The following is a 72,089-nucleotide window of genomic DNA, read 5'->3' on the forward strand; positions in this document are numbered from 1 at the left end:
GACAAGGAAGAATGAAGCGAGTAGGCGCCTGCTCGTGTAGGCGATAGAAATGAGAAAGTAGAAGGAAGGAGGAGAGAAAAATGAAAAGGGAGTTAAAAGGAGGTAGAAAGGGGTAGAAATAAGGATGTAGAATGACGGGTGAAGAGAGTAACATGAAGTAGGAGAAGAGGAGAAATGAAAGGTGGAAGGTACGTGTAAGCACCCAAGTGACTTGTGGTACCTGTTGTCTCACCTGCCTCTCCTTTCTCTCTCTCTCTCTCTCTCTCTCTCTCTCTGGCAGTGGTGTATGGTGTAACTGTTGTGTCGCCTGCCTTCTGGTGTCAGGGTGACGGATGGCCCGGAGATACGCAGGGGTTAAGGAAGGTGGAAGAACGCGAAGAGGTGACATGAAGAGAAAGACGTGAGATGAGGTGGAGAGTACAACTGTAGATGGTTTTGAGGAGGTGAGGTGGAGAAAAGAGATGTAGGAGGTGAGGAGGGGAGATGATATGGAGGAGGAGATATGATGCGAAGGAGGTGAGATGATGTGCAAGAGGTGATAAGATGATATGGAGGCAAGACTGGTAAATGAAACGCGTAGGGCATGCGAGAAACAGGTATGGAGGAAATGAGAGGAGATGAACTGTGTATGAGAAGATGGGGAGACTGATATTGTAAGAAAAAGAGATGAGAAATTATGTGTAACAAGGGAAGGGCGTAGGGGCAGTGAAAGGCAGATAAGAAGCAGAAGAGATGATAGGGAAATGAGCACTGGGGAAGGTGAGAGGATGTGGATATGAAGAATTTATGAGAAGATGGGAAAATGAATAGAGGACAAGGTGAGATATGGATATGAAGCGTGTGAGATGGGGAAATGACGTATCAGCAGGAAAGACGGGGAATTACAAGTGTGAGGTGAAAATAACGGGAAACTGAGAGTGTATGAGAGGGTACAAAGTTGGGATATAGGTACTGTACTCGAGAAACTAAAGCCATGAAGAAATAAAATATGATAATGTGAGAAGACAAGAAAATGATTCCATGAGAGGATGAGGATCTTAATACTATGTGGATGTGAAAAGCAAATGAGGACATGGGGTGTGCTGAGAGGTGAGATGCTGGTGATGAAGTTGAGGGGAGGGGCCTATACTCTTTTCACCTTAACTTGACCAAGATTTGTGTCATTTTACGGCTTATTCCATGTACTCGTAGATTAGTGACAGGGAGTTACAGTGCTGCTGCGCTTTCAGTTTCTTTTGCACTTCTTCGTGACTACCAACATATTATATTATATTATATGCTAGAGTGGGAAATGTAGCAGTTGAAGGCGTAGTTGGTATGCATGGTGTGCCTGGAAGAAATGAAAATGGGGAACGAATGATAGCGATGTGTGTTGAGCGAGAGATGGTGATTGGGAATACGCTGTTTGAGAAGAAAGATATTTATAAGTATACATGGGTGAGACAGGAGGGTGGAAGGGTTGTTGATAGAGCCTTGATGGACTATGTGGTTGTGTCTAGGAATGTAATAGGAAGATTGTTGGATGTGAGAGTTCTGAGAGGGGAGGGTGGAGGTATGTCTGACCACTACCTGGTGGAGGGAAAGTTAAGAGTAGGTAAGAGATGGATGAGAGCTAGGAGGGTTAGGTGTGGCAGGGAGGTTTTGAAAGTGAGTGACTTGGATAAAAGAGAGAAAAAGATAGAGTATCAGGAGAAATTGAAAGATGAGTGGAACGCAGTGAAAGATCGGGAAAATGGCAGTGTGGAGGAGGAATGGCAGTTGTTTAAGAGTGCTGTGGTGGAGCATGCAGAAGAGGTGTGTGGTGTGAGACGTGTGGGTGGTGGTGTAAGAAAAGGAAGTGAATGGTGGTGCGAGGAAGTAAGTATGGCTGTGGCTGAGAAGAGACGTGCATATGAAGTGTGGCTGCAGAGGAAGGATGAGATGTCATATGAAAGGTATAAGGAAAAGAGGAATAGAGCGAGAAGGGCTGTGCGTGATGCTAAAGTGGCAGCAGATGAGAGGTGGGGTAGGCGGCTGACAGAGAATTTTCAACAGAATAAGAAAATGTTTTGGAAGGAGGTGAAAAGGGTGCGAAAGGGAGAGTCTGGGAAGGAAGAACGAGTAAACGCAGAGGATGGAAGGATGTTAATTGAGATGGATGCAGTAAGGAAGAGATGGGCAGAGTATTTTGAAAGATTGTTAAATGTAGAGGAGGAAAACGTGGCTGAGATTGTGGCAGATAGAAGGGTGCAAGGAATAAATGTGTTGGGAGAGTTGAATGATTCTTTGATCACGAAGGAGGAAGTGGAGAAGGCAGTAAAGGAGATGAAAACAGGGAAAGCTGCAGGTATGGATGGGTGTGCTGTGGAATGCCTGAAGGGTGGTGGAGTGACTATTGTTGACTGGTTAGTAAGATTATTGAATGTGTGCTTTGAGAAAGGTATGGTGCCAATTGACTGGGCAAGTGCTTGTGTGGTCCCGTTGTATAAAGGCAAGGGTGATAAGTATGAATGTACTAGCTTTAGGGTATAAGTCTGTTGGAGTGTTGTAGGTAAAGTGTATGGTAGAGTGTTAATTATGAGAGTTAGAGAGGGTACAGAGGGAGTGATTAGTGATGAGCAGTGTGGCTTTAGGAGAGGGAGGGGATGCGTTGATCAGGTGTTTGCTGTGAGACAAGTGTGTGAGAAGTATTTAGCGAAAGGCAAGGATGTGTTTTGGGCTTTTATGGATTTAGAGAAAGCGTATGATAGAATTGATAGGGAGGCTTTGTGGACTGTTTTAAGATTGTATGGACTTGATGGTAGGTTACTAAAAGGGGTGAAAAGTTTTTATGTAAATAGTAGAGCGTGTGTAAGAGTGGGAAATGCTGTGAGTGATTGGTTTCCCGTGAGAGTGGGGCTGCGACAGGGATGTGTGATGTCGCCTTGGTTGTTTAATATTTACATGGATGGTGTTGTAAGGGAGGTGAATGCAAGAGTTTTAGGTGGTCTGAGTCTGGTAAATGTTGATGGAGGAGAGTGGAATCTGAAGCAACTGCTGTTTGCAGATGATACTGCATTGGTGACTGATTCAGAGGAGAAATTGAGACAGTTGGTAGAGGAGTTTGGAAGGGTGTGTGAAAGGAGGAAATTGAAAGTAAATGAGAATAAGAGTAAAGTGATGAAGTGTACGAGGTTGATAGATGGTAGGGGGATGAATATAGTTTTGAATGGTGAGTTGCTTGAGGAGGTAGGGATTGTTTTAAATATCTAGGGTCACATGTTGCTGTGGATGGAAGAATAGATGCAGAAGTGAAGTTTAGAATTAATGAAGTAGGAAAGGTGCTGGGAGGAATGAAAAAAGTGTTTAAAATGTCGGTCGCTTAGAATGGATGTAAAGAGAAGGCTGTATGAGGGTGTTGTGGTACTGACTGCGTTATATGGGGCTGAAACATGGAATATGGGTGTAGCAGAGAGGAAAAGTTTGAATGTAATGGAGATGAGATGTCTGAGGAGTATGTGTGGAGTGACGCGTATGGATCGAGTGCGAAATGATGAAGTGCGAAGGAGAACTGGAGTTGTTCGGGAGATGGCTGGTAGAGTTGAGCAGAGGGTGTTGCAATGGTTTGGGCATATGGAGAGAATGGATAATGAGCGATTGGTGAAAAAGATAACTAGATCTGATGTGAGAGGTGTAAGACTGAGAGGAAGACCACGAATAGGATGGATGGACAGTGTGAAGAGAGCGCTGGATGCGAGAGGGATGTCTGTTGAGCAAGGAAGAGTGGCTGTGCGTGACAGAAATAAATGGAGAGAAATTGTGAATGAATAAGTGATGACGCAGCCCTGAGGGGATATTCTCCCGCATTTGGTCTGATCAGCTAGTCAGGTCAGGTGCGGGTAAGGGGATGGGTCTGTTATGATGTGGCAGGGGTAAACCAGTTCTGCTGTCGGGCCCTGCTGTGGATGTCACTGCTCGCATTGCGCAGTTGACCCTTGTGCGGTGTGATGCGGTGAGGATCTGTCCGTTCTCCCCTTTGGGGCTAAGATGCGAATGAATGTGTTTGAATGGATGAGTAAATGGAGAGTGAGTCGTCCTGTCTCGGCTACCTCCCTTTCCTTGGGGGAAGCAGCCTAGGTATATAGATAGATAGATAGATAGATTATTATTTTATTGCTACAGTTCAGCATTCAAGATGGAGATATAGTAAATTCAGACCAAATTATTGTGATAGGATAGGAGTTTGGAAGCAAATAATAGAAACGAGTTGAGATGGGTAGGTTAAGGAAAAGCTTGGCTGTTAACGAATAGTGGCGAAAGGAAGGACGAGAGAGAGAGAGAGAGAGAGAGAGAGAGAGAGAGAGAGAGAGAGAGAGAGAGAGAGAGAGAGTCGCAGTAAAAATGTTGGAGAATAGAGACGGAAAGTGGGCAGTCTGAAGCAGAGAAGAGGCTGATGAACAATGAGTGAGACTGAGCAGTGACAGGATAAGGAAAAGTCTGGTGAATAAAGCAGGAAGAGTGAGGAGAAATATGCGTAAATAAATTGTTAGATTTGAACGATATGCTGCCGAATAAAAAGGTGCTAAGATATGATGGGGAGGAGATGGAGAGGGCGACCTGTTGAAGTAAAGCGTTTGAAAAGTGCCGGAATATAAGGAAAGTGTTTCCCAGAGGCACGAGAGTGCTTGGTGAATTATTAGGGTCCTGAAGCATAAGTAAGAGCGAAGAAAGCCAAGGCTGGAGTGCAAGACAATACAGAGAGCGAAGAACAGATGGAGAACAGAAAGAGGATGACAAACAGAAGAAGAAAAAGACAAGAGACTAAAGTATAAAGAAGGACAGTAAATGACAATCTAGAAACACTAATAGAGAGAGGAGAGACTAAAACTGACAAAACCAGGGAAAGACGGAATAATGACAAATTAAAGCGAGAAAAATAAGGCATAATAAAGAAAAGAACAAAGTTAAGCCGGACGAAAAGCCGAAGATGGAGAGTGTTTTAGAAAGTTTATAGCATTTAGATAAGGGGAAAAATGTTAGCGAAAACAAAATAAAATACAGAAGAGAGGGCAACAAAAAGAAAAGACTGAAAACAAAAGATAAAAGAAAGGAGAGACAGCAGACACAAGGAAGATGAAAGAGAGAAGACAAGGAGTAAACTGAGCTCGTTATGTGTGAATTAGCCTGTTGATGAGCCGATACTAAAGTTACGTGTAATAGTCTGTCAGTATGCATTTTTCCCAGCCAATTTATATACCGTATACCGATATATGTATTCTCTCTCTCTCTCTCTCTCTCTCTCTCTCTCTCTCTCTCTCCAAGCAAGGCAGTATGGTGTAAGAATTCAAACTCATTCCTAAATATTTATCCCCTACACACAAAAAAAAAAAAAAAGAAAGAAAGAAACACATTCATGCCAAACACCAATAATTGAAAAAAGACACTGGGCTTCTGTTCAGATATAACAAGCACGAATCAGAGTACTAAAATATAAGTTATGTTAAAATTGAAGGCGATAACAAAATTACTCTACTACCGTCAATTTTTATCTTATCCGGAACTACAAAATTCAGCTCCATTTTCATTGACAGATAATAATGTCTCAGATTCTAAACTGGGTATCACAAATTCACCTTAAAGTAAATGGATGGAAATGTTTATAAGAACATTGATATGGAAAACCAATATGGACCATGTGCATAGATCGGTGTATGACTGACATGATGATAAAAATTACGTAGCACAAAGTATATGAGGGGAAGGCGAGGGTAGGGGATATTCTCTTTTCGTTGCATCTACTCAAGTATTATATCCCACTTAACACAACACTATTTTATTCAACTGAGAGTGAGTCATAGGAGCTTGAGAGTGTTACTACTTGGTGACTGGACAGTATGATGAAAACCACGCATCCAAAAAAAAAAAAAAAAAAAAAAAAATAGTGCGGATAATCTCTTCAGTCCGGCAAGGTAAGTTTTCAAATACTCCTGCTACTTTCAGGTGATTGTATTCAACTTAGAAGGGATTATTCAAACTGAAGGGCTAATCATACCTTTCATTTGCTCCTTGATATACAATACAGGTTGATTCGTATATTGCATTCTTCTGTTTTGTGTGTTGTGTGGACAGCTCAGTTTGCTTTTGTAAGGAGGGAAGACATTTTGGCTGCTTCATGAACTTAGTACTCCACAATGCATTTAAAAAGTTAGACACTATAAAAAATGGATATAAAAACGATGCACGTTAGATACTGGTAGCCCTAATTTAGCCGTCCCCGCATCACAAGAGAATTGGTATGCGTAATATATGGACCACCCTTTATGCCAACCTTGAAGAGCGTCTGTACTTCAGGTGTCTGCCTCAGCCCCGGTCATCATGGCGGCAGCTCAGTATATTATTATTAACACCGAACATAAGCAGTTTTATACAACTTGTAATCAGGAACCACGACTCACATACTGAAAAATCCATCCCATAACTATTCTCTGTTTCCTCCCATCTCTCTCTTTCTCTCTCTCTCTCTCTCTCTCTCTCTCTCTCTCACACACACACACACACACACACACACACACACACACACACACACACACACACACACACATGTTTAACACAATAAATCTGTAAGACAAGCTAAATACACTCCCCACCAGCACTATGAAAACGTTAATGAGAGCATTATAGGCATCACTGTCACAGCCTTCACCAGTGCCGCTTCTCACACGCCATATAAATGTCTGCTGGTGTATTGCAACCCCCGCCACCCACACTCTTCTGTATGCAACACGATCACTTCATTATCGACATACAAAACATTCTGATGGTACACTGACCACTCATACCAAAATGTGTGCACGGAATAACTGCTTCTACTAGTGCACGTGAAAAGCAGTGTGGGCTGCTGGAGAGGGGGATGTCTTCACGTGTTGGCACCCGTAAGAACTAGGCGGGTTGACTCTTACACAAACGTGCCACAACTCATTTTCTGTCCCCCTAAAGAAAGGTAGTGGACTACGGATTATGGGTATCGCCAACATACTCGTACAATCCACCTGGTTCATGTTCAGATGAGCTCGGGGCCACAACACTAACAAAGCCGGCGGGTACACCTGCTCCCTTTTGATAAACCATAACTCGAACCTATCAACCACAGGACTTAGTTCTTATGCCATTCTTGTTGCCTCTGCAAGTATATATTCAACTCAGAAAAAATCTGTAGTAGCAAAAAGAGTTATTTAAAATATTATCTAACATCACAGTTCAAAAGAACACCTATAAGCTCGATAAAATCATCTGGATAAGGCAATAAAATATTTTACACGTCATCAGATTGAAGTTGTTAAATAAATAAAATTGAGCTGCCTCATAAGGGTATATGAATTCATTATAAGGTACCCTTCATATTCAGTAATAGGTAATATAAGTATATTAATGTGTTCTTCATATGATGATGACGATGGTGAAGATGGTAATGATGGTTACAGTACTAATAAATACTTTCTTCAGAGCATTATCACAAGCTTTTTTTTCTTGCTTAATCTTTATTGTTTTCATCGAAGAAGTGACTTAACGAAGACAAACTTACAGTTTACTCAGGGAGTTTTCGCTATATCTCTATAGTTTTAAATATACTTCCTCCACAAACATCTCGATCACGCATGACTCATTTTCTCTCTCATTCTCTGTGTACTCCTTATTGTCGCCATCAAACGAGTGATAGCAAAGACCGCCAAGGTATGTAGACCGTATACGTGGGTGTATGTAGACAATGAATGTGGGTGTATGTAGACAATGTACCGGGTGTGTGTGTGGGTATATGTAGACAGTGTACATGGGCATATGTAGACGGTGTACGTGGGTGTATGTAGACAATGTTTGTGGGTGTATGTAAACAGCGCACGTGGGCGTATGTGACAGTGTACGTGGGTTTATGTAGATAATGTATGTGGGTGCATGTAGACATTGTATGTGGGTTTATGTAGACAATGTATGTAGACGCATGTAGATAGTGTACGTGACTGTATATAGGCAATGTATGTGGGTTTATGTAGACAGTGTAGGTGGGTGTATGTAGACAGTGTAGGTGGGTGTATGTAGACAGTGTAGGTGGGTGTATGTAGACAGTGTAGGTGGGTGTATGTAGACAGTGTAGGTGGGTGTATGTAGACAGTGTACTTGGGTGTAGACAGGTATGAGAGGGTACAGTCAAAAAGAAATTTCCATATCTTTAAACTGCGTCAACTTCACCCTTAGGACACGTTCCACTCTTTCCTCCCTGGCGCATCATGTAAAGGATAATCACCTATAGACTGAGAAACATACCAAGTCCTTATCTGCATGTGAATTCTGGCCAGGTGAGGAAACAAAGACAATACGCGAAATATGAGGCAAACTCTTTTCGCTGCCTGTGAGTGGGCGCTCCGATTTGGGCACGGAAGTGGGTGACAGTGTACATGGGTGTAGGTGGACGTGAGAGTGTACGCTGGTGCCTGGATGGAACTGGGCGTGAGCGTAGATGACAGTGTACATGGGTGTAGGTGGACGTGAGAGCGTACGTGGGAGCCTGGATGGATGTGGGCGTTGGTGTGGGTGGATCCTTCCATTGTTCGGGGACCGCTCGCTATGGTGGTGGGAAAGGTGATGATTGTTATTTTTTTTTTTTCGACTTATCCGGTTCAATTCAGGGCGTCTTTAATCAATGCCCTTCTTACTTTAGGTTAGTGGAAATGAAGCACATGTATGGGTGGTATTGCCAGTGGCTTGAATCCGAAAATGTCAAAGATTCGAATAATGAGGGAATGTAAGGCCCATTAACACGGGTCGATTTAGATGATAACTTTTCTTGCTGTGTGTGTGTGTGTGTGTGTGTGTGCGAAAGAGAGAGAGAGAGAGAGAGAGAGAGAGAGAGAGAGAGAGAGAGAGAGAGAGGGACAGTATACAATAAATACAGTAACATACTATGCCCGTAGTAACAAAAAAAGTTTACTGAAAATTGTAAGTTTCAACCCACTGACTGACAGCAAAGCTCCTGGTATTAGTCTGAATACAATACCTGTGTACAGTAAATAAACGGTTGTGACAAGGCTAGCACACCAATACAGCAAATAAACATATACCACAGCTAAAGTGACTTAGAACACACACACACACACACACACACACACACACACACACACACACACACACACACATCCCTTCCCCGTGTCCACACTGATTGCCACCTGCATGCCATCACAAGCCACGCCTCCTGTAGTCCACACCCACCTCCTCCTCCTTCCCCTCACTGCCCCTCCCCTCTCCCTGTCACCGCCTGGTACTCCCACTTCTCTTGTCCCCCTCCTCGCCATTATCTCATTCCCGTACCTCGATATCCTTGTTTCTTTTTTTTTTATTTTTTTCTGCCACCTTTACGTTTCTTTTGGTTCTTTTCTAATGTTCAGCAAAACTTCCCCTTTTTCTTTGTCTACTACTACTACTACTACTACTACTGCAAGACGCCATAATCCCATAAGGGGTGGCCATTTGACTTTGAGTTAGTTGTTTTACGGGGAGGGGCACTAACCCTCCACCAACCCACTTGTTGACAAGTAAGGAGCACGTACTGTTTGGTTATATGGCTACCACCCAGTGTTGTAAATGGCTTCTTGGCTTACAGGAAACCATTAAGCTTGTCACTCAATGTAAAGCCACCTGTAAAGGAAAGAAAAGCAATAAGAAGTGACAGGAAAGATGGGAAAAATAGGAAGAGAGGAGGGCAGGCACAGAAAAAGAATGATAAAGGCTAAGGAAGGAGTAGGCAGATGTCACTTACTTATATTTCCATCTCACTTTCATTGTCCTCCCCACCCCCCTCGCCGAAGCTCTCCTCGCTTATCGTTCTCCCATAGCTCTGCTTCACCCCTGATCATCTACTTGCCTTAATGTGTACCCTTGCTTTCCTTCCTCTCCCTTTTGATGATACTCCCCATTACCTCATTCTCCCCTCCCGTCTCCTCTCCATCTGCCGTACTCCCACTTCCCTTACTTCCCCTGCTCTGCTTTCTTTTCTTTCTCTCTACCTCTCCTGTAATCCCCTTTCCCCACCCTTCCACCACTTCACCCGCTTCTCTAAATCACCTTTCATCATTCCCCAAATCTCTAATTTTATTCTGTCTCCCTGCCTGTTCCTTCCATGCTTATTCACTTTTCCCCTTCAGAACCTTTCCTATCCCACTCCCTCCCCTGCGTGCTGTTTACCTCCTCCTGGTCTCCCCCTTCTTCTCTCTTTTCCCTTTTCTCTCCCCTTCCTCTTTTTATTCTCCTTTCTCCCTTTTTACGTTTCCCTTTCCCTCTCCCCTTCCCCACCACTCTCTTCTCCCTCCTTCCTGTTTTCTTTTCTCCCTCAAATGCCTCCTACCTCCCCCCCACGTCTCCTTGATAGCCCTCCCCCGCATCTCTGTTCCCCTCACGGCCGCCCCGTCTTCCCGTGTGGGTCTCACCGTCAGTCGCTCGTCATACTGCAGGAGATCAGTGTGAGAACAGACCCCGCAGAGGTTGGGTGTCGGACCATCTCCCTCTAGACCTCAGTCAAAGACGCTGACTGATACTCGCTGTTGCTCTGGAACAGTCATGCTTCCAGTCGTTATGATTAGTGTTACGGGCATTCCAAATGTTGTATTCTGTAGTAATCTATGTTGTAAAATATTGCAGTTTTATAAGAGAAATTGAAAACGAAAACAACCACAAAACCCGACTCACTTCGATACTTGCACTGCAGCTGTAGGGACTGAAAATAGGTCCCCAGTGAGCTGTGCTTCACGATGCGAAGAGAAAATGAGAGCTGCGATTATATCTGTGATTCCGGCGGCAGTGAGTGCGTGACTGAGAGTGCGTGGGGCTGTCGGTCGAGGAACCATGGATGAATTTGTTTTGTTCGTGTGTCTCAGCCTCGTCGCTGCTCAGCCAGGTTGGTATTACCTAATTACAAGTTTATCTGGTAAATATCTAAACAAATGCTGTTCCTGTGAGTTCATTCCTGTTAGGATAGGGTTGGTTAGAGTAGATTTTCTATAATGTTATTTTGTGTTAGGTTCTGTACTCTTTTCTAAATTGACGAAATCATGCGCGCAGTGTTATTCCAAATAATTACTAAGTTTATTTACCTGTATTTTTGTCAGTTGGTTTCTTCCACGAGTTCATTCAGGTAGACAGACAAAAACGAATGAAACCCATTGAATCCCGGTAAGTCTTTTGTCAGTTTAATTTTGTTATTTCTGGCAATTTTATTCATCCCGGGAAAGGTCTTTCGCACTGAAGGTTTTGGTGAAGGGTTTTAACTAATCTCTCTACTTCGAAAAGTCAGTCTCAGTCAGAATAAAATCGTCCACTGGTTACAAGATTAAAACAAGACGCCATCGCCTGCACTTTAAATTTCCTCTGCCCCACCCTCGCGTGGTCCCCCATTTTCTTCAGTATAATACAGCGTGACTTACAATGAATGACATTTACATACTAACAACAACACGAAAAGAACGCAAGTTTGTGCCAATAAACGGATTTTTTCATCGGGTTGATGTAAATTATCTTCAGTTAAAAAGTCAATAAACTTAATTGAAAAAGTAGACTGAAAAGACAATTACCCTTACCTGTAATCGATTACTGGCTGTATAATATCACTTTATACATTTTGCCTGTGGATGGTCGTCTGTGTACCGAAACTAATTATTAATATATTCTAGTGAACATGTTAACACGGATTATCAATTAAACAGATAATGGATTTTTTTTTTTTCCGATGTTTTCGTTCTTGATGTTGTTGTGGCCCCAGACTTCTATGGCACATGAATCCGCTGGACTACAGGGTTAGTTGCACTTCTGCAGTCCACCATCCCCCGTTCTGGCGATAGGAAGTGGAAGAACGTTTTTATAACCGAGCAGCTGCTCCATCCGGCTATATCGATGTCACCACGTGAAGGCGACCCTCTCCCGCACCAGCTTTGATACTGAGTGTGAAAATGTTTTGACGGACGTTATTTACTAAAGTAACACTAGAATGAACTACTGGTCTATATTGCTTTTACTAATTTAGGGAATTATGTGACATTAACATATTCACTACCATGACATAATTATGTATTAGTTTATTATTGCTGTCTCCAGGTGATTCTAATCAGTTTAGGCGAGACATGTCGAATTGTGGGTGTTAAGTGTAGCCTTTATTCATCCCTTCACTTTAATGGCTTTGTTTTCGCCTGACGGAACTGGGCCACTCCCACAACTTGAATACTGTCTTGGTTGAATGAAATTTGATGAGCCTTAGTTACGAGGCAAGACTGAGTCTCGTTGATCAGTAATTAAACTTTTCAATCTGGCAACACCTGGCCATCAACCGAACTGAAAGGAGGTAGTGATTATTATCAGGTTCATTAGGGCAATGATATCGTCTGATGGTGACCTGGACAAAATTGACCACGAAAAAAAAAGTGTTGTAGTGAAATAACGAAAATTATACATTGATCGCTGAAGGGATTATCCAAGTTGTGCATTATATATGCAGTCTCTACGTTAGTTAAACTGTTCCATTAATTTAATAAACCATGTTAATAAAGAATTTAACCACACTAATCCGTCTCACTGAATGATTTAGATCTTTTATGCTCTCGTGTTATCAGAGAATTTTGCACCGATTTATTAAACAACGTTAATACACGTTGTAAAGCTTACTCACGATTCATTAATGGTCTTATAATCTTAAGTGACTGTGGAGATTTCGTAACATCTCTTCCTCAGCAATTTATTGTACACATTACTGTTAATGTCTTACTGTGCTTTGTTAATGTAGTTTATGGCGAGATGAAAATGATATAAACAGCATACCAAGAATGCAATACACAAATTAACCATTAAGGAAAACGTGCTGAGAATTTCCTAGGCCAGTTTAAGGCGACCACTAGTGTACAGATGCCAGTGCTTACGGTAGTTATAATGGGACAAAATTTAAAGAAACACCTGCGCCTAGATTCCTGCTAGGAAGCAGAAATTTTAGCCTATAATGCTGAGATCCAGGGATGAAAAAAGTCCAGAAGTAATATATATATATATATATATATATATATATATATATATATATATATATATATATATATATATTGTTACGGAACAGAGAAAGATAATGTACACTTTAAGTGAGAATACTAAAAATCACCACTGTCCCGCAAAGTTCCAGGTTCAAAACAAAAGAGTTAGGTAAAATTACAAGTTAATGTTTAATGCTCAAACTAACAACAAAACATTCAGGACTCATAAGGATAATGTAATGGCAAAAAACAGGTTAAATATATGGTTAACTGCAATAGCCTCTATTAACACGAAATTAGCAAGTGTAAATTATCTAAGTCAGCCCTGTTAAAATGAGATACCAGATAATACTCAGTCAATGCAAGATATATTATTACAGATACAAAATATTATCAAAAATGACTGACAAAAACACATGAATCACAAAAACCTCACTAGGCCTAAGAATTAACAACTTATTCTACACAGTACAAGAAAAAAATGCAACAACACTTATACTCAAATTACACAGCTGCTAGATGGTTGGAGACTTCATGAGCACTCACAATAATAACTGTACAGGGGAGGACAGAGATGTGAACAAAATGAGGAGTAGATCTAAGTGGCAATAATGCAGAGACTGAGCTCATTATATAGGGGCCGGCAGAGCTTGATACAACTTGTAAGAAGGACGCGCAAATGAAGCCAGAGGGGACAAAGAGTTGACACTCCTGCTCTGAACAACAGAAAGAACGACTTACTCTACTATAAGGGAGGAGGGGGGGAGTGAGGTAGAACACGCTCGTGATCAAACAGGCAGCACACTGTACGTTAGAATTACACAAAGGATGATGAAATCATAGGCTATGTAACACCTCCCCACAAAGAAAAAGAAATTTACAAAGGAAATTTCTTATTACTCTAAAACAATCTGTCTAAAGTCTAGATAAGCAATCTGCAATAACATTTTCTTTCCCCTTGACATGTTGTATGTCTAATGAATACTCCTGAAGAAGTAGACTCCATCTTGTCAATCTCTGATTTTTATCTTTAAACTTACTAAGGAATTTCAGTGGGTTATGATCGGTATATATGACTATGGGGTCAAAACCAGAACACAAATAAAATGAAAAATGCTGTAAACCCAAAATCAAGGCCAAAAGCTCTTTCTCAATAGTTGAGTAGTTCTTTTGAGGTGGAGTGAACTTCTTCCTGTAATAAGATACAGGGTGTTTAATACCCTGATCATCCTCTTGCAGCAAAACAGCCCCAGCTCCTGTATCACTTGCATCAACAGCCATCTTAAAAGGCTTAGCAAAATTTGGAGTAGCGAGCACTGGCTGACTTAATAGGATAGCTTTAAGTTTGTTGAAAGAGGATTCACAGTTATCGGTCCAGACAAATTTAACTCCCTTTTTCAGTAGGTCTGTAAGTGGTGATACAAGAATTGAAAAGTTAAGAACAAATCTCCTGTAATGACCTACCATTCCCAAAAATCTTTGTAGCTCTTTCCTACTTTTAGGTCTGGGAAGATCACTTATAACCCAAACCTTAGCTGCTGGTGGTGCAACATGTCCATCACCAATTACGTACCCAAGGTACTGAACTTTAGCTTGACCAAACTCACACTTTCATAAATTAGCTACAAGATTAGCCTGAACCAAATGTTCAAGAAATTTACTGACATGGCATAGGTGATCTTTCCAGTTGTCACTGAAGATTAATACATCATCAATATAAACAACACACCCTGCCAAACCCTCTGTTACAACATTCATGAGCCTCTGAAATGTGGCTGGTGCATTCTTCATACCATATGGCATTACAGAACATGCAAAAGTCTTTCCTAGTGTTACAAAACATGAGATCTCCCTAGCACGTTCAGTCATAGGTACTTGCCAGTATCCCTTTAACAAATCAAACTTACTTATGTACCTAGCCTTTCCGATCTTGTCTATGCAATCTTCCACACGAGGGAGAGGGTAAGTGTCTGTTTTGGTTATCTGATTAACACGTCTGTAGTCAATGCAAAGCCGCTGTGACCCACCTGGCTTAGGGACTAGAGTGACAGGAGAACTCCACTCGCTCTGACAGGGCTCAATCATCTTGTGGTCCAACAGGTAGCCAAGCTCCTTCTGGATGAGAGGAACTTTCACTGGGTTCACACGGTAAGGAGGCAGTTTAATTGGCTTTGCGTCTCCAACATCGACATCATGCATCAACACAGTGGTTCTTCCTGGAGTAGCACGGAACACTTGCGGGTACTCCTGCAGTAATGCCGAAAACTCCTGCCTTTCCTCGGGAGGTAGATGAGAAAGCTTAGTCTGGAGATCATTCATGATATCAGGATTCTTCCCCAAACTATCACTCAGGCTCATGCTGCATGGGAGAACTTCACTTGCAGACTCGGGTGGAACAGCTACAGTGCAGACTGGATTATTTTCGTCCCGCCTGTGATATAACTTTAGCATGTTGATGTGACAAAGTTGCTTGTTCTTTCTACGATCTGGTGTGGCGATGACATAGTTGACATCACTGAGTTTCTTCTCCACGAAATAAGGACCACTAAACTTGGCTTGAAGAGGTTGCCCATGCACCGGTAGCAGAATCAAAACCTGATCTCCTGGCTGAAAGTGGCGTAACCTGGACTTCTTATCATACCAAGTCTTCATCTTCTCCTGAGCAGCTCCTAAATTCTCTCTCGCCAGCTGTAAAGCAGTGGACAGCCGTTCTTTGAATTTCATCACATACTCCAGCAGGTTGACGTCATCTTCCTCCGACAGCCAGCATTCTTTGAGTAACTTAAGGGGTCCTCTTACTTCATGGCCAAACAGTAGTTCAAAAGGTGAGAAGCCCAGTGATTCATTTGGAGATTCTCTTGCGGCAAATACAATGAATGGAAGACCTTTATCCCAGTCTTTCTGATGTTCCAAACAGTATTTCTTGAGCATCGATTTGAGTGTTTGATGATATCTCTCCAACGCTCCTTGGGTCTGGGGATGGTAAGCTGAAGACGTGATCTGGGTGATGCCCAACTCTTTCAGAGACTGCTTGAAAACATTTGACATGAAATTACTTCCCTGGTCTGACTGTACCTCCTTGGGCAGACCAAACTTTGTGAAGAGCCCTAGCATTTCCTTAACCACGTTCTTTGCTGAGATATTTCTAAGTGGAATGGCTTCAGGATAACGAGTAGCCATATCAATCATGGTCAACACGTAAGAAAATCCTGAAGAAGTCTTAGGAAGAGGGCTCACAATATCCACCAACACACTGGTGAAAGGCGCCTCAAAAGGAGGAATGGGAACTAGAGGTGCAACTTTTCGGTCTGATTACACTTCCCCACAACTTGACAGGTGTGACAAGACTTACAATACCAGGAAACATCCCTGAAGATACCTGGCCAGTAGAAGTGTTTCAAAATGCGTGCCACAGTCTTCCTCACTCCAAGATGTCCTGCCAAACTGGAATCATGAGCCACTCTAATGATATCCTGCCTACAAACACGAGGGATGACAACTTGATGTACAACCTCCCATTCACAGTCGGTTGATGCTGTTGGGGGTCTCCACTTCCTCATAAGTACTCCTGACTTTATACAATAACAAGTAGAAGCACCAGCTGACTCTTCCTCACTGCAAGCAGAGTTAGCTAGACTTTTCAACTCAGGGTCAGCAACCTGCAACTCAACCAACTCTTGACGAGACAAATTATCAACACTACGGGGTACTGCCTCATCTGGTGAGTGGTCCAAATTAGCAAGAAAAGTGTCAGCTAGGATAACATCATCATCATCATCATCCTCTAAATCACCAGTAACTTTAGACTTAGCCCTAGTGACAGCACATGCAGGGAACACATCAGGGACATCACAGTCCTGGGCCGCAGCCACTGGCTCACTAAACAACTGAGGAGCTGGACACACTTGACTTCCACCAATATCATTTCCAAGTAAGAAAGTTACACCTGACATTGGGAGTGTCTCAACCAACCCAACCATAACGGAACCATTAACAAAACCAGACTCTAAATTCACTCTGCACAGAGGGACAGAGAAGTAATTATTCCCTACACCCTGTAAGATTACAGTTTCATCAGATGAATTAACATTAGAGCCTAGAACACTGGTCAGCATAAGGGATTGGCAAGCACCTGTATCACGATATATTTTAACTGATTTCCTGTCATTACTGTCCAGAGGACTGACAAAACCATCAGACAGGAAATTAGCACATGAACCCTTGAGAGTGTCACCCACGTTACTGCTCAAAAGAGGAGCTCCATCATGAGAATTTAAGTTACCCCTCAAAGCAGGTTCAGTTAACTCAGTTAAGGAATTTTGGGAACTCAAGGGTGGACACTAGACCAATTGACTGAATATTTAAAGACTCCTTTTTGTTCACATCACGCTGTCTCCCGAAACATTTCTCCGTAGTATGACCAAGCTTACTACAATAAGTACATTTAATTTTCTGAAATCTAGAGGTGAAGCTGGTTTTTACTTCCTGAGAAACATCATCTTTATTCTCTTTCCTGTAACCTGTACTCTGAGTAGAGGCAACGTACTTACTCTCAGCTTTCCTTCTTTCTCTAGAATATCTCTTGTGAGTGAGAACATATTCATCAGCTAAAACTGCAGCATCAGACAAATTATCTATTCTTTTCTCATCAAGATATAGGCTTACATCTTTATTAATACACCTTTTGAAATCCTCCAGCAAAATCATCTGCTTAAATTTGTCAAAATCAGAATTTACATTCTTAGAATTTAACCACTGCTCTAACAGATCTTCTTTGATTTTTGCATACTCAACATGGGATTGCTTATCTTGCTTATAAGTTGTCCTAAATTTTACTCTATAGGCTTCAGGAACAAGCTCATAGGCCTTAAGAATCAAGCTCTTAACTACATCATAATTATCAGATTGATCCTGAGGCAAAGATGCATAAGTTACTTGAGCTTTACCGGTGAGAACAGTTTGAAGGAGTACTGGCCAATACGTTTTGGGCCAATTAAAACCTGTAGCTACCCTCTCAAACAACTGAAAATACTTAGTTAAATCAGATTCATTAAAAGGAGGGACAAGTTTAACATTTTTAGCCACATCAGAATCATCAGAGCAAGATGATCCAGTTCCACCTTGTTTCATGCGATACTCATGGTCTGCCTGAATCCTAGCAAGTTCAACTTGTGCGTGAAACTCAGCATCTTTAGCACGGGCCTCCTGCAGGGCTAGCTGTAACTTAGCTAATTCAATCTGCGTTTGCTCGTTTCGAGGAGTTACATTAAACAAGCTTTCATTAATCATGTCAACAATTTGATCTTTAGAATGATGAGAGCGAACAGCAATTCCCAATTGTTGAGCAACAAGCTTAAGTTCATTCTTTGTTCTGTTTTCTACATCCAACACTGTTTGCACATTTGACAAAAAATCTTTGGCTTCATCAAGCGTAGTAATAGTAGACATAATGAATAAATCACAGTCACAAAATATCAAGCAATATCCTTATGATAATATCCTGAATATCCTGATAAGAGGTCGCCAAATTTATGTTACGGAACAGAGAAAGATAATGTACACTTTAAGTGAGAATACTAAAAATCACCACTGTCCCGCAAAGTTCCAGGTTCAAAACAAAAGAGTTAGGTAAAATTACAAGTTAAAGTTTAATGCTCAAACTAACAACAAAACATTCAGGACTCATAAGGATAATGTAATGGCAAAAAACAGGTTAAATATATGGTTAACTGCAATAGCCTCTATTAACACGAAATTAGCAAGTGTAAATTATCTAAGTCAGCCCTGTTAAAATGAGATACCATATAATACTCAGTGAATGCAAGATACATTATTACAGATACAAAATATTATCAAAAATGACTGACAAAAACACATGAATCACAAAAACCTCACTAGGCCTAAGAATTAACAACTTATTCTACACAGTACAAGAAAAAATGCAACAACACTTATACTCAAATTACACAGCTGCTAGATTGTTGGAGACTTCCTGAGCACTCACAATAATAACCGTAAAGGGGAGGACAGAGATGTGAACAAAATGAGGAGTAGATCTAAGTGGCAATAAGGCAGAGACTGAGCTCATTATATAGGGGCCGGCAGAGCTTGATACAACTTGTAAGAAGGACGCGCAAATGAAGCCAGAGGGGACAAAGAGTTGACACTCCTGCTCTGAACAACAGAAAGAACGACTTACTCTACTATAAAGGAGGAGGGGGGGAGTGAGGTAGAACACGCTCGTGATCAAACATGCAGCATACTGTACGTTAGAAATACACAAAGGATGATGAAATCATAGGCTATGTAATAATATATACATATATATATATATATATATATATATATATATATATATATATATATATATATATATATATATATATATATATATATATATATATATATATATATATATATATATATATATATATATATATATATATATATATATATATCAGCAGCAGCAGCTATATCTAGTCCACTGCCGAACAAAGGGTTCCCCCAACCTCTTCCACGAATTCCTTTACTGAACCAGTCTTTGCCACGTTTTCCCTGCAAATTTCTCTATCTCGTGTCTCCATCTTCTGTCTGGTCTTTTTCTGCTAAGCTTACAATCTCTTCGTGTCCAGTCTGTCAGCCTCTTGCTCCATCGGTTATCCCCTATTCTTGCTATATGGCCTGCCCTCCTCCATTTTGTTCTTTTATAACTTCTATAATTTCTTTGACTTTAGTCTGCTCTCCCACCGAAGTTGATCTTTTCCTGTCTCGTAAAGATATATATATATATATATATATATATATATATATATATATATATATATATATATATATATATATATATATATATATATATATATATATATATATATATGTGTGTGTGTGTGTGTGTGTGTGTACATAAACATATAAACAAGAGGGGATTTGGGATAGGAAGATATTCAAAATTCTATACTCGTCACTACTTTTCACGTTGTACTCACAAAACCTTTGTAGTTCGTACACCATCTTTTTCAGGGGATATGGAGGGAGATGAGAGGCATTTGCGTAACCAGGTTATATCGGTGCCACCAAAGGAAGACGTCCCTCTCTTGCACCAAAATAAATGAATTAGTAAAAAAAAAAAAAAAAAAAAAAAAAAACTATTGTAAACGTTCAAGACAAATGATAAAAATAGGTAGAGGAACCGAACCTTATTATTCCGTACCCAGTATCGAGCCCCCTTTGTGAAATTTTATATCAGGCGTAGTATACACTGGTATATTAGTAAATACATCAATTTATAGAAGTATTTGAGAGAGAGAGAGAGAGAGAGAGAGTGAATTATACTCTTCCCAAATGAGAGTAATGTAAATGCAACGATTAGTCTATCTGTATATGAGCATCAGGAAATTGTAAGTTCCTTGAATGCAAACGCACCGACATATTTTTGTATTATGTTTGCATTCGAGGTAACAGTCTTCGTGTTTCTGCAGTGAACATTCTTAATTCATGAGTATGAAAATGGTGGGTTGGCATCACTCTATGTAAGCTCCATTCAATGTGATAATGTCTTTCTTTCTTTCATTTTTGCTTTATATATTTATTTATTTTTGCTGTAGGCTACCCATGAAGACGGCCAAATCCAGTGTTTCCCAAATTGTGTCACTCACTGAATCATTGTACCTACGTTTAGAAGGGTGAAGTATGGCAAGGTGCAGTCACTGAGTCTTAACGTGCGTGTGGGGGTGCGTCTGGGGTTGTCTGGAGGGTATCTGAGGGGTGTGTCCAAAAACAAAGCACACCATTCTGGATGCGATGGGGTGTAGGATACGGATGGATGAGTGCGGCTATCTATAATGTCCTTTGTCTTGTGAAATTCCTCCTCACATCAGATCATAATTACTGAGTGTAATCCCCTCACTCTGATGGCATATCTAACACAGGTATTGCAATAACAAGTATTTGGTCCTTTAAATGTTATTTTTCCAGTGTCGAGGACAGACAAGTTCATAAATAAGTTGCGTTTAACTACGCTATTTCTATTCTAATCGCAATAGGTCTAGGTGAGACAGTGGACCAGTAAATTGATCTCCACAAATTACCATTGGTGGAGGTCTTCGCATCCATCATTATTTTTTAATATTGTTGTCGATATTATTGTTATCACTGAGCCGGGGAAGGTTTATATCCAGGGGGTGGTTGGGGTTTATTGCTCACGTAATGCCACTCAGGGATGAGTGTGGCTGGTCATCTTTAATGTCAGGACCAAATTGCCTAGCCCCGGGCTCCTACACTTCTCATGAGGCGACGTATGATTGGATGATGGATGGCTTGTTATTATTATTATTATCATTATCATTATTATTTTATCGTCATTATTATTATTATTATTATTATTATTATTATCATTATTACTATTATTAACATCGTTATTATTATTATTGTTATTGTTATTATTATTATTATTATTATTATTATTATTATTTATCAGTATTATTATTATTATTATTATTATTATTGTCATTTTTTCCCCGATTTTCATCATACTTATTGAGGATGTATAGCGCCATGATTCCATTACACTAATCCAGTTTCAGTGACCTTGACCTACTAATTAATGTCACAGGACCAAAAATGTAAATAAAGAAATCCTGAATTTTCATCCTCAGTTTATTTCTAAATTGTTAAAGGTACATGAACGAGGAGGGAAATCCCGTGATAAAATTATTTTCTAAACACTTATATGGACAAAATTTTGAGGTCATACATGCATAAAATTAAGAAGTTTGGGACACTCCATTTTTCAACATTTTTTCATTGCTCTTCCGTACAGGGAAAACCAAAGCACAAATGAGGCCCTTCTTGGCCTTAGAAGTTGTGTCTGGTCCAGGACCAGGTCTATATAATTTTTGTTGGCAGTTTGACAAGCGGTTTTTGAGTCATTGCAAAAAAACATCATTTTCATAGGTGGAGATCAGTAACTGTCTCTGACAGTTACAGTCTTCTACTGTAGTTATTGATCTCAACCTAAAACCATAAGTGAAGAAATGTGTATCTGTCATTATACTACTACTACTACTACTACTACTACTACTGCTACTAATAACAAAAATAATAATAACAACAAAGGTAATCATCATCATCAATATTAATTAAACTTCTGAAATTGCTGAATCAGTATTCAAAGACCTCCAAATTCCAGGTCAAAATACTTTTGTTATCACTGCAGACATAATATTAAGAGACTTTTGGTATGACCCAAAAAATTTTACGGATTTTGACCTGGGACCTTGAGATCAAGGTCAAAGCAATTCATACCAGGCAAATCATGTTGTCTCATAACCCATTACAGTTCCACTGGGTTTGGTCAAAATTTGCTGCGAGAGAGCAAAATTTTGGCGCTAGTGCTAGGGAATGTGCCAAAAGAAGCCTGTAACCAAAGTTTATTACTTCTGAAAATTTCAAGTCTCTATCTCGAATGGTCTTGAAATGCCAGTCTTCTAGTTCTTCCCTCCCCCCCCCCAAAAAAAAAAGAATATCTCCAATATCAGTGACTCCACAGAATGTGGTGTTCTTAATAGTAATAATAATGATAATAATAATAATAATAATTATCATTATTATTATTATTATTATTATTATTATTATTGTTATTATTTTTATTGTTATTATTGTTATTATTATTATTATTATTATTATTATTATTATTATTTTTATAATTTCTCGTTATTATTATTATTACTATTACTACTACTACTACTACTCGGCTACTACTGTAAGTGCGTCACTTTTAGTCTCCGATTTTTCATCATACAAATTGAGGTTGTATAGCCTGGCACCTTGACCCTATTACAGTACACTGCCCCAGTTTCAGCTACAACATGTTTTTCGAGATTACAGGTCCAGTAATGTCCAAAACTCATGGATTTTTACCCTCAAATTACTCCAAAACTGTTACAGATACATAAACATGGAAGGAAATCGCATTAAAAAGTATTTTCAAACATTTTTATGGATGAAATTTAAAGGTCATTCATGCCTGGTACCACGAAAACCACTTTCCAACAATTTTCAACTTCCCTTCCATACATGAAAAACCAAAATATAAGTGAGGCACTCCTTGGCGCCTGAAGTTTTGTCTGGTCCCAAAACAGATTTGTATAATTTTTGATGAAAATTTGACCAACGATTTTTAAGTAATTACAAAAAACAGTAGGCCTATTCTCATAGGTGGAGATCAGTAACTGGCTTTGATAGAAACACCCTGCTACAATATTTATTATTATTATTGTTATTATAATTATTATTTGTATTGTTATAATAATAATAATAATAATAATTATTATTATTATTATTGATCTACCCTGGTTACAATAGATGGAAATTTTTATATCCGTTGTTATTATTATTAATCTGGCCATATAAATGGCGAAATTTATTGTTCTCAGAAGTATTATTATTATTATTATTCCTTGCACTTTTTTTTTCTCAAATCTTGATGATATTATGCAGGAAGGTACCCTAGGGTAGTCCAAGTACGGTACTTGTGCTAATATAAATGACCTTGACCTATTTCCGAAGTTCATATACCCATTTTTCGTGCAAAAATTGCTTATTTGTAATTGCAAAATCTCAGACACTAATTGAGATACAGTTATTTGATTGAAAATCCTAGTACTGAAAAGCTTGCTCAGAATTTTGGTTGAATATTTCATCATTTAGCCTTGTGGAAAGTACAGAATTCAAATGTGCTCAGTGTTTTCTTTATTGCACATTCTAGAGAAAACCACAAAAACGGTAAAGTTGTAAGTATACAGAAATACAGCTGTGGTCCTTGCTATCTGAAAAATATATAGTTACAGTTAGGCACACAGTTAGCCGATTATTGGGACAAATACAAAATGTAGCCATGCATTCTTTCACATCTCTGCCTTCAGATCTTGTTCATATTACACAAGAAGCTACCTTAGGTTACTCTAAGTACATGTTCCACATATGAATGACCTTGAACTACTTTTAAAGGTCACAGACTTGTTTATGATGCCAAAATTTCAAACCTTATATACCATCATAGTTATGGCAAAGCTTTGTTATTGTGGCTACACAATAAATAGGTAACTAGTTATTATTACTATTCCACCACTTTTCGTCTCCGGTTTTCATCATACTTATTGAGGATATACAGTGCCATGACTCTGTGACACTGGTACAGTTTCAGTGACCTTGACTTTTTTTTTTCACAGGTTCAAAAATGTCCAAAAATTATGAATTTTCAATCTCATTTTACAGAAAACTATTACTGATACATGAATATGAATGAAAATCCCGTGATAAAATTGTTTTCCAAATTCTTATAAGGGAAAAATTGGAGGGTCATTCATGCGTGACATTGTATTTCATTCACCTGACTTTTCAATTGCTCTTCCATGCAGGGAAAACCAAAAACATAAATGACTCACTGCTTGGCCCTAGAAGTTTTGTTTGGTCCTGGACCTTGTCTGTATACTTTAGGTGGCAGCTTAACCAACGGTTTTTGAGTTTTTACAAAAACCACAAGTTGTGCCCGGTCAACAATATTCTCGTAGGTGATCAGTAACTGTCTCTGACTCCTAGAGTTTTCTAGTTACTACTGATCTCCACCTTCAACCATAGGTGAAGGTCTTTGTTTCCGTCATTATTATTATTATAATCATAATTATAAAAATGATAATAAACAGTAGTAGTAGTAGTAGTGTCATTGTTATTGTTATTATTATTCCTTTACCTTTCGTCTCCAACTTCCATCATACTTGTTGGGAATGTACAGCACCATGATTTTTTTTTATACTGACCCAGTTTCAGTGACCTTGACCCACTGTTCACGGTAATTGGTCCATAAATGTCCAAAAATCTTGAATTTCAACCTCAGTTTACTTCAACATTATAGATACATGAACTTGGAAGGAAATCCTGTGAAAATATTATTTTGTATGGCTAATATATGAAGGATTTTCATCAGTGTCATTACGACATTTCGGACACCCAACTTTTCAACAATTTTCAATTGCTCTTCCATACAGGAAATACTAAAACATAAATGAGGCATTTCTTGGCCCTAGAAGTTTTGTCTGGTCCTGGACGAGGTGTGTATACTTTTTCTTGGCAGTTTGATTAGCGGTTTATAAGTTATCATAAAAAAAAAAAAGCAGTATTCTCATAGGTGGAGATCAGTACCTTCATGGATGCGATCAGGTGTAGGATACGGATGGGTGAGTGCGGCTATCTAAAATGTCCTCTGTCTGGTTTAATTCCTATTTACTTCAGATGATATTACTGAGTTTAATCCTTTCACTCTGGTGGTGTATCTACCACATGCATTGCAACAACAAATATTTTGGCCTTTATTTTTTTTCTGTGTCGAGGACAAATAAACTAATTAACATGTGTTGTTTACCTTTGTTTATTTCATTTAAAAAATCGCAGTACTTATAACGAGACAGTGGATAGGTAAATAATTATTTTGTTGTTGTTGGCGTGGTGGCGGTGCTGTCCCATCGGTCATCTGAATGTGAACCCAGTGGACTGCAGAATGACATTACTCTCATCTTGCAGTTCACCGTCTTCCTTTTGAGGGGACATAGAGGGAGTTAAGGGACATTTGTATACGGTATTGAGGCAGTGGTGCCGTCCGATTATGCTGATGCCACAACATGAAGGCATCTTTTCCCAGCAGCTACTAACTATTTAGGTAATGTCCGGTATATCGGTGTATGTGGTACTAATTCCATACGACCATCCTTAATTCCTGCCTAAAAGCTGGGGCGAGGTGAGATCCTGAGACTAAGAGAAATATAAAAAAGATCACCTGGTGAAAAAGGCTCATGCGTCATTCATATACTTTCGTATCATTCACACCTTCCGAATCCTTGCTCCATCTCACAAAGCAACCTATCTTCACAAATTTTATTGCATTTTTCTTTGTGGATGCACTGTACATACGAAATGACCCCATGTTTATAGTGAAGAGTAGAGAGAAAGGGGGAAGAAGATGAAGACTACTTAGGATTAATAGAAGGGTCATTTTGGCAGATAAGGTGTTGTTGAGTGGCAGTCGTAACCTAGAATATGAAACATAGCAATCAAATTTGCATCCAGGTCCCCAGCTGTAGGTTAATGCTTGATGAACGTTGAACAGAGGAAATCAACATAGTCCAATGGATTTGACCGGTCCGAGAAAGAGCAAGGGGAACAGGGAAAGACGAAACTGAAGTGAGGGTGGGGGTGGAGTTTGGCGGATGAGGGAAAGAAAGAAGAGAGGGGTACATAGGTAACTTGGTGTGTGTGTGTGTGTGTGTGTGTGTGTGTGTGTGTGTGTGTGTGTGTGTGTGTGTGTGTGTGGAGGAGGTGGAGGGGGTTGGGGGTATATATATGAAGTCAAAGAGAGAGGAGTAACAGAAGAGAGTGTTGTGAGATGGCTGGACAAGTTTGAGTGGGAGGGCAACGGGTAAAAGTAACTTACTTTGGTGAGACAGAAGCGAGTCAAAGATAAAGCGAGAGATTCTGGAATAAAGGAGGGTTATGCAAGAGATTATATGGATCGATGGACTAAGTAAAGGGTTCTGTGAAAGATTTTAAATCGAAAGAGGGTTTTTAGAAGGGATAGATAATGTGAAGCACGTGAATATGGATGTTTATACCTGTAGGGTAGAGTCAGGATTCCAAGGGCTTCAATGATAAGTGAATATGAGTGTAGCCCATTTAATTTTGGAATGGAAGAGGGGTAATATAAAGGAATTTAGGGATGTGGATGTAATGAGTATGAGGCAATGGAAGAGATTTTAAGGTGAAAGAGGGCTGCCATAACAAAGATGATAGGAGTGGAAGGACACGATGGAATAAAGGAAGACTGACATAAGGAATTTTATGGATGGTTAAGCAGAAATAAGTGAAAGAGGGCTGACATGAGTGATTTTAAAGATACGGGAGAGGACGAAGTTAAAGAAATTGAAATGAAGGATTTTGTGGATCAAGTGGGTGGATGGTGCGAGGCAGGGATAACAGGAGAGACATTCCCAATGATGAAATTTTACAGACACAGGACAGTGGATGTTTAAGTGAAAACTAGCTCTAAATTGAATGACTTATGAAAATAATCAGTCGAAATCAACGTTATGGTAACCTCTTATACTCGTATGTGCAGTAACCTCGGTGATCTGATGATGCTTTCTTTTTTTTCCCTGCTCATGACCATATTAGTCCCCTTATGAGAAATGTTTAGAACTGAAGAGGTTAGACACAGCCTTCATTAACCTTTTTAATATGAGATTTACTTCCCAAGTTGAATATAATTGCCCTCGGACTCAAGGTTTTAACACACTGACTGGAAAGGCACCCCGTCTCAACAAAGGTATATTCAGGACTGGAGGTTGTGATGTTCCACTAGTCGGTCTGTCTTCCCTTGACGGAATTGGGTCAATCTCATTGCTTCAATTGTAAGTCATAAAAATTTGCATAAAATTTGAAGAAAGTTTGTTATAAGGTAGGAATGAGCGTCCTTGGGTACCAGTACTAGACAAACTTACGCTTCAGTCTGACTGGCTGATACGGGATTGACCATTAGATGAGCTGAAAAGAGAGGGATTTTTGCCACCTTTAAAAAAAAAAACTGTGAGAATGCTTTCTCTGTTTTGGTGGATGGAGAAAGGCGTCTTCAATGATGTCCTTGTCATATTCTCAATGGCTAGTGGCTCATATAAGAAGTAGGAAGCATGGATTCCAGGCATTCGGCAGTTACCTTATATCCAGAATGTTGGAGCCTTTTTTTTTCTTCATATCAAGGCTAGTATGGACTATTTGCACTCCCCAGTTCCACTACAAAAGTTAAAAAAACATTAACTGCAGACCTTAAATTGGCAGTGAACACAATGTTTCATTTTATATAGGCCATACACTAGTGTCTCATGGTAGTAGATCAGTTTCCCTAACAATGTCATGCATTCATTTTCCTAAGCCTCCAAGCCAGACCTTACCCCTCCATTGGCAGAAAAAGGAAATGATGATAATGATGGTGATGATGATGATGACATCTTTCGTACAGGTGCACCTCCAGTGATCAAGGAACACCCAAACAACGTGGTGGTGCGACGCAATGATCCTGCCACTCTGAATTGCGCCGCCTCGGGCAGTTCCAGAATCCGATGGTTCCGGGACGGAAAGGAAGTGACCACGTCATCACAGGATCAGCGTTCACACCGGGTGCTTCTGCCCTCAGGTTCATTGTTCTTCCTGCGGGTCACGGCCACCAGGAGGGACAGTGATACGGGAACATATTGGTGTGAGACCTCAAACAGCTATGGCGCCACACGTTCAAAAAATGCCACACTCACTGTGGCCACACTGGCCTATGACTTCCAGCAGCAGGCTGACTCCTCTATAAAAGTGCTGGTAGGGGAATCCATCACCTTGCCCTGCCGGCCTCCCAAGGGCATTCCACCACCTGAGGTGACCTGGCTCAGGGATGGACACCAGGTCACCAACTCCAGCCGCATCAGTGTCAACCAGGATGGCGATCTGATAATCACCCAAGCCGTCCAGCAGGACTCGGCCCAATACATATGTCATGCCCACAACGCTGCTGGCACCCGTCAGGCACCGCCATCACACCTCACTGTCATGAGTAAGTTATTTGTTCATGTGTTGATTATCACTTTTCCACCTTAATTATATGGTTATATGCACTAGACTAGGGCAACCAAAAATAGTTACACCATATTTCAAAACCCGTAATAAAATTCTGTATGTTGTGCCCGCAATGTTGGTGGCTCCCATGAGGCTTCTCCAACTCACCCTGCCATCATCAATAAGTGAACAGTTTCAAAAAGAAAACATTTATTATTTTTTTGGTGTCTGGGCGATTTTATTCAGCTCTGGGGAGAGTTTTCGAGCTGGTGGGGTTAGGTATAGCCTACATTAACTTCATCGATAAAAAATATCATTCTGAAGTTGTATAAGATCATTTAGTGGATGCAAGAACAAAATATACAGAAGACTACATCATGGGCTTTTATTAGTTGACGGTTGGTTGTGTTTATGATTGCCCATTGATCATATTATTATGACTGCCTAATATATGAGGCCCTGCACGCCACAAGGGGCGAAGCGCCATACCATCTGAAACCTGTTTGTTTCCACCAGCTCCTCCCTCAAACACTACCCTTTGACCGCACAAAGTCGCTTTGCTTCAGACTTTCACCTTTACTGCACTAATTAGAATTAAACAAAGCGACTTTGTGCATTTGGTAGGAATTTGAGTGTAAAGTGGAGGGACTGTAAGAAAATGTTCAGGAAAGAGGTGAAAAGAGTAAGACAGGGTGGAAGTGAAGTTAGCAGGGGAGTGAAAGATAAAAATGGTAGATTACTAGTGGAGAAGGGAGAAAAAGTGAGCAGATGGAGAGAACACTTTAAGGAATTGTTGAACGTAGAGGATGGAAGTAATGCGAGTATAAGTGGCTGGGGAATGGCTGGGAGAAGGAGGGAGGTGAGAAGACAGGAAGAAATCAGTAGGATAGAAGTTGTGGAAGCAATGAAGAAAGTTAAATTGAAGAAAGCCCCAGGAATTGATGGAGTGTGTGGTGAAATGCTGAAGCATGGGGGTGAGATAGTAGTAGAGTGGATGTGGAAGATGTGCAGATTAGCCTGGGAGGAAGGTAGAGTCCCGGAGGATTGGAAGTCAGGTATAATTATTCCCTTGTACAAAGGAAAAGGGGAAAAAGAAGTGTGTGGTAATCATAGGGGCATTTGTCTTCTTAGTATAATAGGAAAAGTGTATGGTAGGATACTTATTGACAGAGTTAGAGAAAGAACAGAGAAATTAGTTGGAGAAGAACAGGGAGGCTTTAGGAAGGGAAGAGGTTGTGTAGATCAGATATTCATTCTTAGATCTTTAGTTGAAAAGTTTCTAGAGAAAGGAAAGAAGTTGTATGCGGCTTTCATGGATTTGGAGAAAGCATATGACAGGGTGGATAGACAAGGATTGTGGAAAGTGTTAAGAATATATGGAGTAGATGGGAAGTTGTTGAATGCTGTGAAGAGTATGTACGATGGTGCGAAGGCTGCAGCGCGTGTGGATGGTGAACTAAGTGAATTTTTCTCTTTGAAAGTTGGGTTGAAACAGGGATGTGTCATGTCTCCATGGTTGTTCAATCTGTACATGGATGGGGTAATAAAAGAGGTACAAGGTAGGGTAGTGGATGTTGGAGTGGCCCTGGTGAGAGAGGATAGTGTTTGGAAACTCCCTGTACTGTTGTTTGCAGATGATACTGTGTTGTTGAGTGAAGATGAAGGGGAGCTGCAAGGCTTGGTGGATGAGTTTGGGAGAGTGTGTAAGAAACGGAATGAAGGTGAATGTAGGGAAGAGTAAAGTGATGGTCTTTGAGAGAGGTGAAGTCAGTGAATGTACAGCGAGGTTGGATGGTGAGGAATTGGAAAATGTGAGTACGTTTAAGTACTTGGGTAGTGTGATGAGTAAGGATGGAGGTTTGGAGGGAGACGTGCTTGAAAGGGTACAGCAGGGAAGAAAGGTTGCTGGTTCTTTGAAAGAAGTGATAAGAAACAGGGAAGTGTGCATGGAAGTGAAAAAGTTACTACATGACAGTATTGTGATACCAACTCTAACGTACGGAAGTGAAGCTTGGACGTTGTTGGAAGGACACAAGTCAAGAGTGAGAGCAGTGGAAATGAGTTATTTAAGAGGAGCCTGTGCAGTCACATGGAGAGATAGGCTGACGAATGAGGATATAAAGGAACGTTGTGGTGTTGATGTGGATGTGATAGGGAGCGTTATGAGGAACACACTGAGGTGGTTTGGCCATGTGGAGAGGATGGAGGGTGAAAGACTGACGAAGAGAGTGTATGTGAGTGAGGTGGAGGGGGGAAGAGGGAGGGGGAGGCCGAGGATGAGATGGAGGAATGGGGTGGAGAGGTATGTGAGAGAGGGGGGTGTGAGTTGGGAGCAGGGTAGTGAAATGGCGGGGGACAGGGCGACTTGGAGGCGATTTGTTTGTGGCCACCCCAAACGGGATTGAGGCGTCTGGCAATAGATAGATAGATAGATAGACTTTGTGCAGTCGTTGGGTAGTGTTCGAGGAAGCAGCTGGTGGAAAAAAAACAGGTTTCAGCTGGCATGGCACTTTGCCCCTTAAGGCGTGCAAGCCCTCATTTCTTTTTTTTTTTTTTCCTTTTTTTCTTTTTTTTTTTTTACTGATTGTTTTGATGTATTATTCCAAAATTTTCTATGCTATATAACTATGACAGTAGTAGTAGTAGTAGTTGCAACTCCAGGCGTATCTGTATGTGAACCCAGTGAGCTGCACCAATGTTGTCATTGTCTTGCAGTCCACGATCTTCCTTTTAGGAAAAAGAGATGGAAATGAGGGACGTTTCTATAACCGGATAGCAGATCTGCTCAGTCATACCAGTGCCACCACATGAAGGTGTCTCTCCAGCACCTTCAAGCACCATGCTATTATCATGCCTTGTATGTTTAATACCAACGTAGTTACACTATAAAGGTGTTAAATGCAGAAATGATTTGTTAGGTTGCTGTTGTTGTGACTCCAGACTCAGCTGTATGTGAACCCGGTGAACTGCAGGCTGAAGCTGTGGTCATTTTTGGTCCAGCTGATATAAACAGATAACAGAAAACCTAATTTCGCAAGAAAATGTCCCCCTTCTTTGTTTAGTTACTGATTTACCATTATCCATGCTGCATTACCATTGTGGACATGGCAGTATAATAATTTCAGTACACAGTTATTCTACCATTATACTGTTTATTCTCCCAGCATCCCCGTGGTTTGAGGAGCAGCCATCCAACACGTCAGTGGCGTCAGGTGCTAGCGTGGAGTTGGGTTGCCGGGCAAGGGGCTCTCCCACCCCGACAGTCACTTGGAGGCGGATGGACGGAGGGATGCTGCTGGGAAGAGCCATTATTGAGGACCAGCAATTAGTTCTGCAGGGGGTGACAGTTGCAGACTCTGGTGTGTATGTGTGTGAGGCGGAGAGTGAGGCAGGTGTGGCCACTGCTAGGGCCACACTCACTGTGCTAGGTGCGCCAGTGCTGACCCAGCGACCTCAGCATCTGCAGGTGATTCATGGCAATGAGGCACAACTGCAGTGCCATGTGGAAGGCCAACCTCAACCCCTCGTGCTCTGGCATCTCCCCACTCTGGACGGGATGGCTGTTCTGGCCCCTGGTCACAGTAGCAGCCACTCCTCAGTGTCTGATGATGGCAGTACTCTCCTGTTGCACCAGCCAGCCACACGGGACATCGGTGCCTACTACTGTTGGGGCATTAACAGTGGTGGTGGGGTGAGTGGGCGAGCAGAAGTGGTGGTGGTAAGAGCACTGCCTCCACCAGTAGTAGGTGTGGGACCCAAGGACATGACAGTGGCCCCTGGAGGAGTGGCCAGGTTCTCATGTGAGGTGGTGAGTGAAGAAGCTCCAGCGAATGTCACCTGGTGGTAGCAGCCCTCCGCACACCTGCCGTCCCGTCAGCTGAGCCTGCACCCTCACCAGTCTCGGACCTCCCTGCCAAAGAATGGTGCCCTCATTATCAAAGATGTGCGATTTGATGATGCAGGCATATACAGCTGTCATGTAGCGGCAACAACAGGAAGTATACAGCAGGAGGCAGTGCTTAAAGTGGTGGAGGACACAGAGCCAATGGAGTCACCACTACTGCCACCACCACCCACCAAGCCTCGTATAATGGGCTGGAACCAAACTGCAGTGCAGCTAAGCTGGCTGCCCAACTCCCAGGGCAGCAAGACTGACCACCAGTGGTATGCTGTGGAGTACTGGTGTCAGGGATGGTCCGAGTGGCGGGTGGCTGATGCTGTTGTCACACAAGAATCATGTGTTGTCAGTCACCTGTCGCCAGGCCACACCTACACTTTCCTGGTGCGCACTGTCAACAGTCAGGGGGCGTCGTTCCCAAGCCCTTGGTCTGATCCTGTCACCACCAGAGCCAACCCACACCCCACTCTCACTGCAGACCAGGTACTGTATTTATAAACTGATCTACATTTTGCTCTGTATAAGATTCTTTGAATAAAGGGAATGTCTTTGCTTATACAAGCACCAGCCACTTTAGTTTAAGCTAATATTAGTGACAGTAATACTACAAAAAGTGTTTTGCCATAATACGTATCTTAAAGAAATTTGTTTAAATGTAAAAACTGTCTAGGACCCTTTATAAATCCAGGGCTCCCAGAAAATTACCCTCTCCAGTCGTCTGTATAGCTGGGACTGCTCAGTCTCCACCTGTAAAGAGCGAAGATAGTTTGGCTGCTACATTAATATACTAATCAACCTTCTTGTCACTGGACAAAAAAGGGGCACTATAAAGCATGAAAAGGGTTATAGAAGGTAGAAAATTATATGCTGTACACACTGGTCATACTGACTGAGGCATCCCTGCAGTACATATGAATTGGCCTGTGTTATAGGAGAACCACCCTGTGCCTTCCCCAGGTGCGTCAGGTCCAGCGTCGCCTGTCGCATTCCCTGGTAACTTTAACCAAGGCTACAGCCATGGCAGCAGACAGTGTTATGCTGAGCTGGAGCTTCTTGGAGCCAGTGGAGGATTGGGTTGAGGGGGTGTTTGTGTACTGGATGGCGGAGGGAGGCAGTGTAGAGGTGACTACTGTCCTGGGCACCTCGTCCACCTATCACATCCACAACCTGCACCCCAACACGCCTTACACCTTCTTCATTGTACCCTTCTGGCACAGGATCGAGGGCACGCCGTCGAACTCATACCACCTCACCATGCCTGAGGACGGTAAGTATTCTTGCTAGCACTGAAAAGTTCGTAGCACCTCTACCTTAGAAATCTGTTTTGCATATTGTACCTTTTTATCCTCTTGTACATTTTTAAGGTAAATAGGGTCGATACAAAACTTATGCAAATTATATTTATGAGAATAATTGGTGTAATATGCACGGTAAATTGCTAAGAAAAGGTGTTGACAGCTACAAAGCTTCCAGTGCCAAGTGTATCCTAATATGACCCTAGATTTCTTCCAGTTTCGGTATTATAGGAAAAACAAACATTTTTTCACTATGATGTTCTTTTTCTCTTTGTTGCTACGAGTTTCGTACTTCCCATCTTCTTGTTTCTGGATCCTCCCTGACTCAATCATTATGAAGGAGAAAAATCACGATGATGGTTATGACTACCATTTGAAGACAGAGTTCAGATTAGGAGAGACTCATCGAATTGGAGGGGTTAGATGTAGCCTTCATAAACTACAACATAAGCCAGCACGTAGTAGTCCTCTATCAGAGACATGTCGGCTGCATTAGCTACTGTATGATAACATTAATTAGTAATGTTGTTTGAGGCTAGTTTTATAAGAAACAGTGTTGAAGTTTCTATGATGACATGGTAGTCAAACTACCATACTGTATTTTACAGTTTACGCCAAGCATCGCACAGTTGGTGCCTGTGTTGTATGTCATTGGTCTAAGAGTATACTATGTGTCCCTGGTTCTATGAGTATCATATGTACAGAAACAGTTAATCTGATAGATAAGCAGATATGTACAGGTATGAACTCAGGTAGATAGACTGATAAACGTATAGACAGATATATAAACAGACTGATATGAATAGATAGATAAATTGATAGGGAGAGATAGAAAAAATAGATAACACTTCGAGATATAGTGTTACAACCAAATCATAATATAAAATGTTCACTCCCGTCTTTTCAGTGCCACGGACTGCGCCAGGTAACGTGCGAGTAACGAGGCAAGAGAAGGGTTCAGTGCTGATTGAGTGGTCGGGCATTAATACTGAGGAGGTGCAGGGGGAGGTGATAGGGTACATGGTCACACTCAGCCACAATGGTAGTCAGGTTACCGAGACAGTTGATGCACCCTACCTGGAAACTCGTGATTTACTGCCTGGACACGTATATACCGTGCGCGTGGCGGCGCTCACAGGTGCTGGAGCGGGACCTTTCAGCGCCCCTGTAGTGGTAGAGGGACATGGGTTGGGCAAGGCAGTGGCAGTAGGGGAGGTGCTGTACGCCCCGACACACTCAGTATGGTTGGCGTACCTACTGATTCCGTTGGTGCTGTTACTGGTGCTTGGTACGGTGTGGTACTTGTGGAGGGTACAGCACAAGGCACCACCAGCCAGCCCACCTCACGCACCTCCACTGTACCAGGACCCTTCCATCAATATGTACAGTGACCACAAGGTATGGCAGCCGTCTGACAGTGATAAGGATTCCAGCTTATCCTCCTCACGACTCCTCAAGCCGTATCAGATGGTTAATGAGTACACGGAACCAAGGATACTGCTTCCCAACAACACTGCTGAAGCATACGCCACAACAGCCCTGCTGGCCTCATCACCACCACACACGTCCTGCTGCCATCCAAGTGATCAGTCTGCTAAGATGCAGGTCAACTGGGCTGCCATCCTGCCTCCTCCGCCAGCCTCTCCACCGCCTGACCTTGACTTGGGAGAGCCACAGCAGCAAGGGACGCCACCCGGAATGTGCTCCAGGGCCTCCCGGTATGATAATATGGGCGAGGCAGAGCACTACGGGATGCCCTGTGATGCCACCTCGGAACACATGTATGAGTCGTATGCACAGGTCACCTCCTTCGACAGATTCCTCACCTTCAGGAGCCTGCAGCGATGTGGTGATAATAAAGTGCCAGTTGACTGCCACCTTGCTCACCCTGGCCAACCACCACGTAACAACACACCCTAGCAATACCACTGATAAAACATCATATATGCTGTAACGGAAGAACTATACGCCATACTGATATTGGTGTGAATATACAAGTTTTGGCTATACCTGAACATTCATAGCAACGTCAACAGTGCAATGAATTTACAGGAAAAAATATACCCATATGTTGAAACTGATGTGAGTGTGCAACAGTTTCGGCTCAGCGTACTTATTCATATCAAAAGAGGGTCCAGCTCAGGTGGAACTGTTTGTATCTTCACACACACACACACACACACACACACACACACACACACACACACACACACACACACACACAGTTCTTGCGTTTGAATAACAGCACTCTACTGTAAGATCACGATCTATCCTCGGTGCTAAGGTACCGTCGTCGAAGGTGATGATAATTTTGCTATTGGCAGTGACAGTTATGTATATGTATGTGTAAAAAAATCTTGTAAAATTATCTGTATAATAAACAGTGTGATCTGCTGTGTATAGTGAGCATTCGAGTATGCAGTACTTTGTGTATGGTGGTAGAACTAGTGCACATTGCATATCAATCAAACGGTGAACTCTACGTTTTTTGCTACTTGTTTGTGAGTAGTAGAGTAAAATGTGCTGAGAGAAGACTCTTTAATAAGTTAACGAAAGGTGTTCGTGGCTGTTCGTGTTATACTTTATATTAATGATTGCAGAGTGATACTTTATTTTTATAATATAAATCTTTAACCATACTCTAGTGATATTAGCAGCCTCACTTGTTAATAGAGTGATACTTTATTTTTATAATATAAATCTTTAACCATACTCTAGTGATATTAGCAGCCTCACTTGTTAATATGCCCAACCATCCTTAGTAATAACCCCAACCACATCTTATAGCAAAGATTCCAGTTACACTCTAGTGAGATTCTTCTTCGCCTTGAAACCCTTGTAATCCTCTCAGATACACTCTTTAGGAATACTTTTGCGGAATTTGGTAATATTCCCAGACACTTCCTAATATTATTCCCTGACACATCCGAGTATTATTCCCAGTCACAAGTTAATAATACTCCTAACCTCACATTTTAGTAAAACTCCCAGCCACACAAAATAGTATTATCCCCAACCACCCCAACAATATTTTCAGACTAATAGTTCAACCACAACATTGAAATACTATTCTCAGCCACATCCTTGTTGTTAATTTACCTCAGTCCAGTGTCAATATTCCACTCACACCCTAGGATAGGACTCACAGTGGTATTATGGTTGGCGTAGAAGATTTAATAGCATTTCATTCTTCGTGTTTCGCTTAGCACTTTATACGTTAATATTCGGTTACATTTTAGCTACATCTTTTTAACATCGCTCAGGTGTCTGTAATAAACGGGGTGAGGTGGTGTAATGTGGATAATACATAACTGAGGAAACAGTTGTTACAAAATCTTCAAAGACACTCAGAATACAAGGCACACACTGCGTTCTTCACTCAGCTTTATTCCTTATCCTTCAACTTACACTACCCCTTTCCCTTTCTCCTCCCTCACTCTGCCCACTAATCTCCCCTCCTTCATTTGCACTATTTCCCCTCCTTCACCCTACATTCCCCCTTCCTTCTCTCCTAACTTACCCTGCCTGTCGGTCATTTTTCCTTCCCTGTACACGTCTCCCTCCCTCCCCTTTCCCTCGCAATAACTTCATTAATGTTCAGCCACTAACAGCCCCTTCATCCTTCAGTACCCCCCCCCCCCACCTTACCTTGCAGTAACCCAGTAACTCTTCCATTCCCTCGCGTAGCCTTACTCTCTCCCTGGGTTTACGCATCCATCAATACTCCCCTCCTACCGTCACCTTATCTCTCATCTTGCACAACTCTTCTTTCTTTTCTCGCCCTTTCTTCCCATCTCTCGGCCACCCTCCTTATCCCTCTCCCTCCTCCCTCCCTCACTCTCTATCCCTTCTCTTCCTCACCCTCCTCTCTTCTCTCTTCCTCACCTTGGTCTTCCCACTTCATTCTTCATTCTTGTCTTCCTCATTATATATCCCTCCTCTCTCCTTCGTTTATGTCCTCTGCTCCCTCACTTTCTGTCGCTACGCTCCACTAGTATTATAGTACCAAATACCCCCCTCCTACCGCCGCCGTATGTGTTACTAGTCATTTCTACGTATTTTATATACGAGTTTATTTTTGTAGCAAAACATGATGAACAATTCTGGATGTTGTTTCCTTCTATATCCTATTGTTATTAGTATGCATGACTGGACTATTTGAATTTGCTTCTTTGGAGCAAATTCGTGGTTTCTGAAATCTAGTAAATAGTATCTAATTATTTTCATAACACGGAGAAGGTTAACTAAAACACACACACACACACACACACACACACACACACACACACACACACACACACACACACACACACACACACACAGGTGAAAAGGGGGCAAGGGCGAGGCAGGGTGGAAATGGGTTGCGAGACAGGAAAATGTAGCAGCGAATTGATATGCATGAAGCAGAGCCATAAGGGTTGCCTGAGCGTGAGGAGAACCAGGACCAATATTTATAGATGAGTATGCTCAAGTTTTAAGTTTTTATAAAAGAACCTTGTATATGCAGGAGCGTACCTTTGTTTTTACTTATGCAGCTAATAAGCACTTTGCAATCAACTCAGAGAAAGCGAAAAAAATACGAAAAGCAAAACTATGTGTAATAACAGGTAGAGAGAGAGAGAGAGAGAGAGAGAGAGAGAGAGAGAGAGAGAGAGAGAGAGAGAGGAAATGGGAGGGGCTACTGAAAGAGTGGATGACAGAGAATAAAAGAGGGATGAAAGAGGAAGGAAGGGAAGTCGATGAAAGAAGATGGCAGGAATAAGAGAGAGAGAGAGAGAGAGAGAGAGAGAGAGAGAGAGAGAGAGAGAGAGAGAGAGAGAGAGAGAGAGAGAGAGATGTAAGAGATTGAAAAAGGAAGAGGTGAAGTTAAGGAGGAAGGGAAGCGTAAAAGAAGAGTGAGGGGTATGGAGAAAGAGTGGGATGAGAGAGACGGAAATGGATGATGAAGAGAAAGAAATGAGGGAGGGGTGGGGTGAAGGGTAGTATAAAAAAAAAAAAAAAAAAGATCGGGATGAAATAAAAGGAAAGAAAAAAAAAAAAGTGAGGGAGAATTGGAGGTGGGGAAGGAAAGGGCAGGCAGGAGAAGGAGGTTGCGATGAGGAGGAAAGGGGAGGTAGTCATAGGTGGGTGGGTCAAAGCGTGAGAGAGCAAAACAGGCTCAGCGGGAAGGAAGCATGTATTGGGGAATCAGACGGGACCCCCGCTGTATTATTGCCGGACAGAATAAAATGACATATGTAACGGTGGCGGTGGTGGTGTTATGTGGAACAGAATTATGATTTCAATATAATTATCCGTTTATTCGTACATACGTATGTGCAGAAAATTGCATACAAATATTGTATATGATATCTATAATACCAATACTCCTTAGAAATATTAAACTACAATTCTTAGAAAATGAGGAGCGGATGGTTTTCCAGTTTCATATTTTCATTGGATAATTGAATATACATGTGTATGGAAATAGATCTGTGGTGCCGGTGGGGACGCCTTCATGCTGTGCAGCGATATAATCAGGTGGGTCAGATGACTAGTCATACAAATGTCCCAAATCTACTTCCCTGTCCCCAGAACGGAGGAGGATGAACTACAGGAAAAGGGTAACTTAAATTTGCTTTTCACTGGGTTCACTTTTAAGACAAGTCTGGGGCAACAAATAAAGTAAAAAATGAATTTTACACAGCGCAGGATGAATCGATCTTCCCGTATGTCCAATTATGAATATGCATAAACTATATGGGCAATAGCACATCTAACATCATACGTCACAGCACATCATAGCACGTTAACCTTCGGAACACAGCAATCCTGACTTCAGTTGTCACATTATTGTTAACAGCACAGCACAACACAGTACAGCATGACACAACACAGGTGAGTAGGAAGCAGGGTGTAGCAAGAGTTATGGTTCAACTATTGCACAGCATAGCACAGCGGATAGGGATGGACAGAAGAAAAGAAGGGAGTGACGCAAGAGTTAAGGTCCCGAGTATTTAGGAAACTCTAACAGCACAGAACAGATCAACATAGCACAGCATAGTATGGCAAGCTACTGCACCAGGCGTGGCGAGAAGAACAGAGTGGGGTAAGAGTTATCGCCTCACATAATATACGCATCACTGGGGAAACAGAAAAATTGAACACCACATGGCAGAACAGCTAGGGTTAACCTAAAATGATTTTTCACAGCACAATACAACTCATCTGATGCAGGTTCCCATTACGACAACCTTCATAACACAGCAGTCCTGAATTTTCTTATTACTTTTCATAGCACAGCACAGCAAAGCACAGGTGGGGAAGGAGGCTTAGAATGACGCACAACTTACTGTATATCTGTTGTTATGTGGCTGAGGTAATAAAAAGAGAAAGATTAAACAACACAGTACAACACAACACCAGTGATGAGGCAAGAAAAGAGTGACGCATATGGTCCCATCGACTTACACATGACTGAGACAACATAAAATGGAAGATAACACCACACCATTCCACACCACATCATAACACTGCACACATGAGGAGTGACGAACGGAGTCAGCTAAGAGGTATGCTCCAAATATTTCCTGGTTACTGAAGTAACATAAAGAGGAAGATGTAACACCGCAAAGCACAGCATAACACAGTACAGAATAACGTAGATGAAGAAGTGAGCGAGGCAAAAGTCAGGTTCCCAGCTATATCCACGTGATTGATGCAACATAAAGAGGAAGATGTAACACCACACAGCACAGTGCAACATAGCCCAGCTTAAAACAACACACGAGAGGAATGAAGATCATAGTATGCCAGGATATATAGCCTTGATTTCTTACACGTGACTCTTCCAACGTAAAGAGGAAGATTTACCATGTGGCGTCGCACCATATGGTCGTCCTATTTAATGTGTCGGCCTGCTGAACCTGTGATATTAGCGTCAAGATTACTTATTTTTATTATACCTGGTTATATTTTCAGCTCTGTTATTGGTACTATCTTTTGTTGTTGTTCTTGCTGTTGTTGTTTATGTCTGTCCTATCCACCGGATTATTCAAGATGAAAGCATACAAGTTATACAACATAACGACTGCACTTTTTTTTTTTTTTTTTTTTACTGTTAATTATTTTTAATGCATTTTTTTCTATTCCCACTATTTATTGTGTATTTGTCTGTCTGACTATCCAGTTACCTTCTCAAGTTCGTTAGCTGGCTGAGGATATGTTCCCAGAGCCAAGATTACCTTTGTGTGTGTGTGTGTGTGTGTGTGTGTGTGTGTGTGTGTGTGTGTGTTCTCTCAGCTGACCTGTTTATCTGTCTGTTTGTCTGTATGTTCCCAGAGTCAAGATTACTACTCCTGCCTTAGAGGTGATTACACCTTGTTTACCTTTTTACCTTTGTTTGTGCATCTTTTACTTAATCGAAATGATTAGCATGGAAGGGGCGAAGAAGCCAGTTTTAAAGAACTAAGTTATGCACAAATGTTTAATAATTAAGCGAAGCTTTCTACCACCAGCTGGTAAAAGCGGTAAAGGCGAAAGCTACCATCCATTAAAGTAAATTATTTTATTAAAGTAAAATTACGCTACATTTCAATGATTATATATTTTTTCTTAGGTATCTGTACTTATATATATATATATATATATATATATATATATATATATATATATATATATATATATATATATATATATATATATATATAATAGCCATCTACACACACACACACACACACACACACACACACACACACACACACATATATATATATACCGGTATAGAGAGAGAGAGAGAGAGAGAGGTGTGTGTACTTTATTATATACTCATAAGGAAACCTACAGGCTGTTTGAAAAATGAGATGACTTGGCAAAAATTTGGATTTTTTTTTTTAAATCAGCATGTGAACTTCTAAAGAAAAATTTTCAAACCCCATATGTTGCAAATTAGCCATTATTATCAAAGTTACAACAAAATTTAAACTCTTTCGGCCCATTCGACCCATTTCCTTTCAATTCGTTCCTTTGGTGATATTGCCCCTTCAGTACTGAACACCTATTCTGTCTCTCTACCTATAAAACTAGCGAGTTCCTTTAAATTTTTATAACTTAATGATTTACTTTTCTGATTTTTTAATCGCTTTACTTGCCACCGTACTATTCTCTGCCAACGTACGTATTTATGCAGCTATCAATTTACCTAGCTAACTAGTCCCGTTGAAGGCTTGAAGGAGTCACGATTACTGTTTGGAGTTTATTTTTAATTATCTTTTACTGCTCATTATTTTTGTATAACTACAGTATATACCCCACTGTCAGTGTTATTTGTGGGCAGTTTTGTCTGTGGTCCAGGACTCTGAGAGGCTTAATACTTTTACGGTTTCTTTTTGTGAGTGCATAAAGTATTTTTTTTTTTTTTCACAGCATTGTTCTTCTTCTTCTTCTTCTTCTTCTCTCTCTCTCTCTCTCTCTCTCTCTCTCTCTCTCTCAACATTCAACGTCGTCTGCTCCTTAAGTACCACTCTCCCTTTCTCTTTGCACTTAAGTTCCTCAACCTCATTTTCTTCTCCGACACTGCATCGATTTCAGTGCTTTCTCCCCCTCTTTTCCTTAACCCTTATCCTCCAGCTCGTAATTCAGATTAATCTAGGGGATAACGGTGGATTAAGGAGAGCGAGGGAAGGAGGAAGAAATTTCATTGGTGAGATATGGAGACGTAAAGCATGGCGTCAGGATTGTAAGTGGCAATGGAGATTTCGCAAAAGCTCTCCCTTATACATGAATTTTGAACACTGCAGCTCAGTATCTTCGTGTATGTTACTGGTGTAAACTTCAACGTTATTAAGGCAATATATTTAGTATAATACCGAATAAATCGCTAAAGGGAGAGGTGCTTAGAAGCCTATAATGCCACCTAGAATTTCGGCCCTGAGACTGTTTAGGGGCCCCTTCCACAGCCGACTTGTCTGCCTCCCACCCCAAAGAATCCCCAGCATGGTAAGCTTCACTAGGAGGTACGGAAATTATTAAGGAACCCACCGAAATACTAATGTAAATGATTTGTTGGCTTGACAAAACCTTTTAAAATGTGACTGCGGAAGAAGCAGGAGTGAAGGTTTCGCTGGTTAGTATCTCAATATAATGCATCGAGTGTGGAGGAGGCCTTGTTAATATGTATGAGAGAATGATTGGAAAAAAGCAGGAGAGGGAAAAGCAAGAACAAGATGAACTGAAGAAGGCCGGAGAGTATGTGGGGGAGAGGTGTCGAGGAAATCTGGGGTTTGATGCTGAGTACGGACAGAAATGCATGAATTTCCTCTTCGGCGAAACCACTAATGGCAGGCTTCAGCCAATAGGAAATTGTAATATGGTAAAGAAAATGAAACAAATAAGAATTAGAACACGGCCTGTCTTCATCAGCTTTCTCTAGCTTAACTAGTGTATAATCTTCCATGTTTACTCTCTTGCCTGCCCCATACTACCATAAAAACGAAAACGAATGTGTAGATAAAATATATGGTCAAACAGTTCGATTTTCTTTTAATAATTCATGTCTTTTGCGGTAACTTCTGCCATTACATTCTTTTACAATGTTATATGGATATAGATCTGGTAGGGTATGAGAGTAAGATTATGAGAATAGGGTAAAGTAATATCACTACTGAGAATTTTGTGTTTTCCCTAGTGGAAGAATTTCGAGTCTGAGCTGTGGTGCGACTGCGAATTCTACAAGTGGTCTAAAGTTTACCAATCAAATATGACGGCTCCAGGAGCGTAGGGAAGCGTCCAACCCCAAACTGACCTGACCTATGGTAGTCAAGCCTCGGGTTCTGGTTCTCCAGTGCATAAGAGACGTAACATGAAACTGAGATTTTTTTTTTATTAGAAAGAAGAAATAGAAGACTGGAACACCTCTGACTTATTAATCAAAAGGATGCCAAAATCAAGATACATTAATTTCAGTATACGTGGCCTCATAAATCATAACATTTCACATTCTGGAGGTCACAGGTGAGAGGAAAGACAGAGGGGAAAGAAAGACATTGGAATACATTACGCCCATTGGCAAGGGGACCGTATTTTTACTTATTCTTGTTGTTTTCACACGTTTTAACTCAGTTTAGGACTTACCCCTTGGGGAGAAGAAATTAATCCAAACTATATCAAACCCCTTCAATTTTAATAGTGTATCCCAAGATGAATAAAATCGTCAGAAAATTACAAGCTGAAAAATATCTGTTGTTTGCTGGAAGGGGTTGGCACTGATGTTTATACGAACTTAATGACAGTAAACTAGGAGCAATGATAACATTTGAGAGGTTCTTCTATCCCTATTTTATCAGCATTATTGTTGTTGCTGTTGTTGTTACTCCAGGCCTACCAAATCGTGAACTCAGAAGAATGCTAGATAAAGATTCCCTTGTGCAGTCTACAATATTCCATTCGGGGGATAGTGAGGAAATTGCGGGACGATTGTATAACCAGACAGAAAAGCCGACCGGTTATATCAGTGCCACCGTGCGAAGGCGTCTGTCTCTAGCACCTCAATCAGTGTAATTTACATAAACAAAAACAACTGGCCGTGTTTATAGCAAGAGAGAAGAGAAGACAGATAAATTCTGCCAATCAACTTGGACGGCCATTTTTCTTGGAGTGTGTACGTGTGATTCGTTAGTAATGATTGGCTTCATTAAGGGTTCAATTATCAGTTAGATGGGTGTAAGGGTGTGTTTACAAGGCTGGGCCCCGGTGTGATATGGGCGGCGCTACACTGAGGCCACATAATGGCTCCACTAATTTGTTTACCTTTACCGCCCCATGCTGACCAGACGCTGGCCTGATGCTGACAAGGCAGGAGTAGGATGGCTGGTGCTCTCACGATATTAGTCACTGAGAAGTGAAAAAATGTAGAGAGTTAATAAACTGTATAGTTTTTTTTTTTTTTTCTTGTTGATGGTGCTAGGGAGGGAGGGAGGTCTTCACGCGGTGGCGTCAATATTGCCAGAGTGTGGAGGTTTACGGTTATACAAAAGTCCCTCATCTCCCTTCCCATCCTTCAAAAAAGAGGAACGGGAACTGCAGGAAAAGATCAACCTCAGTTCGAAGTCCATTTGGTTCATGTTCAAACGAGCCATGGATAAAAACAACAGCAACAACAACAACATTCATAATATTACTAGACAATCTCATGTTAGGCAGACCCTCCCAGAGTACTAGCCATTGTTACCGAGTTTGTTTACGTAGTCTATGTCCTGAACTGGATGCATTACTCCTCTAGTACTGAACTGTTAGGAAATAAGAAAACCAACCCTAATTAATACGTAACTTGTTTTCTGGTCAAAAATATAAGAAAAACAAAGGCCAGTGTGAAAGGTTTATGCAGCATATTTTCTCCTTTAAGATTCCAGCTTCATATAACGTTTTTTTTATTCCTCAGTTATCCAGGCTAATGGTTCCCGCCTACGAAGGGTGACGGGCGGGTCCCTGCTTTTGGTTGTGGAAGAAAATAAATAGCGCGAGGCATCTACGAAAGCACTTCAAGCAGATTCTATGGTTCTTTCCTATTTCAAGAGGAAGGTTTGCTTATCTGAAAAAAAAAAAAACTCTTATTTGAGGGTCTAGGCAACTGAGCGAGAGAGCCAAAAGAATAACTGTAGACAAGTAGGTCATGTCAGAGTTAGAATAAATATAGTTAGGAAGGTACAGTGACTGGAGATTAAGTCGTAGCCCAGTCTCACACTTACTGGTGTTTCTCCTTACCACCACGCGTACATGAAGCAAGCTGGTGTGTTGTGGGAGGATAAGTCGTTGCTGAACAGGGAGAGGAGAACTTGGAGGTCCTTCTGTATGGCAGTCGAGAAGCAGAGCGCCCCAGTCGGAGTGACGGTCTAGCCCCCCACATAGGATGAAGCCCTCAAAACGCTACTGGAGGTTTGTTAATCATGCCATCAACTGTACTGGCTTAGTCCCTGGTCCCTACACTTCTAAATGATTAGTAGTAACTTTTTCTTACAGTGCCACCATATAAAGTGTAATTAGCGGCAACAGGTTTAATAAATGTTGTTGTTGTTATTGGCCAAGGCTCCGTGATTTGTAGAATTCCTGTCATTCAGCCGGTAGGTTCCAGAGATCTTTGGCTGGGGTTTCGCTGAACAATTTTCAGGTTTGTGAGACTGGGATGCCCCAAGGTAATATTGTGTTATTGTATGTAAGAAGGTATTTCAGCATGTGGATTAAATAATGTGTTTGTTGTGAAAAGCAATGTTTTTTCATCACCATCATTCAGTCCCTAATTGCCCCACCAGGAACTTAAGGGCCCGGGGTGTGAGCACTCAGTCCAGATATTTAAGGAGAGTGTAACCAGTCGCTCATTCCTGAGTGGCATTATGTGAGCAATATACCCAAATCATCTTTCGAATTCAATTTTGGACACCTCTGGGTTCACATACAGTTGGAAAGTCGTAATCCACTAGACCACATCGTTCAGAAAGAATTAAATATAAGATCTCAACCCCCTAGGCCATCTTCACACTAAAAAGGTTAAATATAAAACATTAACCCACTAGGCCTCCATCGTAGCGAATGAGATAAATAAAAGGTCTTAGCCCTCCAAATCACCATCGTACTAAAGGAGTTAAATATACAGATGACTGCGTAGCGCCAGAACAGGAAGTCTGTGTAGATGATGTTAACCTGAAGACTAAGGGAGTAAATGCATTGCGGAGACAAGAGAGTGAAGGAAGAAGTCGAATACAGTCCGAGTCCCTCATTAAACGTCATTTTGCTGTTACTCGACGATTTCATATACGTAAGGAGAGCACCGTAGAAAAGGAAGGCTAATAGAGATTATTGTTGTTCTGTACACTCCCCTCCCCTTCACCCCTCCCTACCACACCCTCCTTCTCTTACCAGTTGCCCTGCCATATATAAACACATATATTCCCTTCCTATTCAAATGTGAAAAGAATCCATGTCGGCCCGAAACTGCTATCTATCTACTTATAGCCAAACGCCAAAATCTCGTAAGGGGTGGCCGTTTGACTTTGGGTTAGTTGTGTTACGAGAGGGGCACTAACCCTCCACAACCCACTTGTTGACATGTAAGGAACACGTATGGGATGTTTATATTTTTACCTCCCAGCATTGTAAATGGTTTCCTGGCTTACACGAAACCATTTGGCTTGTCACTCAATATGAAGCCACCTATATCTTTGTTTTCTCGAAATATGAGCATAATTCGTCCTTTTTGAAACATATTTAGCAACAAAGAGTGAAAATAGAAGCATTAAGAGATATGAATGAGGAGGTAGAAGTGGAGAAGCATAAGCAAAGGCAGGAGGAAAGGAGGGGATTAACTAAATTTGTAAATGAAGGAGCGTGCAAACAAGAAAACTTTCAGAATGTATGGGACCTAACAAAGAATAAGACACGTGGAGGACGTGGAGGATGAGGAAAAAGTGTGAAGGAGGGAGGGGGAGAAGAGGGAGAGGAAAAGGAGGAAGAGCCTGGACGATGAGAAGAAGGCAGAGCTATTTCCGATGCAAGAAAAAATGTGAGGTACAGGGAAGTGTCCGGAGAAATATTTAGCGATGAGGAGATAAAATGCAGACAACAACAATAAATGGTGGAGGAAGATTTTTTTTTGTTTTTTTTACATGTCCGACTCTGGGCAAAGGCTTCAGGGCCTATTCCCAAGTCCCAGTAGTCCTCCTTGGGGCCCAGTAGTCCTCCTACATCTCCACATGTCACCACTTCGGCGCTAACACCCACCATCCATATTGAATACACGCTAGGGCTGTCTCATACAGGACTGATGTACTGGTATTAGCGGGGGAACTTTTATGACATGCCGGCGGGTTATCTGGTAGATCAGAAAAGTCTGCTTTTTATGAAATTCAAATCCTTAAACTGTTCCCTGCCCCAGCCGGGATTCGAACCTGGGTCCATTGGGACTGTAGGCCGCCTCTCTACTGATTCTGCCACAGCAGGAAGAGGCAAATGGAGGAGAGGGAAAGGAGGAAGAAGAGATTAAGAAGAGGAAGACGAGGCGAAGGATGAAAAGGAAGACGAGGAAGAGGGTTAGATGAAGGATGAGGATGAGGTTGGGTAGACTGAGGTATTGTTGCAGCATAATGAAGGCGTTCTGGGATGAGTGATGGTAGGTTCAGGCAATATATATTACTCACGTTGTGGTGGTACTCCCTTGCCTCAACCACTCACCCTGCTTCTCCCCTCTAACTCTGCATTATTCACTCTTTCTTCACTTCCTCACTCACGCACTCTGCCTTTCCTACATAATTTACTTATTCTTCCTTCCCCATCTTTAGCCTGTCTTCTGTCTCACCCACTTACCCTGTCTTCCCTGTCTAACTCTACCTCATTCACCTTCCTTCCCCTGCCCATTCAACCTGTCACTCCAATTTAAATCTGCTTTACTCGCCATACCTTTGCTGTCACATTCACCCCTCTCCTCCTGCCTCCCTCACCCTGTCTCTCCTATCTAAATCAGCCTCACTCAACCTTCCTTTCCTGTCGTGTGTATCCTTCCATCCTTTTCTTCACATACGGCGTGACGCAATAGATATATCAGATAGCTATTCCACCACTACCCTTTGTTTTCCTCTTTCATCAATAATATGCTTTGCCAGTTGTTCAAGTCTGTTTGGTCTGTCTGTCCTCCGCATGCCTTTACGTCTGTCCGTCTGTGTGTGTGTGTGTGTGTGTGTGTGTATGTCAATCAATATGTCTGTTTGTCTGTCCGCTTGTATGTATGTAGGTTCTTTTGTGTCTTTCTGTTTGTCAGTCTCTCTCTCTCTCTCTCTCTCTCTCTCTCTCTCTCTCTCTCTCTCTCTCTTTTAAAAGTTTTCCTCCCGCTATTCCAACCACCTTTCCCTATCCCACCCTACCCTACCTGTAATTATCTCCTAAACGAGGCGGAGTGGGCAGGTATGTCCACACTAACTTCTCCTATACAGCACCCCCACGATCTCTCTCTCTCTCTCTCTCTCTCTCTCTCTCTCTCTCTCACACACACACACACACACACACACACACACACACACACACACACACACACACACACGGCCCATTTACTGTAGTCCCCCCTCCCCTCTCACCTTATCTGCTGAAATTGTCTGCCTGCTCTCTCTCTCTCTCTCTCTCTCTTCTTCCTTGTCTGCTCGCCTCACTGCTGGCATATTCATTATCTCAGTTAACTTTTTTCTTCTTTCATATGTTTTCAGTTTTCTAGATCTATCTTTTGATTATAAAAATTATTTCTGTGTGAGTATGATAGTTTGTCTCTTGGTCTCCAGTGTTCTGTTGTCCGTTTCTATGTATTTTGGTTTGTTTTATGTTATTATTTTATTTATTTTATTTTTTTCCTGCTTTCGGCCTTTTCAAGGGCATCTTCTGATCTTTGGTGGCGGTTGTGGTGGTGGTGGTGGTGTGTGTGTGTGTGTGTGTGTGTGTGTGTGTGTGTTTTACTTTGTGTGCTGGTCACAAAAGTTGTAGTGTGTTTTCCTGTCTTCTCGTAAGCATCGATTTTTTATCTTAACCTCTCGAGCCGCTTGTGGCTGCCTTTCCTACACTCTTAACTTGTTCCATTGCTATATGCTTCTGGGTCTGGGCTGTTATCCATGCAGTAAGAAGAACATGAAAAGACAGACCAAGGATGAAGTGAAATACGCAGGGCGTGGAAGTAAAGAAAAAAGAAGGTATGAGAGTGCACTGGTTGGAAAAAAGAGTGAGGAGGAGAAGGAGAAAGATAATGATGATGATGATGATGATGAGGAGGAGGAGGAGGAAGACGGAAGGAGAAGAAAAAGAGAACGAGGAGGAGGAGGGGCAGGAGAAGAAGAAGAGGCAAGTGGAGAGACGAGTGAGAAGTGTTATTATGGTAGTAATATTCCTTGTCAGTCGAACAAATACAAAACTTCTCATAATTTTCAGAAAAGGTTGTGGGATTTAAAATATCGTTGGTGCCTGTCACGTTCTTTATTGTAATGAAATGCATCAATATCAGTGTTCGCAGCTGTGCGAAAGTGGAGGGATTGTTAGAAGAATGGAGAATCTCGGCAGAGAAGAAGATGGGGGGACCAGGAGAAGGAGTGAAGTAGAAAGGGTGAGTGTGAGTGGGACGGGTCGAAGCTGAGCAAGAATTTGTCCAAGAATTGGACCAGGAAATAAAATCAAGAATCTGACAAAGATTGAGAAGAGGAATTAGTCCTAGAACTAGACCAAATCTGCACTCACTGTAAAGTGCGTAGAATAAGGGGAGACTTTACTGCGGTGTTAAGTGGATGATGGGAATAAATACGGGAGATGATAACAAGGTACTTAAAGTGAGCAAAGAGGACAAAACTAGGAAAAATGGTTTTATACTAGATAAAGTCCGTTTTAATGAGCAGATAGGTGGAAACTGTTTTGCCAATAGAGTAGTGAACGAATGGAAGAAGCTACCTAATGAAGTAGTTCGGAGCATATGATAGAGAATTATATGACAAGCAAGGGTTCGATTAAAAAAAAAAAAAAAATCCAATAAGCGGTACTATGGGGGAGGCGATGGCTCAATCGGTAGAGAGTTGGTCTGCAGTCCTGACGGACCCGGGTTCAAATCCCGCTGAGGCTGGGAACAGTTTAAGGATTTGAATTTCATAAAATCAGACTTTACTGATCTACCAGAAGACCCGCCTACATGTCGTAAAAATACCCCCGCTAATACCAATACATCAGTCCTATATGAGACAGCCCTAGCACGTATTCAGTATGGACGATGGGTGTTAGCGCCGAAGTGGTGACATGTAGAGGTGTGCGGTACGTAGGAGGACTACTGGGCCTTGAAATCAGGCTGTGAAGCCTATGCCCAGAGTCGGTCACAAAAAAAAAAAAAAAAAAACTTAATTGCTTTTCATTCCCTGGTTTCATTATGATAGTCTCTTAATTTCACACTTTCCTATTAAATATCCATGCCAGTTTTCCAATACCGTTTCATTTTTTTCCTGCCGATTTTCGCTGGAGGATTTGATGGGAAGAGGAGAGCCATATTCTTTTTTATTCTTGTCTTGTTCTAGCAGTTTGGTTACCCTTGAAGGAGCTGCCTAGCATGGACCAACTGGCTTACCGCAGTTATCCTCTCGTGTTATGCCCTTATGTAGACCATGAATCAGAACTGGAATTAGGCTAAGAAAACGAAGAAGTAGCAAGACACGGTGGGGAACAGGTAGCTAATTGAATCTAGCCTGAATCCGCCAGTTCGAAAGTCTCTCCTTAGCAGAATAAAATCGTGTACGGCTCCCCATAAGTGCAAAAATGCTGTCATCACTCTCTTCACTCCTCTGTTTCTGTATTCGGTGCCCAGACTTCTCTGTGTATTTTTTTTTTATTCCGCGCGCGCGCGTGCGTGCGTGTGTGTGTGTGTGTGTGTGTGTGTTTGTATTGGTAAATATGCTTGCGTGTCTATTGCCCCCTCCATCTGCCTCATTATTGCTCATTCGATTGCTTATCTGTCGTTTGATATGTTTTACTGCTCTGTGTAGGCAGTGTGAAAGAAAAGCATTTAAGTAGAACAGATTATTAGGACATTTTCTTTTTTACATCGAGCCCTTACTTGTCGTATGCTTCTCTAGCATATGCATCAACTACTTCATTAGGTAGCTTGTTCCTTTCGTCCACTGCTCTACTAGCAAAACAGTTTCTACCTATTTGCCAATTAAAACGAATTTTTTCTAGTTTGTAACCATTATTTCTAGTTCTATCTTCCGTGCTCACTTTAAGTACCTTGCTTTTGTCTCCTTATTTATTCCCATCATCCACTTAATCACCGCAGTTAAGTCTCCCCTTACTCTATGCCTGTATAGTAAGTGCAGATTTACAGTAGTCTAGTTCTGGGTCCAATTCTTTTTCTGATCCTTGTCAGATTCTTGATTTAATTCATGGTCTAATTATTCAATTTTTGGTCTAACTTTTACTTAGCTTCGAACCATCCCACTCTCACTCACCCTTTCTACTTTTCCCATCCTGGTCCCTCCATTCTTCCTCCAGTCACTCCTCTCTCGTACAGCTGCGGACATTGATATAGATGAATTTCATTACATGAAAGAACTTGACCGAAAACAATGATTTTTGAAGCCCCACACCCTCTTCTGAATTTTATTAGGAGTTTCATACTTGTTTGAGTGACAAGGAATATTACTACTATATTAATAATCCTCACTCGTCTCTCCACTTGACCCCTCTTCTCTTGCCTCTCCTCCTCCTCCTCCTCATTATCATCATAATTATCATCATCATCATCATCATCCTTCTCCTCCTCTTCCTCCTTCTCACCCTCTTTCCACCCAGTGCACTCTCATACCTTCTTTCTTCTTGACTCCCACGCCCTGTACATTTCACTCCATCCTTGGTCTGTCTCTTCATATTCCTCTTACTGCATGTTCGAGGGACATAAAACACAGTAGATTATAGCCAAGTCCCACAAGCATACAGCAATGGAACAGGTTAAAGGTGAAGGAAAGGCAGCCACAAGCTGCTCGAGAGATGAAGGAAAAACAAAAAAAATTAGTGCCTATTAGAAGACAGGAAAACACACTGCAACTTATAAGACCAACAGACAAAGTCGCACACACACACACACACACACACACACACACACACACCACCACCACCACCACCACCATCTCCACCACCACCACCACCACCACCACCAAACAAAGATCAGAAGTCCCTGATAAAGCCATAAGTAAAATAAAAAAATAATATAAAATAAAACATGCCAACAATTAGAGAAACAGATAACAAAACACTGGAGACCAAGAGACAAACTAGCTCATACTCATACAGAATTACTTTTTATACTCAAAAGATAGTTCTAGAAAACTGAAAAAGAATGAGAAAAGAAAAGTTAAGTAAGATAATGAATCTGCTAGCAGAGAGGCGAGCAGACAAGGAAGTAGTCAGAGAGCAGGCAAACAATCTCAGTAGATATAGCGAGACAGAAGGGAGGACTACAGTAAAAGGGCCGTCTGTGTGTGTGTGTGTGTGTGTGTGTGTGTGTGTGTGTGTGTGTGTGTGATGGAGGCACGCGAGAAAAATGCTATCAGTGATCCCTGGGAGTGATTGCGTTGTTCAGACGAGAGAGAGAGAGAGAGAGAGAGAGAGAGAGAGAGAGAACCAAACACGGTACCCTCTGCAGCCACACTCGCGATTATCTGATGAATACTCTTCTGCAATAACCCCAATTACTGACCATTTCCATAAAGAAGAAAGACATTTGAAAGAAAAATTATACTGTCGGCCGCAGCGGGTCTCTACTGGGAACCCCAGTTTTAGTCAGGTCTTTGATTCATCATTTCTTGGTGTTGTTCCTCTTCATTCGGGTTTATGCTTGTGAGTTTGGACCGTCCATCTGAACAGAGTCGCTATTGACGATATAATGCAAATAAAATGTTAACGGGTCAAAACATTATGCGGGAAATTCTGTAATTTCCTTCCATTTTGTAAATACTTCGATTCATCCCTTCCTGTTCCTTATGGAACTGAGTACCAGACACTTTCATTCCGGTTTCTTCCTGGGAGTTTTTGCTGTTTATTCGTCAACAGAACCACGTGGATCATATCATTCAACAAACCTGCAATTTCATGTATTCCTCGGTCAATCCTTTCTTGTTGTCTAGCCCTTTCTGGCCGTACGTGTATGTTTTCATCCCGGCTTGTGTCGGAGAGTTTTGGTTGTGTTTCCAAACCGGATCTTCGCCAACGATGCCATGCAAAAAAAAAAAAAAAAAAAAAAAAAAAATCAAAATACTGGCGACTTTCTGCATTATCCTTCCATTTCGTTTATTTTTGCATTTGTCTTTTTTTTTTTTTTTTGTTCTTGAGTCTGATGGCCACACGCTTCTTTCTGATTTATGCGTGAGAGTTTTGATTGTATGTGTGACGTACCCCTCATGGATAGTGTGCTTTAGAGCACCTCTTCTTCAGTGATTTATTTTCCATATTAGGCTACACTTTTTTATTCTCGTGTACGTCATTGAAATATACTACCTTGGCACTAGAAGTAACAAAATACCATAGGAAAAAAAAATCAAGGTAAAATATGCATTGCAGATCAATAAGAAAATGTGGTACGAACCTCCAGTGTCAACAAGAATACGACATTGAATCCATACCGGACTCCGTGGACGATATTATGCAACAAATACCAAGTTTCTTATATCCTTATTTCATTGTTTCTTGCTGGTTCTCCATTTGAATACCACACTCTGACATTCCCGTTTTTCCTGAGAAATTTCACTGTGTATATCCGAACCGAACTTTTGTTGACGATATCATGCAACAAACACATAAAACAGCCAGAAAATTACACAATAGATTCCGTAATATTTGACCACTAAACTCAGCTAGTCTTTCAGATTCTTGGTCTCCTGGTAATTCCAGTCAACACTTTCACGAGACTGGGCTCAGTAATTGAGGATTTGCATCTTTACCAGAGAGAGAGAGAGAGAGAGAGAGAGAGAAAGAGTACGTCTCGTGCGCTCATGATGCTGGCTGGCCTGTGTACATGTGGGTGTGTGGGTGTGTCGGGGGGTGTAGGGGTGATAATTATAGAGTAATACCAGGAGCTGGGGTGAGGAGTGGTGTCAGAGGTGAAGGAATGAAATAAAGGGTGAAAGAATGTGATGAGATTGAGCGAATGGGTAGGGGAGGAAAGGGGTAGGGGAGGGAAAGGAATGAGGCGAGGGAAGGGAAGGGAGTGGGAATGAGGAGAGAGTGGAGATGAGAGAAGAGGGTAGATGTAAGAGATGTTGGGTGAGGATGGTGATTAAACTATAGTAAGGTTGATGAGAGGGTTGGGGGAGAGTATCATTACTACTGGAAAATGTCAGGCGTAGACAGAGGAGTGTGGGGATGATTAAAGAGAACTATCAGCGGTGGATGAACGAGCATGAGGTCTATCTCCCGTAGTCTTGAAACTGAGGGCAGGGGTTACCATTCCCGCACCCCGCTCAAGGTGGAAGCTAGCACCTTCAACGTATGTGGTAATCCTGAAAGCGGGAGAGCGCACCCCTTCGTGTGGGTAGGCGCGGCAAAGAGTTGGTAACACTGATTAACTTTAACATTCATAATCTTAAAATAATAACAATACATATGACAGTTTCTAAGATTCACACACAATACAATCTATTACTGTTTGCAATTCTTACCTTTTCTGTTCTTAAAGACTGGCATTTGTTCTTAAATACTCTGCATAGGAGTATGCATACAGAATTTGGAGAACCTGTACCGCAGGAAAAATTCGGTGTCAGACATAGCTTCAAAGGGGTTCATGCGGTCAGTAATAACCCTACGAATACTCCTTGGCTGGTCATACCGATTTTGACTATATTTCTGCCCCAAATGCTTGTTTTTGCCATTCTTCCCACCCAGAACCCCGGAATCCAACCCCCGAAAGACATGGGGGGGTTAATTTGAAAATAAATCACGAACACCGAAAATAAAAGCCAAATTCTTTCAGATCATACCAAAATACACCAGAAAAATATATTGCCAAGCCAAAACAAAATAGTGCGGACTTGCAAAAGCTCACCGAACGCAAACATGAGACTTCGTAATTCATACTAACTGGCTGTGCACTAGTCGTCGGCCATTCTTTGCTGTAGAAATTATTTCACGTACTAATCAAACTAATTATAAAAGTATCATGCACCATATCTGATAAACAGCTTGGTAGAAATATTGAGAAATAAAATGAAAGTGGATACAGTATCTCGTCTTTGTTTTCGTCTCGTCGTAAATTAACCATCTCCAGAGAAGCGGTGGAAGTCTTTTTAAATTATAAGAATATTAAACACTTATTTTTCTCTTTACACGATGGTTTTATCGTTAAATTAAAATTCCCATCACACACACCATAAGGTCCTTCAAATTCTACATCGATTTCTTTGCATAAGGCTGCTATAATATGACGAAGGGGCATGCGAAGGGGTTGTAATAGACTCCCCGCGGATTCCAGTACTACGCTGTGGTAATCCTCTCCCGTTCACCGGGGAACGCTCTCCTTTTCGTGCGTTAAGACTACCAAAAGATGCGTATAGGGCAAGGTGAACGCCTTCCCAGTTTAAGACTACGGCCGTATAAGTTTACAGTAATATTAAGAGAATGCAGAAATAGGCGACTGACGTTGAATATTAAGGAATGATTATAATATGTAAAAGGGTATGGAATGATGATCGTGCACATACAAAAATAGAAGAATGCCACTTATGGGTGAAAGGGTTGAGGGCAAGGGTTATGGATATATACCTCTTCAGCACGACGATGTAGTTTTGAATGTGTTGTTGCCATGTTTAAATTCAGAGAAGGCAGACTTCCGACTGGAGTGGTTTGGTATGGTCTTCATTAACCTTCAGTAATAGAAGTCCTTCATAACGTCAGTAAAATCGTACTTTGATAACAAAAATTATATAAAGAAATACATCATCATACTGAACGGATAAAAAACATCATCTTAATCTGAAAGTGAGAGAAACTATGGGTTCAATATAAAAAAATTAACAGAGACCTCCAGATCTCAGGATGAAAATCATTTATCATCTGCTACCTAGGATAAAAAAAAAAAAATAAAAAATAAAGGGGAGGGGAGGTTACGAAAATTATTACGGTCAGCTAAAGATGAATATTGCCGATGATCAGGTGTAGATATGGATGAAAACTAAAGGCGCAATAACGCTACCCTTTTCCTTATATATATATATATATATATGAGAATGTCATGACTTGGCTAACAAACTTGTGACACAGCAGATGGACTGTGTAACGAATGTAACGTTATCATGACATAGCTCCATCTTTCTCCAGTCCTTGACAGGAAATGTCCATTAACTGATTGTCAGTCACTAGACCTTTCCTTCCCCTCACTCTAGACTTTCTATGCTTATTACTCCATTGGGAAGTCCCTGAGGGTCGGGGGCATGGAAGAGACAGAAGCGAGGCTAATCTAGTCCAGATCATTTAAATAAAAATATGAGGCTATCCTATCCCCCAGGCAGCAATTCAAAGATGGAATAACCTCTAGCTACATCTTGGGTTTGAGCTGTGGTGCTTTAATTCATGGCTTCATCTGAACAGAGGAAGTAGGAAAAATGTAAGGGTAGCAAAAGCTCAAAATACCAGGAAGATTTCTAATTAACAGATATATGAAAATACCAGAAAGAGTTTATAGGACACAGTTATAGAAAATTCCATGGAGTGAATACCTGTGTGTGGAAGGGTAGGGGAAGTAAAAGTTATTGGCGGAAACCACATAACCTTTAACCCTTACTAGCGATGGAGGTACGGTCAGAGACAAAAGTTTGTCTACTATTTCACTGCAACTACTTCGCACTTATGGCACGTCCGTCACACTCCTTAACAGATCATCTTATCAAAGAAAATTAACCCCCGGTTGACTAAAATATCATTTCTCCAACCTTCTCTAAGCTTGGGAATATAAACCAACAGAGGAAAATTACAAGTAGAAGAGGTGAAGCATTAAACGAACTTTTGACCCTGACTGTTCATGGTCCTGGTGTATGCACGATATTTGCTCCCTAATTGGTATATTTCTGGAAAATGTGCTGTGATTGTGGGTTGGCGCGGGTGCAGGGTTGGGACGCATGTGTGTTCTTGCGTGTCTCTCATGGTCTGGCGGGAATTACTTCATCGTCTCTGGGAGATTTAGTGAGAGGAAGTGTTCGACTTTTGTGACGGAGGGTAATTGTGTTCCAACGTTAATGGATTTGTACCCGTGTTTATGGGACGATATTCCTGTTTCTTGGTGGGACTTCCTCGTTTTTCATGCAACACTGGTGGATTAGATCAATTTTTGAATTATCTTTTAGAGGTCAGGAACTTTTATGCCATTTCAAAGCCGTTTTCCTCTCTGTGTGAAGTACTGCTATCCTAAGTGCAAATGGGGAGGGAGGGAATGGAAGCTCAAAACATGCATCACATCTAAGGCAGGGTGGAGTTAAAAGCCTTTTAGTCTTATCTATTCGCCATAGACTCCATCTTCGTCGTAGTGTTGCATGTGTGTCTTTCTTCCATCACTGTTACATTGGTCATTGCTCTTTGGAAGTCTCTCCTTGCAACCCTCGAATATTATGGCAGACATATACAACACCGCTACAAATTGTTACCTCTTTTCTGTCCAACTCTCTAATGCAAATGTTCACTCGTACTCCCACAGCAGTAGTCTTAAACTGTGGGCAGGCGTTCACCTTGCCTTATCCATATCATTTGGTAAACTTAACACACGAAAGGGAGAGCTTTCTCCGGTGAACGGGAGAGTATTACCCCAGCGTAGTAGGTTACTGTAATTTGCGGGGAGTCTCGTAGCACCCCTTCGCATGCCCCTTCGTCATATTATACTACCCTTGTGTAAAGAAAACTGTGTAGAATTTGAAGGACCCTATGGTGTGTGTGATGGGAATTTTACTTTAATGATAAAAACATTGGGTAGGGGAAAAAAATAAGCGTTTAATATTTTTTTCGTTTTAAAAGACTTCACCGCTTCTCCGGAGATGGTTAATTTACGACATGACGAAAACAAAGATGAGATACTGTATCCACTTCCATTAAATTTTTTCAGTATTTCTACCAAGCTGTTTATTATTTATGGTGCATGATACTTCTATAAACAGTTTGATTAGTTCATGAAATGATTCCTACAGTATAGAATGGCGGAGTACTACCTAAACAGACGAAACGTGCACAGCCAGTTAGTGTGAATTACAAAGTCTCATCTTTGCGTTGGTCAAACTTTGACAAGTCCGCACTACTTTGTTTTGGCCTGGAAATATATTTTTCTGGTGTATTTTGGTGTGATTTGAACGAATTTGACCTTTATTTTCGGTGCTCGTGATCGGTTTTCACATTCTCCCAAGTGTCTTGGGGGACTGGTGGGTTTTCGGGGTTCTGGGTGGGAAAAATAACAAAAACAAGCATTTGAAGCAGAAGTATAATCAAAATCGGTGTGACCAGCCAAGGCGTATTCGTAGGGTTATAACTGACCACTAGAACCACTTTGAAGCTACGTCTGTCACCGAATTTTCCCCATGGGTCAAGTATGGTACACATACTCATGCAGAGTATTCAAGAACAAATGCCAGTCTTTAATAATGAAATAGGTAAGAATTGCTAACATTTAAAGATTATATTGTATATGAACCTTAGAAACTGTCATTTTCTTTCCAATAGATTAAATTTAAAACTAATCGGTGTTACCAACTCTTTGCCGCGCCTACCCACACGAAGGGGTGCGCTCTCCCGCTTTCAAGATTACCACTTACATTGAAGGTGTGTGCTCCCACTTCGAGCGGGGTGCGGGAAGGGTAACCCTTGCCCTCAGTTTCAAGACTACGGGCTCCAGTCTTTCATGGACGCAACTCGTCAGCTCTGGAAGTGTCTTCCACTGTCTATTTTTCTGTCTCTCTATATACAGTATATATATATATATATATATATATATATATATATATATATATATATATATATATATATATATATATATATATATATATATTTCTGTGTTAAAAATCCCTCCCTCTCTCTCTAACACACACACACACACACACTTCCTAATTCAATTCGTTTACCTATTGCACATGCAGTGAAACAGATTGCCCTGTAGATCATACGAGTTAACTGAATATTGAAACTGTGCCGTCTGCATCTTACTCTCGCAGACAAGTGTAATTTATTATTTTGTGAACATCGATTGTCTGCTCCCTTCTCATGCCGGGCTGGTTAACTATGAGCACCAGATCTCTCTCTCTCTCTCTCTCTCTCTCTCTCTCTCTCTCTCTCTCTCTCTCACACAAACTTACCTAACCCTACCTTTCACACATATACCTTCCCACCTTTACTGTCTTACCTAGCATTGCTCTTTCACCTCTCACACTCACCCTCGTCTCTTGAATACTAACTTCGCACACAGATTCACTCATTTCTCATATCAATCTCTCACACTCTCCCTCACTTCTCACCGTCACATATCTCATACGCATGATATTATCTTTCACAAAATCACCTCTCTCCCGCTCCCTCAGTCACCCTCACCCCACCTCCAACACTCACTCCTATTTGTCTCCCTCCCTCACTCCCTTCCCCCACACACCCACCTCACTTCTCTTCCTGTTAACCTCCCTCACCCTCTCTCACTACTTCCTCTCTCAGGACTAATCTCCAGTTGCTATTACTCATCAATACATGCAATTTCCCATACTAAAATTTTGCCTCTAACACTTTTATCTTTTAATGTTCATTCGGTATCCATAACTACTTAACTCTCAGATCTCAGGAGGTTTCTTATTGGTTTGAAAAGTTGTCTGTCATTAGACAAAATAAACCGTTCGGCGTTTGACGGAGTTAAACAGATGTATCATTGACCGAGGACTAAGGGTTAAATCTAATTCATTTAATTCAGCTGAAGAAATATGTTTCTGTTATAAGGCTAAAAGGCTACATCACTCACGAGTATCCTGAATGACATATCTTAGTGTATCTTTACTATATATATACATATATATATATATATATATATATGTGTGTGTGTGTGTGTGTGTGTGTGTGTGTGTGTGTGTACCGGTATAATATTCCACAGTCCTGGTGACGTCTTGTCTAATTAAAACATCAATCCCTCACCCACACTGTTTATTTTTGGACCGCAAATCTGATGCCTCATATATAAAGCAGGTAAAACAAACATGGTGACGGACTGACGGGAGAGGATGTGATGAATGGAGAGAGGGTGAAAAGAGAAGAGAGGAAAGAGGCAGAGGAAGAAAGAAGGTAGCAAGAGCTGGGCAGAGCGGCAGAGGAGAGAGGAGCGAACAGAGAGACAAAGTAACAGTAAGGAGGAAAGAGATGAAGGGAGATTGAAGTGGGGGACAGTAAAGAGGGATTAAAAGGAAACCAGAGAAGAGCAAGAGGGAGCCATAAGGAGGACGTTAGCGAGCGAGGAGAGAAGAGGAAGATAAGAAGGGGAGGGGGTCCTGAAGGAGAGAGAGAGAGAGAGAGAGAAGGGGAAGCGGTGATAATAGGAAAGGAAATAACATGGGAGGGAAGAGGAATAAAAGAGTGAAAGGTGGAAGGGCATGGGGTAGTAGAAATAAAAGAAAAACACAGAGAGAAGAGTAGCAGAAATATAGGAGAGTGAGTGAGGGGAAGAACTGAAAGAGAGAAGACAATGGCGATGAACAGTGAACTGAGGAAAGGAGGGGGAAATGAATGGGAAAGGAGGAAATAAGGAATGGAACTGTGTAAAGAGGCAAACAGAAAGGAATGTAAAGGAAGGGAAGAGATGGTCAAGAGGAGTAGGGGGGCAGAGAAGAGACTATGGAGAATGGAACAAGGAAAGAAGCAGAGAGAAAGGGACAGTGGAGGAAAGGCGGAAACAAAGAATGAAGAAAATGTAAAAAAATGGATGAAAGAAACGACGGTGAAAGACAGGGAAGGGACTGTGAAGAGAGGGAAAAATTGAGTAGTGAGATGGCATGTGACCAGAAGAAATGAAGGATTGGGGAAATATAAGAAAGGAGGAAGAATAAAAAAAAAAAAGATGAATAGGCAAAGTAGAAAAGAAAGAAAAGCATGTGAAAGGTGAAAATGAAGGAAGAGGAACAGAAAATCAAAAGAAATCTGGAGGGAAAAAAAGGAATCTTTATTGGGAGGAAAATCTGAAGAGAAAGAATGAAGACAAAGAAAGGAAAACGGAAAAGGGAAAGAAACGATGAACGAAGAAAGGACAGAAGGAAGGAGAAGAGGCATAGGAAATCAAACGAAACTCAAGGTAAAGAAGAGTAAGGAGTCCATTAGTGAAGGGACAGGTAAACGACAGCGATATGGCCACCTGACGCCCTACTCATCACAAATATAAACAAACAAGAAGACAGCTGTGCGCCAGGAAGGGATGAACGAAGATATAAGGGAAGGGGGTAGACGAGAGGAGGAGGAACAGGAAGGGAGGGGGGAAGAGAGGGAAGGGGGAGAGAAGGGAGAAGATTTTTGGTGCAGCGTGGAAGGAGCCATCTTTAAATGCTCTGATATGGTATAAAGTTCGACTCTATATTAGTAATTTGGCATAGGAAGTTTTTGTTCTGCTTCCCCTTTCTACAGTTCCGCTTTGGGGGTGTCTGGAATTAGATAGATAATTATATAGATAGATAGATAGATAGAAAGGCTGAGTGATTGATACACTAATAGATAGACTGGAAAATTTATACCACTTCGGCAGAATACTATGGTAGTCTCGGTAAATATGTTTGTGCTAATTATCTTTATGTCCTTCGACCATGTCTGGCGCAAGTATTATATATCCAATGTTCTCTAGTTGTTTCTATCCATTTTTCTATGCCTTCATCTCAAGCACTACAAAGGGGCCTTAATTCATTGTATCCAGGTGTCGTCCTTATTAATTTACTGCAGCGACCTCCAGATGATTTTCTTAAAACTGGAAAGAGCCTCTCGTACCGAATGGATTATCAGGGTTGTATCTAGCACTTCCAGTTCAAAAAGTCTATCCTAAGCTGAATAAAATTAGAAAGATATTCCAGGGGTCAATGGTTTCGACCGTGTGTTCTCATGTGTGGGGGAACTCACGACATACAGCACTTCTAAACAGGGTGAAGTCAAAGACAAATCGTCTCTTCAGCTGTACTCCTACTGACTCCCTTCAGTCTCTTCTCTTTGATACAGTGTTATATCGTACTAATATATATTTATTTCAAAGATCACTGCTATCGTGATATGCCCGGTTGAATCCAGTGCTCGTTACGCTGAGCACGCAACTCTCGTTTAACCATCAACTCTCATCCCTTTCTCTCCAACTATTTAATGACCAGTTCTTTACCCAGCTCTGAAACTGTCATCATTGATCTAATTTTCTCACTGTCAGTCACCTCCAGTCTTTTAAATGCAATGTGTCCAGGCATCTCGAAATGAAAGGTTTGCTTACCTTCATTCAACATGCACTGCAAAAGACCCTCTGCTGTCCCAGAACAAATGAAGGCTGTCTCTGTGGCTCTTTTAGGAGCCATTGTAGGTCGAATGCCACTGGTTAGGATGGTAACACTGACGGACAAGTAATCTTTTAACACACTGACGAAGATGTTTCAACCTGTGAAATAAGCAAAAGCAGCAGTGCATTATATATATATATATATATATATATATATATATATATATATATATATATATATATATATATATATATATATATATATATATATATTATATAATATAATATATATAGTAAATAATATAACCGCAAGCTAATCACACTTCATGATTTTCAGCCAATTTTACACACACGTTTTCATAAGAAGTATTTCATAAGGCAAGTTTAAAATTGCCCGAAATTCCAGAAAAACGTAAAAATAATCATTGTTTTTAGTTTTTACGAAACAAAACTAATATATATATATATATATATATATATATATATATATATATATATATATATATATATATATATATATATATATATATATATATATATATAATTCCCACGTCATGCAGCAACTTTTTAGCAACCATCGTATTTGGAATCTGAAAATTCAAAAATTTGACACATGCTATTGGTGTACATTCATATGCTTTGTGGAACTGGCAGAATAAACCACCTTGTAAATGAAAACAATGACATGTGTTAACCACAATATGGCGTCACGGTGGGTCGTCTCTCATTCTTTGTTTCTGCTTGTGTCTAGAGTTTCAAACCCAAGCCATCACGGGCATGAAAATTGGGTGGTGGGACAGTAGTATGTCCTCCCATACGTTTGCCTATGTTTTCATGATGTCAGTTCATTCTCACGGCACCCAGGAATATACTGTAGCTGTTTCAGCAATTCTGCTTTGACATGCATCACCCTAACTTTAGACACCATTGCCCCATACGAGTATTTCACCTGGAAATAGGTTAAGTCTAGGTACCACTCTCTTTTTCAAGGAAATGATCTGCTAGTACAAGAGTCCTCATATGGATTTTTACGGTAGTACAAGAGACCTCATATGGATTTTTACAGTGGTACAAGACTCCTCATACGGATTATTGCAGTAGTACAAGAGTCCTCATATGGATTATTACAGTAGTATGAGAGACCTCATATGGAATACTACGTAGTACAAGAGACCTCATATGGATTATTACAGTAGTATGAGAGACATCATATGGAATACTACAGTAGTACAAGAGACCTCATATGGATTATTACAATAGAATGAGAGATATCATATGGAATATTACGGTAGTACAAGAGACCTCATATGGATTATTACAATAGTATGAGAGACCTCATATGGAATATTACAGTAGTACAAGAGACCTCATATCGATTACTACAGTAGTACAAGAGACCTCATATGGATTATTATAGTAGTACAAGAGACCTCATATCGATTACTACAGTAGTATGAGAGACCTCATATCGATTATTACAGTAGTACAAGAGACCTCATATCGATTATTATAGTAGTATGAGAGACCTCATATCGATTATTACAGTAGTACAAGAGACCTCATATCGATTTTTACAGTAGTATGAGAGACCTCATATCGATTATTACAGTAGTATGAGAGACCTCATATCGATTATTACAGTAGTACAAGAGACCTCATATCGATTATTACAGTAGTATGAGAGACCTCATATCGATTATTACAATAGTACAAGAGACCTCATATCGATTATTACAATAGTACAAGAGACCTCATATCGATTATTACAGTAGTATGAGAGACATCATATCGATTATTACAGTAGTGCAACACACCTCACATGGATTATTACAGAAGTACAATAACTCTCGTACGGATTATTACAGTGGTACAACAGACCTCATATGGATTATTACAGTTACAGGACACGGCTAGACATCTCCAATGTAACTGAACCACCAGTAGGATCCATCATCATACTGCTTTTGCCGCTCACTTAGTGTTTTCAATTATTGTATTCAACGTCTCTAACTGACATGGGCAGAATGAACTACCCTCGAAATAGGAACAAAATAGTAATGATGTTGATGATGATGATGATAATAATAATAATACCACTATGGGGTGGTACTACTACTCTGCGGCCAGGTTGTGTTAGGAAGAATACTGCCACCGTATTCCCTGCGTGTCGTAAAAGGCGACTAAAAGGGGCGGGGTGAGGGGACTAGGGACCCCCTCCTCTGTTTTTTAGTTCCTAAAAAGAGACAGGCCAGAGAAAAGGATGGGGGATGGAGTTATCCCCGTACCGTGAAGATTGGGTCTATGAATGTGCGTGGATGTAGTACGATTGAGGCTAAAAGGGAGGAGATTGGGAGAATGTTTGTGAGAAGAAAGTTGGATGTGTTAGCTTTGAGTGAAACGAAGATGAAAGGGAAGGGTGAGTCTATGTTTGGAAGTGTGAATGGAAGATTGTCAGGTGTTGATAGAGGAAGGGCAAGAGAAGGTGTGGCCTTGTTAGTGAGTCCGGAAGTACAGAAGTGTGTGATTGAATGGAAGGAGGTGTCATCGAGACTGATGTGAGTGAAAGCGAAATTTGAACGTGAGTTGTGGGTGTTTGTGAGTGCATATGGGCCTGGTAGTGAAAGGGATGAAGAAGAGAGGGAGTCTTTCTGGAATGATGTTGATGAATGTCTGCAGAGTTTTGGAGCGAATGTGAATGTGGTAATGATGGGAGATCTGAATGCTAGAGTGGGAAATGTAGCAGTTGAAGGTGTAATTGGTATGCATGGTGTACCTGGAAGAAATGAAAATGGGGAACGAATGATAGGGATGTGTGCTGAGCGAGAGATGGTGATTGGAAATACGCTGTTTGAGAAGAAAGATATTTATAAGTATAAATGGGTGAGACAGGAGGGTGGAAGGGTTGTTGATAGAGCTTTGATGGACTATGTGGTTGTGTCTAGGAATGTAATAGGAAGATTGCTGGATGTGAGAGTTCTGAGAGGGGAGGGTGGAGGTATGTCTGACCACTACCTGGTGGAGGGAAAGTTAAGAGTAGGTAAGAGATGGGTGAGAGCTAGGAGGGTTAGATGTGGCAGGGAGGTTTTGAAAGTGAGTGAGTTGGATAAAAGAGAGAAAAAGATAGCGTATCAGGAGAAATTGAAAGATGAGTGGAACGCAGTGAAAGATAGGGAAAATGGCAGTGTGGAGGAGGAATGGCAGTTGTTTAAGAGTGCTGTGGTGGTGCATTCAGAAGAGGTGTGTGGTGTGAGACGTGTGGGTGGTGGTGTAAGAAAAGGAAGTGAATGGTGGTGTGAGGAAGTAAGTATGGCTGTGGCTGAGAAGAGACATGCATATGAAGTGTGGCTGCAGAGGAAGGATGAGATGTCATATGAAAGGTATAAGGAATTGAGGAATAGGGCGAGAAGGGCTGTGCGTGGTGCTAAAGTGGCAGCAGATGAGAGATGGGGTAGGCGGCTGACAGAGAATTTTCAACAGAATAAGAAAATGTTTTGGAAGGAGGTGAAAAGGGGGCGAAAGGGAGAGTCTGGGAAGGAAGAGCGAGTAAAAGCAGAGGATGGAAGGATGTTAACTGGGATGGATGCAGTAAGGAAGAGATGGGCAGAGTATTTTGAAAGATTGTTAAATGTAGAGGAGGAGAGGGTGGCTGAGATTGTGGCGGATGGAAGGGTGCAAGCAATAAATGTGTTGGGAGAGTTGAATGATTCTTTGATCACGAAGGAGGAAGTGGAGAAGGCAGTAAAGGAGATGAAAGCAGGGAAAGCTGCAGGTATGGATGGGTGTGCTGTGGAATGCCTGAAGGGTGGTGGAGTGACTATTGTTGACTGGTTAGTAAGATTGTTGAATGTGTGCTTTGTGAAAGGTATGGTGCCAGTTGACTGGGCAAGTGTTTGTGTGGTCCCGTTGTATAAAGGCAAGGGTGATAAGTATGAATGTACTAGCTTTAGGGGAATAAGTCTGTTGAGTGTTGTAGGTAAGGTGTATGGTAGAGTGTTAATTATGAGAGTTAGAGAGGGTACAGAGGGAGTGATTGGTGAGGAGCAGTGTGGCTTTAGGAGAGGAAGGGGATGCATGGATCAGGTGTTTGCTGTGAGACAAGTATGTGAAAAGTATTTAGCGAAAGGTAAGGATGTGTTTTGGGCATTTATGGATTTAGAGAAAGTGTATGATAGAATTGATAGGGAGGCTTTGTGGACTGTTTTAAGTTTGTATGGACTTGATGGTAGGTTACTAAAAGGGGTGAAAAGTTTTTATGTAAATAGTAGAGCATGTGTAAGAGTGGGAAATGCTGTGAGTGATTGGTTTCCCGTGAGAGTGGGGTTGCGACAGGGATGTGTGATGTCGCCTTGGTTGTTTAATATTTACATGGATGGTGTTGTAAGGGAGGTGAATGCAAGAGTTTTAGGTGGAGGTCTGAGTCTGGTGAATGTTGATGGTGGAGAGTGGAATCTGAAGCAGCTGCTGTTTGCAGATGATACCGCACTGGTGGCTGATTCAGAGGAGAGATTGAGACAGTTGGTAGAGGAGTTTGGAAGGGTGTGTGAAAGGAGGAAATTGAAAGTAAATGAGAATAAGAGTAAAGTGATGAAGTGTACGAGGTTGGTAGATGGTAGGGGGATGAATATAGTTTTGAATGGCGAGTTGCTTGAGGAGGTAGAGTGTTTTAAATATCTAGGGTCACATGTTGCTGTGGATGGAAGAATAGATGCAGAAGTGAAGTTTAGAATAAATGAAGTAGGAAAGGTGCTGGGAGGAATGAAAAAAGTGTTTAGATGTCGTTCGCTTAGAATGGATGTAAAGAGAAGGCTGTATGAGGGTGTTGTGGTACCGACTGCATTATATGGGGCTGAAACATGGAATATGGGTGTAACAGAGAGGAAAAGCTTGAATGTAATGGAGATGAGATGTCTGAGGAGTATGTGTGGAGTGACGCGTATGGATTGAGTGCGAAATGATGAAGTGCGAAGGAGAACTGGAGTTGTTCGGGAGATGGCTGGTAGAGTTGAGCAGAGGGTGTTGCGATGGTTTGGGCATATGGAGAGAATGGATAATGAGCGATTGGTGAAAAAGATAACTAGATCTGATGTGAGAGGTGTAAGGCTGAGAGGAAGACCACGAATAGGATGGATGGTCAGTGTGAAGAGAGCGCTGGATGCGAGAGGGATGTCTGTTGAGCAAGGAAGAGTAGCTGTGCGTGACAGAAATAAATGGAGAGAAATTGTGAATGAATAAATGATGACGCAGCCCTGAGGGGATATTCTCCCGCATTTGGTCTGATCAGCTAGTCAGGTCAGGTGCGGGTAAGGGGATGGGTGTGTTATGATGTGGCAGGGGTAAACCAGTTTTGCTGTCGGGCCCTGCTGCGGATGTCACTGATTGCATTGCACAATTGACCCTTGTGTGGTGTGGTGCGGTGAGGATCTGTCCGTTCTCCCCTTTGGGGCTAAGATGCGAATGAATGTGTTTAAACGGATGAGTAAATGGCGAGTGTGTCGTCCTGTCTCGGCTACCTCCCTTTCCTTGGGGGAAGCAGCCTAGGTATGTAGATAGATAGAAGAATAATAAAATAATAATAATAATAATAAAAAAATAATAATGAAAAAATAGTAATAGTAATAAGGGTAATATAATAAAGACAGAATACTACTACTACTATAACCAGAACACCGTCAAACTGGCCATGGACAAATTTGATAAAGAAAAACTTCCCACAGCCACTGCCTACTAAAAGCCGAGCTATAAAGGGACCTTGAGATCAAGGTCACTGATCTTGAGCATGTCAAATTGGTCATCACAGTCTACGTCTACGAAGTTTAATGGTTGTAATTTTATTTTTACATGCAAACTCAGGTGACTTGTCTGTCTTCCGGAACAAAAAAATTCGGACCATAGGCGATCCCTGAGAACAATAATTCGATCAGGAGTATATTCAGCACTGCATTCTGGCCATGTACCAAATATTCGAATATGCTAAAAAAAAAAAAAAAAAAATCTGAGCCCTTTAATTTTAGTCGTTCTTGAGCTTTAGGATCATTTGTGTGTGTGTGTGTGTGTGTGTGTGTGTGTGTGTGTGTGTGTGTGTGTGTGTTCTTGAGCTTTAGGATCATTTGTGTGTGTGTGTGTGTGTGTGTGTGTGTGTGTGTGTTGCGGATGCTATCCAGGTTCCGGTAGTCGGATCACGAGGATAATGAAGTGGCGAGTCAGTACTATAATATGGCAAAGAATGAAGGCTGTAACTCAAACTTTATGCGAATGGCAACGAGTTTGATCTTTTCAAGACTAATGATAATGATACTGACAAAAGCAAGAAAAATTCCCACAGGGATGTGGGGTTTTAACAGCAACAACAACAACAACAATGATAATAATAATAATAATAATGATCATAATAATAATAATGATAATAATAATAATAATAATAATAATAATAATAATAATAATAAAGTATTAGGCACTCCAGACTCAGCCCTCACCTAAGCATCCATCTCTAACAGTGGGTCAATAATTATCTGTCCGACAGTATGTCTGTATGGGATCCAGGGAACCGGGACAAACAATTATCAGGCAGGTATCCTTACTGGGGCAGTGCACGTCATGGGTGAAAGTGGTACACCGGTGACCAGTGCTGGGGTGGGGTAGGGGGTGAGGCGTGGTTGGGATGTGTTGAGGCTGGGAAGAATGAGAGAGAGGAATGGAGAGGGTGAAGGATAGGCAGAAGAGGACGTTGAAGATAGAAGGGAGAGTAGAAGGATGGAGCTGAGTTTGAAGGTAGGAGGAAGGGAAGGAAGGAATATGAGAAAGGGAGCAGGAAGCAGTGGAGGACGATTGAAGAACTGTGCAGGAGTTGGAAAAAGAGAATGGGTGAATGTGGTAGGTAGTAAGCTACAGGGAGAGATGGTAAATTTTGGAGGATGTAGGAGAAAAGCAGAAAGAGTGAATGTGAGCAAGAGCACGAGAAAAAGAGTGATGCTGGGAGGAGGGAATGCATACTAGAGGAAGGGACCTTCAAGGAGAAGGGAACGAAGGATACAGTAAGAGAAAGGGAAAGTGAGTGTATGTGGGAGAGATTAAGAGAAAAGGACTGAGTTACAGTGGGAGGGAGGAATGTTAGTCAGAAAGAAGGAAGAGAAGACAGAGGAAGTAGGAAACAGGAAGTAAGAGCAAGGGGTGTAGGAAAGGAATATAAGAATGAGGGCAATTGAAGAAGGGGAGTGAGTGAGAGGAAGGCGTATAGTGTCAAGTGGGAAGCAGGAAGAATAGAAGGTATAGAAAGTAAGAGACAGACGGGTGAGGGGAAGAGTGAAATAAAACCCTGAGAAGGTGGAGAAGAGAGTAAGTAAAAATCGGGAGGGGAAAAGGTGTGAATGATGACAAAGGAAGAAGGAGGAACGAGAGTCAGAGAGAGAATAGGAAGATCTGGAAGAGAAAGGGAGCGCGAAAAGAAAAAAAACAGCCGAGAAGGTACAATAAAGAAGTGGAAAAAGGAGGAGTGAGAAACAAGCGAGTAAAGAAGTAGGTGGTGAAGGTATGAGGTTTGTGTAGGGGTCAGTGATAAGCTGAAGTACAGGGAACCCAAGGGTACTGAGATGCCGAATAACCTAGCCGCTGCCAGCAGGCTTAAGAAAATATAAAAGAATAATTTGCTTCACCCAGCAATATGATTTGGTGTCATGCCAGACGAAAATGGAATCCATAGCCTAAATCAACAGGAGTAGTATAAAATACTTCAGGGATTATTTTAATCCCATCAGTATGATGACACTTTTTTTTTTAATTTTTGCCTTTGTCGCGCCATTTTTTCAACTTTAGGGAGATCAAAATCTTGTTTTTTCTAGAAAATATGGAGCATGAGAGAGCCAGAGTCAAGATCCATTCATCTCTAGGCATATCAACACATCGCATTTAAAAGACTGGAAGTCATCGACAGAGGGAAAGACAGATTCTTTATATGAACATATGCTGCTTGCTGGTATTTTTTAAATATCCCCTGGAGATTACAACATGCACACTTTCATCCTAAGGTTCTTTCTTTTGTTATTATTAAGGACACAAAAGAAATGTCACCCAAGTTAATATGTTAACTTGAAAATTATGGATATCCTGCTATAACAAGTCTTAATCTTTTAACAATCCTATTTCCGTACAAAGTTTATAACAGTATGTGAGCAGATAAGTTAGATAGTTGACTCGCTTCACGATCAAGTCATACATTGCTCGACAGAGAGGAGGGCGATTAAGGAGGAGCGTAGAATTTAAGTCAAGGCGCAGGGTAGAGTCGTACCAACCCCTAGCTGCTCCTTGTATATTGCTGAATGACTTTCTTGTAAGACAGTTAACCAATTTTCACAAAATATTCCAATAAGTTTGTTCAGCTCTGAAAGTCACATCCCTGGGTTGTGAAAGTCATAGCTTACTGTCTCCGTGTTTGTCGTTATGAAGTGGATCAGTATTTTTGTCTAGCTGTATATGAGAGATGAAAGTGATAGTCATAACGAAGCTACGAAGAAGGTAAAGAATGGAAACCCTTCCCTCAACATGACCGTGTTTCCCCACCAATGACATACCCAGATTTGATCCCCTGATACCGCCAGGGTCAAGGGTCATGCTGGAGTCAAGAGACGCCTTATAGAGAGATTGTGTTGACTCACCTGTATGTATGAACAGAGAGAGGGAGAGAGAGAGAGAGAGAGATTCATAGTTACAAAGATTAATATACTATTCATCCCAGCGAGGTCAACGGAGCGACTTTGGACCGTGCTGATAGAAAATGTACTCTTACAAACACAGTGGATATATATATATATATATATATATATATATATATATATATATATATATATATATATATATATATTCCCTTCACTACGATGACGCATTATTCTACTATATTCCTGCTACCTCCAGACGATTTTATTCATCTTAGGATAGTCCTCTTGCACTGAAGGGGTTAATGAATGCTAAAGCTAACCTCCTCGAGCTCTAAATGTCTCTCCTAAGCTGAAGAAAATCGTCTGGAAATTGCAAAAAATAAACTGAAAGACGTACTCGTAGTGAAGGGGTATATATATATATATATATATATATATATATATATATATATATATATATATATATATATATATATATACTCGTATGTCTTTAGAGTTAGCACAAGTTAAATGGTACAGTTGGAACATTGCAGTGTCAGGGTTAAGGATACGATACTAAGAGAAGAAAATACACAACAAGACTGACAAGGCTAAGGACAGAAAAACGTAAACGTGAAGCAAACA

At 41.2% G+C, this 72,089-nt stretch overlaps 1 protein-coding gene across 1 annotated transcript; it reads left to right on the top strand.

The window, feature by feature from the left end:
- Positions 1–10,801: 10,801 nt before the first annotated feature.
- On the top strand, positions 10,802–35,762 carry LOC145415009 (roundabout homolog 1-like). Its single transcript, XM_080284429.1, is given in 5 exon segments — positions 10,802–10,900; positions 28,069–28,647; positions 31,814–33,030; positions 33,505–33,814; positions 34,750–35,762. Coding segments are annotated over 5 exon segments (3,171 nt in total). The 5' UTR covers positions 10,802–10,848.
- The last annotated feature ends 36,327 nt before the right edge of the window (positions 35,763–72,089 follow it).

This window comes from Coenobita brevimanus, chromosome 13 (assembly GCF_032717465.1).
Source record: "Coenobita brevimanus isolate Jiangsu-jjx chromosome 13, ASM3271746v2, whole genome shotgun sequence".
Taxonomy (NCBI): Eukaryota; Metazoa; Arthropoda; class Malacostraca; order Decapoda; family Coenobitidae; genus Coenobita; species Coenobita brevimanus.